We start from the raw sequence: 72089 nt of genomic DNA, 5'->3' as shown, positions 1-72089 counted from the left end.
ATATGTTGTGTTTGTCGGGATCCGATGGATACAGAATACCATGTTATGATAATTATCAAGTTATTACCTATGTGTTGTTTATGATCTTGCATGCTCTCCGTTATTAGTAGAGGCTTTGGCCAAGTTGATGCTAGTAACTCCAAGATGGAGTATTTATGCTCGATAGTGGGTTCATGTCTCTGTGAATCCGGGGAGTGACGAAACCCCTAAGGTTATGGATGTGCTGTTGCCACTAGGGATAAAACATTGATGCTATGTCCGAGGATGTAGTTATTGATTACATTACGCGCAATACTTAATGCAATTGTCTCGTTGTTAGCAACTTAATACTCGGAGGGGTTCGGATGATAACCTCGAAGGTGGAGTTTTTAGGCATAGATGCGGTTGGATGGCGGTCTATGTACTTTGTCGTAATGCCCAAGTAAATCTCACTGTACTTATCATGACATGTATGTGCATTGTTATGCCCTCTCTATTTGTCAATTGCCCGACTGTAATTTGTTCACCCAACATACTTTTATCTTATGGGAGAGACACCTCTAGTGAACTGTGGACCCCGGTCCATTCTCTTATACTGGAAATACAAATCTGCTGCAATACTTGTTCTTTACTCGTTTTGTTGCAAACAATCATCTTCCACACAATACGGTTAACCCTTTGTTACAAGCAAGCCGGTGAGATTGACAACCTCACTGTTTCGTTGGGGCAAAGTACTTTGGTTGTGTTGTGCAGGTTCCACGTTGGCGCCGGAATCTCCGGTGTTGCGCCGCACTACATCCCGCCGCCATCAACCTTCAACGTGCTTCTTGACTCCTACTCGGTTCGATTAAACCTTGGTTTCTAACCGAGGGAAACTTGCCGCTGTGCGCATCACACCTTCCTCTTGGGGTTCCCAACGGACGTGTCAATTACACGCATCAAGCAAATTTCCGGCGCCGTTGTCGGGGAGATCAAGACACGCCTGCAAGGGGAGTCTCCACTTCTCAATCTCTTTACTTTGTTTTTGTCTTGCTTTATTTTATTTACTACTTTGTTTGCTGCATTATATCAAAACACAAAAAAAATTAGTTGCTAGTTTTACTTTATTTACTATCTTGTTTGCTATATCAAAAACACAAAAAAATTAGTTACTTGCATTTACTTTATCTAGTTTGTTTTATTTACTACTGCTAAAATGAGTAATCCTGAAGTTGAAGTTCGTTCATTTAAGCAACAAGGGGAGAATGTTTAAAAGATGCTTGGTATAGAATTAGTGATGCCCATAATAGGTGCACTAAGAAACACTCCACCACTATCCTACTCGGGAATTTTTACGTTGGTATCTCTAGCCGGAATAGATATGTTCTTGATTGTCTCGCGGGAGGTAATTTCCTAGGCGCTCCCGCTTTAGAAGCTAGTTGCATTATTGAGAGTTTATTTGGAACACCACCTGTTAATGAAACTAAAATTGAAACCTCCCTTGAGGATGTTATGAAAAAATTGGAAACCATAGAGAAAAATTTTCCGAGTGTTGAAACTAAGTTGGAGATGTTACTTGATAAAACTGATGAACTTGATAAATCCTTAGGAGGAATTGATGAAAGAATTAGTGTCCTAGGAACTTGTGTTGACCATGATAATCAAATTAATAGGATTGGCAAACTTGAAAAAGCTATGGGAACCTTGGGTTCAACCTTTTCATCTTTACGAGTTTAGAGAGAAAGCTTATGTGGGAAAAGAGCAAAAGTTTATGTATGTCTCTAAAGTGCCTAAACCAAAGAAATATTATTATAGGCCTAAGATTGACAAAGCCCTTAGTACCACTACAGATGGGGGAGCTTATGATATCAATGCTTCATCTCTCGATAACACTTGAGTTACACTTTCTGCGCCTAGCTGAAAGGCGTTAAAGAAAAGCGCTTATGAGAGACAACCCATGTTTTTACTACAGTAATTTTGTTTTATATTTGAGTCTTGGAAGTTGTTTACTACTGTAGCAACCTCTCCTTATCTTAGTTTTATGTTTTGTTGTGCCAAGTAAAGTCTTTGATAGTAAAGTAAATACTAGATTTGGATTACTGCGCAGAAACAGATTTCTTTCTTGTCACGAATCTGGGTCTAATTCTCTGTAGGTAACTCAGAAAATTAAACCAATTTACGTGAGTGATCCTCAGATATGTACTCAACTTTCATTCAATTTGGGCATTTTCATTTGAGCAATTCTGGTGCCCTAATAAAATCCATCTTTACGGACTGTTCTGTTTTTGACAGATTCTGCCTTTTATTTCGCATTGCCTCTTTTGCTATGTTGGATGAATTTCTTTGATCCATTAATGTCCAGTAGCTTTATGCAATGTCCAGAAGTGTTAAGAATGATTATGTCACCTCTGAACATGTCAATTTTTATTGTGCACTAACCCTCTAATGAGTTGTTTCGAGTTTGGTGTGGAGGAAGTTTTCAAGGATCAAGAGAGGAGTATGATACAATATGATCAAGGAGAGTGAAAGCTCTAAGCTTGGGGATGCCCCGGTGGTTCACCCCTGCATATTCTAAGAAGACTCAAGCGTCTAAGCTTGGGGATGCCCAAGGCATCCCCTTCTTCATCGACAACATTATCGGGTTCCTCCCCTGAAACTATATTTTTATTCCGTCACATCTTATGCACTTTGCTTGGAGCGTCGGTTTGTTTTTGTTTTTTGTTTTGTTTGAATAAAATGGATCCTAGCATTCACTTTATGGGAGAGAGACACGCTCCTCTGTAGCATATGGACAAGTATGTCCTTAGACTCTACTCATAGTATTCATGGCGAAGTTTCTTCTTCGTTAAATTGTTATATGGTTGGAATTGGAAAATGCTACATGTAGTAACTCTAAAATGTCTTGGATAATTTGATACTTGGCAATTGTTGTGCTCATGTTTAAGCTCTTGCATCATATACTTTGCACCCATTAATGAAGAAATGCTTAGAGCTTGCTAATTTGGTTTGCATATTTGGTTTCTCTAGAGTCTAGATAATATCTAGTATTGAGTTTTGAACAACAAGGAAGACGGTGTAGAGTCTTATAATGTTTACAATATGTCTTTTATGTGAGTTTTTCTGCACCGTTCATCCTTGTGTTTGTTTCAAATAACCTTGCTAGCCTAAACCTTGTATCGAGAGGGAATACTTCTCATGCATCCAAAATCCTTGAGCCAACCACTATGCCATTTGTGTCCACCATACCTACCTACTACATGGTATTTATCCGCCATTCCAAAGTAAATTGCTTGAGTGCTACCTTTAAAATTCCATCATTCACCTTTGCAATATATAGCTCATGGGACAAATAGCTTTAAAACTATTGTGGTATTGAATATGTACTTATGCACTTTATCTCTTATTAAGTTGCTTGTTGTGCGATAACCATGCTTCGGGGACGCCATCAACTATTCTTTGTTGAATATCATGTGAGTTGCTATGCATGTCCGTCTTGTCTGAAGTAAGAGAGATCTACCACCTTAATGGTTGGAGCATGCATCTTGTTAGAGAAGAACATTGGGCCGCTAACTAAAGCCATGATTCATGGTGGAAGTTTAGTTTTGGACATATATCCTCAATCTCATATGAGAATAATAATTGTTGCCACATGCTTATGCATTAAAGAGGAGTCCATTATCTGTTGTCCATGTTGTCCCGGTATGGATGTCTAAGTTGAGAATAATCAAAAGCGAGAAATCCAAAATGCGAGCTTTCTCCTTAGACCTTTGTACAGAGCGGCATGGAGGTACCCCATTGTGACACTTGGTTAAAACATGTGTATTGCAATGATCCGGTAGTCCAAGCTAATTAGGACAAGGTGCGGGCACTATTAGTATACTATGCATGAGGCTTGCAACTTGTAAGATATAATTTACATAACTCATATGCTTTATTACTACCGTTTACAAAATTGTTTCATGTTTTCAAAATAAAAGCTCTAGCACAAATATAGCAATCGATGCTTTCCTCTTTGAAGGACCATTCTTTTTACTTTTATGTTGAGTCAGTTCACCTATCTCTCTCCATCTCAAGAAGCAAACACTTGTGTGAACTGTGCATTGATTCCTACATACTTGCATATTGCACTTGTTATATTACTCCATGTTGACAATTATCCATGAGATATACATGTTACAAGTTGAAAGCAACCGCTGAAACTTAATCTTCCTTTGTGTTGCTTCAATACCTTTACTTTGATTTATTGCTTTATGAGTTAACTCTTATGCAAGACTTATTGATGCTTGTCTTGAAGTACTATTCATGAGAAGTCTTTGCTTTATGATTCACTTGTTTACTCATGTCATTACCATTGTTTTGATCGCTGCATTCATTACATATGTTTACAAATAGTATGATCAAGGTTATGATGGCATGTCACTTCAGAAATTATCTTTGTTATCGTTTTACCTGCTCGGGACGAGCGGAACTAAGCTTGGGGATGCTGATACGTCTCCGACGTATCGATAATTTCTTATGTTCCATGCCACATTATTGATGATATCTACATGTTTTATGCACACTTTATGTCATATTCGTGCATTTTCCGGAACTAACCTATTAACAAGATGCCGAAGAGCCGATTCGTTGTTTTCTGCTGTTTTTGGTTTCAGAAATCCTAGTAACGAAATATTCTCGGAATTGGACGAAATCAACGCCCAGGGTCCTATTTTGCCACGAAGCTTCCGGAAGACCGAAGAGGAGTCGAAGTGGGGCCACGAGGCGCCGCCACCATAGGGCAGCGCGGCCCAGGCCCTGGCCGCGCCGACCTATGGTATGGGGCCCTCGTGTGGCCACCCACATTGCCCTTCCGCCTACTTAAAGCCTCCGTCGCGAAAACCCCAGTACGAAGAACCACGATACGGAAAACCTTCCAGAGACGCCGCCGCCGCCAATCCCATCTCGGGGATTACGGAGATCTCCTCCGGCACCCTGCCGGAGAGGGGATTCATCTCCCGGAGGACTCTTCACCGCCATGGTCGCCTCCGGAGTGATGAGTGAGTAGTTCACCCCTGGACTATGGGTCCATAGCAGTAGCTAGATGGTTGTCTTCTCCTCATTGTGCTTCATTGTTGGATCTTGTGAGCTGCCTAACATGATCAAGATCATCTATCTGTAATGCTATATGTTGTGTTTGTCGGGATCCGATGGATAGAGAATACCATGTTATGATAATTATCAAGTTATTACCTATGTGTTGTTTATGATCTTGCATGCTCTCCGTTATTAGTAGAGGCTTTGGCCAAGTTGATGCTAGTAACTCCAAGAGGGAGTATTTATGCTCGATAGTGGGTTCATGTCTCCGTGAATCTGGGGGAGTGACAGAAACCCCTAAGGTTATGGATGTGTTGTTGCCACTAGGGATAAAACATTGATGCTATGTCCGAGGATGTAGTTATTGATTACATTACGCGCAATACTTAATGCAATTGTCTGTTGTTAGCAACTTAATACTGGAGGGGGTTCGGATGATAACTCGAAGGTGGACTTTTAGGCATAGATGCAGTTGGATGGCGGTCTATGTACTTTGTCGTAATGCCCAATTAAATCTCACTCGTACTTATCATGACATGTATGTGCATTGTTATGCCCTCTCTATTTGTCAATTGCCCGACTGTAATTTGTTCACCCAACATGCTTTTATCTTATGGGAGAGACACCTCTAGTGAACTGTGGACCCCGGTCCATTCTCTTATACTTGAAATACAAATCTCGTTGCAATACTTGTTCTTTACTGTTTTCTTGCAAACAATCATCTTCCACACAATACGGTTAACCCTTTGTTACGAGCAAGCCGGTGAGATTGACAACCTCACCGTTTCGTTGGGGCAAAGTACTTTGGTTGTGTTGTGCAGGTTCCACGTTGGCGCCGGAATCTCCGGTGTTGCGCCGCACTACATCCCGCCGCCATCAACCTTCAACGTGCTTCTTGACTCCTACTGGTTCGATTAAACCTTGGTTTCTAACTGAGGGAAACTTGCCGCTGTGCGCATCACACCTTCCTCTTGGGGTTCCCAACGGACGTGTCAATTACACGCATCAGTTGTCAATCAATATGTAGAAAATTAATTGTTTGTTTAATCATTTCTTGATTATTGCAAATACAAGGGTTTTTGTTGTAATTGTTTCTAATTTTTGTAGAACTTACTGGAAATTTTTCTGACGAATCGACTTGAAGAATTTTTTTTGTTGTTAACCACTTATTGTTGTAGCATTACCTTTTTTTAAAATGTTGCTACGTTTTGTTGTACCAATATAAGTTTTCTGTATTCAGGTTGAAAAGTTTTGTTGCCATACTTCTTATCCTAGAGTAAATAACTAGGATGTAAATATCAAAATGGCGAGGGGTTTAAAATTTTTAACATTTTTGTAGAATTACTTTTTGAAAACATTTTTTGCCATGATGTTGTGTAATAGTACATTTTTTTGAACATATTTGTGAGATACTAGTACAGTAATATTTTTTTCTTTTTGAGCCATCAGTAGCCATGTGTGTAAGATATCGTGTGTAGTAGTGTGTAAGGGTAACAATAACGTTGAACAACAAGCACGCAAGGCTAGGTACTAGGCAGGAGCTAGCATCGATGCACCTTCAAGCGCATGCATGCAAAGGAGCAGCAGGAGGGCAGGCTCCACACATGCGACCGGCAAAAACTTGCGGAAAGACAGGTCGATGAAAGCGACGTCTGCTTGAGCGAGTTTTATACAGAGGGATGAGGCCAATCCAACGGCCCGCATACAACCGATTTTCTCTCTCCCATCAGTCGGCCGACGGCTAGCACTCGCCATGAGTTTTCGGAAGTTTTTTCGGGCTCAATCCACCCACGACCGGCTTGTCAAACAGCCTAGTCGTGTATTTCGGTGTATTTTCGTTGGGCAGGAAAAATACCCTGCAAAACAACCCAAAACACTACTACCGAACAAGCACTTTTGCTCCGGTGTCCCTCCTCCGTCCTAGCTCCACGGTTCTGAAAAGTTGAAGTTGGTGCAGCTTTTAGTACAAACACGTGGAGTTGATTTCGCGGAATAGAAAACGCGGAGCGGCTATAATTTACTTCCCCTACCATCGATAAGTGATCGGAACGTTACACACATCTTATCTCTCTCTCGTCCCTCCTCTCCCGAGCATGTTTTTCGGCACCCATACTCTTCCTTGATTTGACTTCACCGTAGCACGATTGACGTATGCAGCCACCGAATCGAGGTACCTTCCACGAGAGTTGAACTTGTTCAATTCGTTCTCACCGCCACGTAAATCGAGTTGTAGCTCGCTGTCGTCGCCTAAACTAGCTCTCGGACGAACAAATTGACCCCGCCTCTGCAGTCATAGCTTGCAGCTACGGGAATCGACCCTGGCGCCACCCCTGCTCGCATCTGAAGCCACGAGCTCGTCATGGCCGCTAGCAGCTTGACATCGTATCTAGGAGCCTCCCGCTGTCAGCCATGAGGTCACAGTTGCCACGTCCAACCTCCGTCCGCTTTGTCTGACAAAAAAAGTGGCAACCCAACCAAGCATTTTCAAAACTCACATATCTACTACACTCCATCAAGCCTAAATGGGCTTGCAGCCCACATTTGTACCGCACGGAGATGGTCGAACAAGTTCCGCGCCTCGCTTCGGTCGACATAAGCAGAGTTGTGTAAAATTAATGCAGCCAACTCCACATTTTTTTAAATTAAAAGTTGGAGCTGCTCCAACTTTTCAGAATCATGGAGCTGAGAGGGTACAACGAAGCAAACCTCCCAAACAAGGCCTCGGGAGCTTGGTGTGTGTTCAGTGGGTCTAGCGTTAGTTGTCGTCTCTTTACTAACGTTGATGGGAGGTTGCCTTGATTGCGTGTCCAACTAATTGGCACACTACAAGAAAAACCTTTCATATAGACACTTCCTACTTTGCCTCTTTAAAAATCACATTAAGACACTTTGCATGTTGTAGTGGCACTTTTTGAGACACTTTAGAAATAGTCTCATATGTAGAGACATTAGTTGAGACATTTCTGTTATGAGTTACAATTTTCATTCTATAGACAACTTATGAGACACTCCAAAGTATCACAGATAAGTTATCAAGAGAAAATCCCTGAGACACTTCGTTGTATGTCTTTAATTTTTATCTAGAGGCAATGTTTGAGGCATTTGGCTTGTTCTCTAGAGACATCTGTTCTATGTTTGGGTCATGGTGGGCAATACTAATTAGAAATTTGTTTCAAGTATCAACATATACTTGTGAAAGGTGAGATGGTTAATGGAATAAGTCTTAATTACTAAGGTCATGAGTTCGAGTAATGCTTTTCACATGGTTTCTTTACATTTATTTATTCCAGAGACACAATATAATGTCTCTTTTATGTCTTCTAAAATGTAAAGACATTATTACTATTGTCCTTACCACGTAGAGACACCACCCATAGTAACAGTTTTGAGACAATATGGAAAGTGCCTCTATAACTATGTAAAAGCAATTTAAGTGTAAAGACATTATTACTATGTCTTCTAAAATGTAAAGACATTATTACTATTGTCCTTACCACGTAGAGACACCGCCCGTAGTAACAGTTTTGAGACAATATGGAAAGTGCCTCTATAACTATGTAAAAGCAATTTAAGTGTCTCCATTGGACCAAAATAGTGTCTCTACATGCCAATTCTCTTGTAGTGGAAGCGGAGAGGCAAAGCTGGGGTGCGAGGTGAAAGCAAGGAGCGGAGAGTGCATGCAGTGGCAGAGAGAAGTTGGGTGGTTAGGAGGATGGTTGTATCTCCAGCCCACCAGAGTTCAAACCCCAAGTTTAACATCTTTGTGTCTTGTAAAGGCGGAATATTCATTCAGTGGGAGGCGACGTTCCCGTCGACAGCGAGGAGGCTGTGGTGACTTCGTCAATTTCAAAATCCAATCCGCCGGCTCAGTCTTCCGGAGGTGCTCATAGGGATATGGTGTATGTGTGTGTTCATAGAGATGAGTGTATGCGTGTGTATGTGAGCGTCTGCATTTTTACTGTGTTTCAAAAAAAAAAGATCGATCACATGAACTAATTGCTCCTCTGCACAAAAAAGAACAGACTACAAAGTCGCCCGCGCATGTCTTTGATAATCAAATAAGTCATTGTCAGGCCAGCTGATTGATCATCGTGGCACCGATCATTGTCCGAGAGATTATCGACCTGCTCCAACCGAGGCACCGATTGAGCTCGTCGTGGAACGTGACTGTGTTTCAGTGATTGTATATATTTGTATGATCGATGGCGGCTGAGATAGTGTATTTTTTTCCGGCCAGGGTCTGCTCCAGTCGTGGGCGGCTGACGTGGTGCAGGGAACTGTTGTTACCTTTTTCGCACATCTAAAGGTGTATATGATGCCCCTATAGGGGGTCTTACAACGCTTTGGATTTTCGGCCGTCAGATCGAGCTGACGTGACGCGATCTCCGCCGTCGATTTCGTCCAGGGCGCGAGGCCCTTCCGCGAACCCGTGTTTTATCCACGGGTCCTGTGAAGCCCGGCCGGCCCAGACTCAAACTAGATCGGGAAACTACTCCCCAATGTGTAGCCTCCGCTTCTCTCCAATCCTCCTCTTCTCTCCAATCATGGCCTCCTCTGCTCCTCCCCCAATCCGAGTGGATGCGCGTCCATTGGCTGGCGGATGTGCGGCGGTGTGGTTGACTCGCGATGCTGGTCCGGGCGGAAACGCGGTGGTGTGGTGGATGCGGTGCTAGCGCGGCGGTGGTTTGGCGGCGACGCGAAGAGGATCTTGCGCGGGGGAGACCAGAACCGGTGACGGCGGCTGCTGGACGCGGCAGCAGCGGTGGCACGCGATGCGCACCAAGCTGGCGGCGGCGACCTTCTGCGTGGCCACAGAGTGCGGGGTCGAGTTTGGGCGTGGAGAGGCTGTGGAGCTGGTGCGGGCCGTCGGGGGAGAGCGCGGGGAGGAGCAGAGGGAGCGGAGGACCACGCGGCGCGGCGCCGCTCCTTCTCTTGAGCAGGCCGGCCCTGGATGCGGTCAAGAAACCTGCAGCGTTGGCGCCCATCGACCATCAGCACAGGTACACATTCAAGCCAGATGCACTTCTCTTGTCGTTCAAGGGAGGCACCTTCTTTTGTTCAGAGCCTTCTTGTGCTGCTGCTGGTTTCCGTTTCTTGATTTTTACTTGTCAATTGTTTGGTGAATCTATTGAGATGATTTGGTCTTTTCCCTTTTTATATATGTGCAGCGGCAGGCTTTGAAGGATCTGCAATGAGCTCGAGTAGGGATTGTTCCTTTCATCTTTGGTGACTGTGCCTACCTGCAACATCCTCTGTATTTTTATCAATGGGTGATTTTCAGAATATAGGTTGGTTGCAGAATTGGCTTATTAATGTTTATAAATTAAAGTCCATGACTTCCTGATTACTGTAAGAATTAGATGTAGTTGGAATAACGGTATTGTGGCTCATTTAGAGATTTTGTTGCATCATCATTATTTTTATAATGTTATGTGGTGGATTCATCTATCGTGTTGCATAGTCAGGCCTAATATTGGATGAATTGGATGGCGCGATGTCGGGTGGGAGCAGGTCCTAGAGCGCATCCGCGAAATGGGCAACGGCGTGGAGGATGACTGAGGAGCGCGACGGAGGCGGACGAGACGATGGTGGTGGCGGGCGAGAGGAGGCGTCCTGCGGAGGGTGGCGACAGGCCAGTCTTTGCACAAGGTCAGAGAAGAGCATCCCATTTGACACAACTGAGCTCCTTCTCTCCCCCCGGGAGCATCATCTTCTCTTTATTTTTACTGACTCCTTTTGATTCCTTCCACCCTAATTTTATTTTATTTCGCAGCTAGAGTTTGGATGTCTAGGAGATTCACCGAGAGCGACAACAACCACCATTGACCTTCGTGGACTCCATTGCTGCCCCAGGTATGCTCATCCTCTTCTCTCTTTTCACTGTTTATTCTCATGTACTCTATCCAACTCCATATGCTACTTCTCAAATATTTGCGCCGTCTCGTCAAGTTGCTTGTTTTCTCTGAATGTTAATCTTAAAATTAAAAAGGCCGAACTGCCAAAAAGAGGCCAATGCTTGATTTTGCTCGATATTCAGATGCCTATGGTCTATAATTGTTGTGTTTTGATTGCAGTTTCGTTACCGGGTTTGCTTTGGCACATAGCGTACTTATAGATCAAGCCCTCTGCTTGGCTGCTCTGAGGTGAGCCCTTTCAGTCCGTCCGCTTTTTAAGCTGCTGAGTGAAACCAGGACCTTTCAATTAGGCCATGTGTGCTATGTTGGTAATATTTTTAGTAGTGCTTCTCGCATACTGGTTTTTACACTTCACTTTATGGTGTTGGAAATATAAATAGTGATCGTGAAGATATCAATAGCAGATGAATCAAGGAAACTTAGTTTGTATACTTTAGTTTATAGTATATTTTGGATCATTTGTGGGAGTGAGTAGTACCTGACTGCTATTGCTTGATTGTGCTTACTATGGAGATGCCTATGGTCTATGATACATTGTGTTTTTGGTTGCAGTTTCGTGCCGGGTTTGCTTTGGCACAAAGAGTTCTTTCAAATCGACTCCATCTAAGGTGAGCCCTTTCAATCATTCCATTGTTGAATCTATGCAGTCAAAACAAGACCTTTCATATGTTAGTTAATTCCTGCTTTACATTTTATATTTATATAGTTTGTAATTTCATCTATACAGGCAGAAAATTTCAGATGTGCAAGTGAAATTTTAGACGCTTTGTTCACCATTATCAGAGGTCATCATGTACTTTGAGGCACATAATATATGTTCCATGGCAGTTTCAAATGGAGTTTACATCAATTCTCTCGTTTCACAGGTCAGCAACAGGCATGGAGATCTGCACCATAGTGCAAGGGGAGAGGGGAATTTTCATTTTACTGTCAGTTATCTGAGGTATGTATACAACCATGGGATCGACAAAGTCTACTGCCAATAAAACTTCTGTGGTTGCTGGATCTGGCTATTTCAACTAAAATTCAGGTTTGGTGGCTGATATTGACATCAGGTCTGAGAAATACAGGTGGTTGGGGAGCACACACTTTGAATTTATATGTGTAATCTTATTTTCCTCGGCAACTTGAAATCTTTGAAAATTGATGCTGAATTGATACTTCAGTATGTGAAAGGTCTATCCTCAACAATCACTATAATCGAATGGTATTTTTGGAGTACCTGTGTATTAAACTGCAATTTGAAATAGAGTTCAAAAAGAAAGTCTTCACAGTTCGTTCCTTTTGCTATTGTGTTACTATACTGTTGGTGGCGCTGTATCTCTGAAGTATTGATATGTTTGGCTTCGTCACAACAGTGCTATATACACATATTATATCCTGTTTCAGATTTGGGTCCAAGATAGTATATCTACTGCATTTGTTCCGGGTACTTATTTGGTGCCAATTCTATCTTGCACTTTGTTTTACATTCTGGGTTTATGCTATGGAGCCACCAATACTTGGTATGTGCAATATCTTTCGCTTCTACTATAATCAGATTATATTGCAAAGAGTTTGCTAGAGGAAAGTATGAAACTATATGAACCTTGGTTTCATCGTTGCAATAATATATTCTGTTAGCCAATATGAACCTTGGTTTCATCGCTTTCTCTGCATGCTTTTTGAGAGGCATTTACGTAGCATGTATGCATTTACTTTGTTATTTTTAGCATGTATGCATTTACTTTGTTATTTTCAGCGCACATGTTCACGTGTTAGAACATGGGTAGGCACGGAACCATTGTTATCATCCATCTACATTTTGTAGCTTTTGTCGAATGATTTCCAGTTTTTTTTTCTATCTGGTCTTTTTAGTCAAATTCAAGGACCTTGGGCCAAGGTGTGCCATTTATTAAGCCTACATTATTGCCAATACACATTTTTTTTACTTCTACATATTCCACTAATGTTGTGCCACCTGGGAACGTTATACAACTCTATGATGAGTACTTATATCTCTAAGCTGGTTCAAGTATAGTCTGAAAACGAGACCATCTTTTTTTTTGTGTGTGTGTGTGTGTGGGGGGGGGGGGGCATCTTTTTTATGATGTCCTTATATATTCCCTTAATACTGTACCGATTCCCTTATTGTGAAAAGGAAGCTTCACATTCTTCATGTGGCGTGTTGTATATCGTTTTTGAAGTGCATTTTTGAAGAATAGTTTTTTTATAGCTTTGACAAGAGAACCGTGCTTTTGAGAAGTTCACTGTTTTTGATAAAAAAAAATTGTATCACCAACAGCCCCTAACATCGTATAAAAATAAGCTTGGTACGACAGCCATTTATCAGGTCATACAGAAGATTTTGCATGGACATCTCTGCATTTTTTAGAAACTTAATATGAAACAATTCTTTTTAGCGCTATGAGTATTTGAGGATGCCAAGGAAACATTCTTATTTTTTAAGGAGAGATCCTACCAGATTTTATATAATTAAATAGTGCACCTTCTTTATTAAATTTGAAGCATGGAAAGATAACTATGATGTAATCAGGTAGTAAAGAAACTAAAATCTGCTACCTGATGTTCTCCTTAGGTGTAGGATTCAATTTGCAACTGCAGAATTCCTACGATTCAAGCTTCTGAGGTATGGCATGCACATCTCCTATTATCGAAAAGGTAATCAGTTGATGGTCCTTCCATGGTTATGTCCAAGAGATAGTTACCATCTAAATTAGGCATCACATGATCTATCCTTACATGTGCAATCAAGTTTGTGTAGTCTTTTCCATGTGAGTAGTAGACTAAATTTATGTGCCACTGTGATCATGTGACATATTTCTTACTGAAGCTTCAAACAACCTTTCATTTTATTTTAAATTTGTAGTATAATATATACTTGAGAGGCTACTGTGGCTGAATTAATCCCCAATCGCAGGTCCAACCATGGAGCTATCAGTACATGTGATGCTTGCTCCCTTACAAATGAACAGGGGCTTCTACAAATTGGACTATGTAGTGGCTGAGTCAAATTGCTGCTGATGCCTGCAGGCTGAAGGTTGAGAGGAGCTGTCCCATCACCCGTATAATACCATTTGGCTGCCAGCTTTTGATACATAGCAGATTGCCAGATCAATTAACACCTAAGATACAATTCTTCCAGCCACAACTAATCAAGTATGATTATTTCACACAAATAAATTACACCAGAAACTATTATATCGAATCCTTAGAAAAATCAATGGCAAATTAGGATTACAGCTTCAGTCCATTTCAGAGGACCGTGTCCTCCTATCTATTTTTATATCTTTTTAATGGTTATCTCATATGTGTTTGCGTTGTTTGCTTTGTAGAGATCTCTACTCCTTTTGTTCCTGCTGAAAAGGCTACCGAATATCGTCAGACGCGGAAATTGATGGATCAGCACCTTGCTTCTGGTAAGTGAGGTATTACTTAGTTTTTTTTCTCTGTTTCCTTATATGTTTCATCCCCCTCCCCTTTTTGTTGTTCTAATCATTTTGGTTCTCTTTTTCAGGTCGGCGCTCAGCGGTGTGCTTCCATCGACCTATGATAAATTGAGTTGCCGTTGTCTGGGGATTTCGTTGTGACACTCAAGTGTCAGTTCGTTTCCTCTATCTTCTGTTGTGATTTTGTTCTGCTCTATCTATTTCTTACTTTCTATTTTATCTTCACGTTGTTAGCTAATTAGCCTGTATGCACACTATGGTGGTCCTCATCTGTACTTCGTTCTGGAACGCCATGCCTTATTCATGTGTCTGTTCTTTTGCACTCCACGTTTTCTTATATGTTTCACTTCACAAGATAATGACTTTCAACTGGTATCAAATTTACATATATTATCATTTTTCCACCTGATTTTTACTGTTGTTATACAAGATGTGAAATCCACGGGGTCGTGCGCCAAGGCGCACATCTAAATCTAGTGAAAGGTAACCCCGACAAATCGACCATCCTATCCGCCCCATATGTCAGGCACCCAGAGCCAATCGCAACGAGTGCACCTGAGAAGATCACACTATTGCTCTCACTGCTTCCACTGAACTTGTGTCTGACGCGAATCCAAGCAAAGCGATCGAGAGAGGCAAGTCCACCACCTAGTCCCATTAAACAAACCACAATCCACGCAAGCAGGCCAAGGCGCTCGAGCTACAAAGAGACGCGCGCCCGCGCGAGCAGACGGCCACAGTCCCCTCCCAACAGCGCGCGCGCGCCCGCGCTAGCTATAGCTTCCTCCTTGTCTACATTGCAGGCGCTCGCTCGCTAGCTCCGGCGCGGATCAATGGCGTCGGCGATGGTTTGGATGCCGATACTGGAGGACCGGGTTGTTCCGGTTCGACGCGTCAGAGGCGGCGCGCGCGGCGGCCGGGCCCAGCCTGTCGTTCGCCGAGCCGTGGCGGCGGGAGGTGGTGCTGCTGCGTGAGGCAGTGGACGGCGACGGCCCCGCGGTCGTGCCACAGTGCGAGGTGGTGGGCGACCGCGGCGTACACAAGGTTCTCATCAAGGTACGTACGGTACTTCACATTTGGCTTGCAGGTTCTCAACTTCTGGTCAGGGAAATGATCGACCGATGTTTATCTGTACGCCGGTATACACGGTGTTTGCTCTCACTGCTACCGCCGTTCTACCGTATAAATTTTCTGCAAAGTCAAACATCGTGAAGTTTGATAAAGTTTAAACAAAAAAATGTCAACCATTCAAATGACGTGTAGATAGTTTATAACGTACTCCCTCCGTTCATAATTACCCTGTGTTCTAGCTTTAATCAAAGTTAAATTTTACAAAGTTTGGCTACAAATATAGGAAAAAAATATTAATATCTAAAATATAAAATTAGTATCATATTATGTAAACTACTTTAATGGCTGTGGGTTGTTATGGCTAACAAACTTAGACCTCATACATTAATCAAATCATTTCTAATTATATTTTATGTATTTAGACCAATATCGTCTAGCATCTACTTGTTCTTGTTGATGCATCAGCTGAAATGTCACCAATTTACGTGACTTAATCATCAATGTTTCTAGATCATTTTCCTTCATGCCACCGAGATGGCCATGGAAACATTTCTTAACATGAATGCAATTTGGTTCTGGGCTAGCTAGATCAACTTCCATGATAAGATCCCCTTCGTTGTCACCATTTTTGTCATCTACATCAATAAAAAATTGGAGAAGAATCAATAGTTCACTTTGTAGTTAAAGTTAACCACGTTTGAAATACTGATGATGCATTCATTAATTGGAAGCCCTACTCTGAATTTTTGTTAAGCAAATAAACTTGTGTCATGGAAGTGTGCGAGATAACTTCATATCATTTTGAGTTACACAGATAATAAAGTTGCTCCCTAAACATGTGAAAGAAATGTTAGTCCTTTTTGATAATCTTAAAAACATCCAAAAATAATAATATTTCAAGCGAAATCTATAGTCAGCTTTACATGGAGAATTGCAATGGAGTTCCCAGGTGCCACCCTACCCCACGTCTGTGCTGAACACCTATCCCATGTAGACCCAAAAACGATGTATTCAAACGGTAGTGTTGAAACTTGAAATACAGTGATTGTGGTTGATTAGTGTGATTGTTGTAACTTTCAATTAGGAGGCAAAAGTGCAGAGTGTGAAGTGCAAAGTGGACGTACCATCTCCAACTTTAATATAATACTCCGCCCGTTCCTAGATAAAAGACATATAGTTTTTTGAGAAAAAAATCCAGAATATAAGGTGTATTGTGTTGCACCACTTGTTTCGATAATTTTTAAGAGATTAGTTTATCTTATCTTATGAAAATCCTCTATTTTCTCACGTCAATTGTTCAGTGATTATCTCGCCGAAAACTGGTGTAATTTTTTTGCAATGTGCCTTCTTTAATTTTCGTGCCAAAAACTATATGGATTATATTAAGAAATGGAGGGAGTAGTATAGAATGTTAGGAATGTGTTCTTCCGCTTCGTTTGCATTGTTAGGTTACCAAAAAGAAGTCTTCCTTTAAAAAAATCTTTCACGAGCAATTCCAAAAGATGTAAGAATGTGTAACATAGAATGTTCATTGTGAAAAATAATGATCAACCATTACCCTAATGGCTAGATGCAGTTTATAAGAATATAAAAACACAATGATCGATCAAGGTCTTTTTTCCCTATTCATGGATGGACGCTTCAATCCCAAAACTCTATCTTGTTAAACTCTCTCTTCCACCCTATCCACTCTATCTATGTTGTGCCTCCAGACAATGTTATAAGCTTCCCATATACCTCAAATTGCAAAACAAAATATGAGTCAAAGCATTTTATCTATAACCAGCATAATGCGTTGACAGAGTGGATAGGGTGGATAGGGTGTATGCATATTTCAAATCTCCAATTTTAACAGATTTTGTCTTTTTTTGTAGTCTACAATATAAAAGTTTTCACATTGAAATTTTATACGCTTATAGGTTACGTTATTTACTATGTCCAGATTTTTTTCAGATTTTTATTTATCCTATCTATAGGACATATTCATACTACACCCGAGTGCAGTTACGCCCACGCGTGTTTCTTATAGTCTATAGAGTATCTATCATACCGGAGAGTATGTACATGTAGTATGAAGTATATAAGACTATTTTGGTAGTATATATAATACTTTTTAGGCAGTATGTACATTTTTTTACGTAGACTTATTTTTTACGTATACATATGCATGTATTTTAGATATATAGTGCAAACTATATGCTCACTTGCATTTTTTTCACCAAATTTGGTTTAGAAATCTTAGATATAGTGTAAGAACATACTCAAACCGATAAAGTATCGTACATACTTATATATGGTAGTATATTAGATATGGGTGTAACTACACCCAGGGTAGGAAGTATATATATAGGACATATTCATACTATACCCGGGTGTAGTTACTCCCACGTGTGTTTCACACAATCTAGGTAGTATCTATCATACCGAAGATTATATACATGTAGTATGAAGTATATAAGAATATTTTGGTAGTATATATACTACTTTGTAGGTAGTATGTACACTTTTTTACGTACACTATTTTTTTTATGTATAAATATGCATGCATTTTGTATATATAGTGCAAACTATGGGTGTATTTTTTTTTCACCAAAGTTGGTATGGAGTATCTTAGATACAATATACGAACATACTCAAATCGATAAAGTATCATATATACTTTTGTATGATCTTATACAAGAGATGGGTGTAGTTACACCCAGGAGTAGAACATATATATGTATGATCTTATACATATATATATAATCCAGCTATTATACAACCGGTTGTAGAATAACTATTCTACAACTACTTCTAAAATTCCCAATACATAAAGGTGAACTTCTTGATATGTGGAAGTGAACTTCCGATCGCGATGTAGGTTTAGGTATTGAATTTAGATTTTTAACCAATTGTAAAATAACTATTTTCAACCACTTATGAACTTCCCAATAGATGCATTTGAACTTCCAGGTATGTGGTAGTGAACTTCCAATCGCGATGTAGTTTTGGGTATTGAGCTTTGGTTTAAATAACCATTTTTCAATCACTAGTGAACTTCCCCATACATGGATGTGAACTTCCAGGTATGTGCTACTGAACTTCTAATCGCGATGTAGTTTTGGGTATTGAACTTCCATTTTTAAGAAGTTGTAGAATAACTATTTTCATCCATTTCTGAACTTCCCCATACATGCATGTGAACGTCCAGGTATGTGCTCGTGAACTTCCTATCGCGATGTAGTTTTAGGTATTGAACTTTGATTTAAAATCGATTTGTAGAGTAACTAATTGTCAACATGTTGTGAACTTCCCCATATATGTATGTGAACTTCTCGATATGTGTTAGTGAACTTCCGATCGTGATGGAGTTTTGGGTGCTGAACTTCGCTTTTTAAGCAGTTGTAGAATAACTATTTCAACCATTGTGAACTTCCCCATACATGCATGTGAACTTCCCTATATGTGCTAGTGAACTTCCGATCATGATGTAGTTTTTGTGTTGAACTTTCATTTTAAAGCAATTGTAGAATAACTATTTTTCAACAACTTGTAAACTTCCCAATACACAAATGTGAACTTCCTGATATGTGGAAGTAAACTTCCGATCGCGCTATAGGTTTAGGTATTGAACTTTGATTTTTAACCAATTGTAAAATAACTATTTTCAACCACTTGTGAACTTCCCGATACACGCATTTGAACTTCCAGCTATGTGCTAGTGAACTTCCGGCCGCGATGAAGTTTTGGGTATTGAACTTTGGTTTTTAATCAGTTGCAGAACAACCATTTTTGAACACTTGTGAACTTCCACATACATGTGCGTGAACTTCCAGGTATGTGCTAGTGAACTTCTGGTCGCGATGTAGTTTTGGGTATTGACTTTGATTTTTAAGAAAATATAGAATAACTATTTTCAACCATTTCTGAACTTCGCAATACATGCATGTGAACTTCCGGGAATGTGCTAGTGAACTTCCGATCGCGATGTAGTTTTAGTTATTCAACTTTGATTTTAAATCACTTGTAGAATAACTATTTTTCAACCACTTGTGAACTTTCCTCATACATGTATGTGAACTTCTCGCTATGTGTTAGTGAACTTCCGATCGTGATGTAGTTTTGGGTATTGATCTTTGATTTTTTTAGCAGTTGTAGAATAACTATTCCAGCCATTGTGAACTTCCCCATACATGCATGTGAACTTCCTTTTTATGTGTTAGTGAACTTCCGATCGAGATGTCGTTTTGTATTGAACTTTCATTTTTAAGCGTAGATTAACTATTTTTTAACCACTTTTGAACTTCCCCATACACGCATGTGAACTACGAGGTATGTGTTAGTGAACTTCCTGTCACGATCTAGTTTTGGGAATTGAACTTTCATTTTAAGCAGTTAGAAAATAACTATTTTTCCACCACTTTTGAACTTCCTAATATACATGTGTGAACTGCCCTATATGTATGAGTGAACTTTCGGTTGTTATTTTGTTTTGTGTATTGAACTTTGACTCTTAAGCAGCTGTAGAATAAATATTTTGCAACCATTTCTGAACTTATGAATACACTCATGTGAACTCCATGGTATGCGTTAGTGAACTTCCTATCGCGATGTAGTTATGGGTATTGAATTTTGATTTTTGGGTTGTGAACTTCCTTAAAAACGAGATAAACTTCCAAAAAAGATGATGTGAATTCCAAAAAATGTGAACCTACAAAGAAATGAAGTGAACTTCCAAAAATTAAGCAAACTTGCAAAAAAAATTAAGTAAACTTCAAAAAATGAAGTGAACTTTCGGAAAAGGAAGCGAACTTCAAAAAAATAGCGAACTTCCAAAAAAAAATGAAGTGAACTTCCCAAACACTGAAGTGAACTTCCAAAAATATGAAGTGAACTTCCAAAACTATGAAGTGAAGTCCAAAAATGATGTGAACTTCCCAAAAATAATAATGAACTTCTAGAAAACAATAAGTGAACTTCCAAAAAGATGAAATGAACTTCCCAAAAAATGAAGTGAACTTCCAAAAATATGAAGTGAACTCCAAAAAAATTAAGTGAACTTCCAAAGTATATAGTGAACTTCAAAATAATGGTAAGACCTTTCATAAAAATTAAGTAAACTTTCAAAAAATGAAGTGAATTTCCAAAAACATGATCGAATGGGTCGACGGAAGGTGGGGTGAGATTGGAGAGAGTTGGGGTGGTGTGGGGTTTGTGGAAGGTGGTGTGGTGTGGGATTGGTGGGGTAACATTGGTGGGTGGTAGGGTGGTGTATGTGGGAGGTGGGATGGGGTATGGTGGGGTATGTGGGAGGAGGGCGGTGTTGGGGTGAGCGAGATGTGCGGTGGGGTCCGCACAAGGTCGGTTGGGTGTGGTCAGTGTGACATGGGATGGGGCGGTGGGTGGGAGGTAGGGTGGGCTAAGAGGATCATGGGAGGGGTGGGCTCGGAGGGGTGTGCTGGGGTCAACGTGAGGTGGGGTAGCGTGGGGTCGGTTGGAGGTGGGGTGGTGTCGACGGGAGGTGGGGTGGTGCCGACGGGAGATGGGTTTGGTGGGACGTGGGTGGGTGGATTCAACAGAATGTGGTGTGGAGTGCGATTAGTGGAAGGTGGGTTGGGATGGGGTTGGCGGGAGGTGGGGTAGGGTGGCGTCGGCTGGAGGTGGGTGGCGTGGTGCTGGTAGAAAGCGGTATGGGGTGGCGTCGGTGGGAGGCGTGGTGGGGTTGGCTGGGTGGGGTCGGTAGGATGATGGGTAGGGTAGTGTTGGTGGAGGTGGGTTTATCGGTTGGTGGGTGAGTCGGGTTTAGAAGGTCTTTAGGAGGGGGGGTTGTAGAATAACTATTCTACAACCTCTTAAGGGGGGTTGTAGAATAGTCCCACCCTATATATTAAACGGACCTATATGCCACTGTGCCGATTTAGCTTATTTTAACTTTTCTTTTTTGCATATTGAAATATCTTGTGTTATTTTTGTCTAATGTTTTTTATAGTTTACTAATATATTCTATATTAGAGGACCCAAGAAGTGCATGTATAAACAAATTATGTGCATGATGCCATTTCCTTTATCCTTAATTATTGAGTGTTAGTTTGTCCTCTGTAAATTTCAGATTATAGATACCAGAAACAAACTTATAATTCCCTTGCCTCCCCCTCAAGTCAAGGAGGAGTGGTGATGATGATTGCAAATTGCAGATTTTTTCCTTGAAAATATTGATCTCTCTTTGTTTTGTCCTAATCTTCGTAATTTATTAGAGTACTACAACTATAAGTATGGTGTATAGACTATATAATTAAAGTGGGGAAAAGAAGTCTGGCGTTTGGTCTAAGGTGTCTCACACTTGATTTATGTTGTTTATTCAATTAAATCTGAGGATATCCAGGAATCTTATAACATTGTTCGGAAAAACTAACTTGGAGGATATCCACGAAATGGCGACAGGTTCAACGTACATAATACTTTCCTTTTACCAACAAACCAAATGCGTTGATTTTCTAGTTGGTGGATCCTAGTGATTGATTAATTACCGTCTATTAAGTAATTACCATAATTTCTTTAGCTTTCAATTATAAAATCGAAAGTGCAAATTGCAACGTACCATCGCCAAATAGAATACATAGTATAGCTATGCAATTATAGAAGTTGATAGTTTTTGCTCTATCTTTGGTCAAACTTTAAAATCTTTGACTTTGACTAAAGCTAAAACCCAGGGTAAATAAAAATGGAGGGATTATCTAATAACATTTATTTGACATCGTAAGTGTTTTAATTTTTTATGAAATTTATTAAACTTGACATGGTTTTACTTCCAAAACAACTGTACACCTTCTATCATGCACATGTGAAGGGGTGGAGAACGACCAAGTTGATATTTACATTGACCGAAGTCACCGGAAGCTCCCCGCTATCGATGGAAATATTTCCACCTACCGAAACAAAATATCGCCTTTATGAGACACGAATCCTTCAAACTAACTGAGATTTTATTCATGATGGGCTCGGGGTACAGTGCCCTCCTAATTGTCTAACATTAGGTTGATTCTCATATTTTGGTTGATCTCACGTGCCTGGTAGACGATATTATTTTATAAGTTTTGATCAAACTTGAGATGGTTTCACTTAAAAAACATATACGCCTTCTTTTTTGCGAACTGGTGTGGTGGATGTGTGTGTGCATGTAGACGCGAAGGGCACCGAATCAAGTTATTTGTTTTTCTTGTGCTGACATATGTGTGCCTACCATGCATGTTCACCTTTCGACTCGCCATGATATTTTGGTTGATCTCAGCCGCCTCCCTGCAATGTAACAAAGTTTTCGTACATATATGTAACAAGTTTCATGGTCTAATAAACACAATAAAACACACACAAAAAGTACACAATATTATCCTATAGCATCAATGCAGCTCGTCCTTAAACATGTGTTATCAAAAATTGCACTTAAAACTATTTTTTCTGAAAACAAACCTTCATTCTTGGGAACAATTTTTTTATGTATACAACTATCTTCCTCCAATAAAACTACTTCTTGTTGTGGTGGTGGAGGCATCTCCACCCACAATGGATTAAATCCGGGAGCTCACATTTCACATGGTACCCTTAGTAGAAATTAAGCGAGATCAGTTCTAGCCTTAGGTTAACTGGCTCACTCATGTAGGTTTAGGTGTTGATAGTGTTCACATGCACACCATATTTGTACGTATTTACACATATAATGAACTTCATCAAGTTAAGGCAGCATGCATTACCGAACACACGCATATGATACATGGAACAACCATGCAACAAAAAAATAAAAATGAACACACTCGTGAACAATGGAAACATATGATACATCCATGTTCGTACTATTTCTACAAATCCCTAAATAAAGCAACACTCACGAGGGAAACATGCATGTTTCTTTGCTAAAACATGGGCATAACAGCGAAAGGTCGATGAGAGGAAAGGTGAAGAAGCTTCCACAAAGGGAGGGTGAGTTGTGATGCCTCGGGGCATAGCATGGCTCACTTTAGTATTTGTCTCTTTTCATCAAACTATGGACATGTCCATATTTATTCTTAGTTTCTGTACTTTTCTTGTCTACATGTAATACACACTACACGTTTAATTATGGGTCAACAAGAGTTGAGATATATTTGATTATTTGTGCCAAAGCAATACATAAAGTTATCTATCCCTATTGTTTTAGCATGCTCCAATCATGATATCAACATGAAAGTGTTATATGCAACATGTTACTGTTGGGCATCCGAATGATCTATCAAGAAGTAAATATTTGTGAGCAATGTTGCTTTAACCTCAATGAGTCGCTTGACTTGAACTTGTTATTTATGTTTCTAGTGGTTCCTTCTTTAAAAAATAATGTGACTGAAATAACGGAATGTACACATAGGCTTGTACTAATGCATATATTCAGAGCAGCTTCCTTCCGGGACGTCTTTTTATGGAACAGGAGAAGCAAGTGGCCCGCTTGAACAAACAGGAAAACGAGTAAGCATGACATATGTTTTATGTATTCTTATATTGCCACTTTATTATTAAAATATTTTGCCACCCTCGCATGGTATCTACTTTGGTATCCGTTAGGTTTTCACTTGGAATACAGATGCATGGGGATATGGGCCAGGAACTACTTCACTATATCAGTCACACCCTTGGGTGTTGTCAGTCCTCCCTGATGGAAAGGCTCTCGGTGTCTTAGCTGATACCACACAACGTTGCGAGGTACATAGTAATTCCAGTTAACATTAACTTTTGAAAACACATGCCTAAAAGATATAAATATAAATAATGCTTGATCTAACACATCATATTTTCTACCAATAGATGCATTTTATATTGAATGTTTCTTTTATTATGTTCTTGTAGTCATAGCTAGGTATACACACCTAACAGACATATGAGATGCATCTTTTTAATATATTTATATGTTAATTTTTCTCGACCTGATAAGTGTAGTTAACTCAATAACCATATTTTATGATAGATTGACCTGAGACAAGAATCCACTATAAGGTTTTCTGCCTCATCTGCTTACCTGTTATTACTTTTGGACCATTTGATATGCCAGCTCAAGTGATGACAACCTTGTCCTATGCAATTGGTAATTATTTTCTCATAACCAATCCCTTCTTGTACTTGCAATTTCCATTGTCAACACATTTCGAATGCTACAAGCAAACAAATATGTTTGTCAAAACTTTAATTTTGTACACATATATGTTTTGAATGATACATAATGTTGAATTCTATTATGATGAAGTTCTAAATCATTTAAATGTTATGATACATGGTGAGACAAATATTTACTTATCAAGTGATCTATGATTCGGCATTAAAGGTTTTCAAAAGATAGTTATTGTATATAGAGCAACGTTCTGTTGCACAATTTTAAGTTTGCAACGGGGCATGCGGGTATGTGTATATTTGCTACATTATCATGTCCAGAGTTTATTGTATTCTTTCAGAAGACATCATTTATATAAGAATAACGTTCTTCTTTTTTCGTAATGGAAAGAATATCTAAGTGGCCGTAACATAGCACAAAATTTCAGTTTAGAAGCGAATACATTTCCCTTGTTAATAATGTACACTTTAAAATCTACATTTTTTTCTATTGTAGGAACTGTTCCCATGCCTTCGAAATGGTCTCTTGGCTATCATCAATGTCGTTTTAGTTACATGTCTTCTGAGAGAGTCTTCGAGGTATCTTCTAATGGAAGTATAGGCGTCAGCCAAAAACCTTCTCTTTACTTATGATGAATGAAATATGTGATTAGTTTGTAGAACAATACTAGTATGATACATGTGTTACATGTATGTACTATAGATTGGAAAATAGTGTAAACACACTACAAATCGATTTTAATTGTTTCAAGGGTGGTATGCTCGAGTGAAGACTAACCTTTTGATCTTATATTAAGTGAAGATTAGTTAGCAAATAAGTAAATGAAAATGTAATGTGTAGTTCGGTTAATGCCATTATGGTCACACTTGAATTTCCTTGTTTACCCCTACCATCTTTTTTTGAAAGAAATACCTCTACCATCTTCAAACCAAGCTGAAGCGAGCTGACCCTGTCTGTCTTGCCACTGGCTTTGCCCTCGCGGCCTCGCCACCGACGCACTGCCAGTCGAGATCAAGACGAGATCCAAGCAAGGCTGCCCCACCTCTCCCATTCCCATCCCGACGATCTCTCCCCTCCATCACCCGCCATTCCTACACATGAGTCCCACAATCCATACGAAGAACAACCCCACGCAATCCAAGTGAAGATGTTTGATGGCGTGTACTCGTCGTATGCGAACACGATGTTGGGGAACCCCAAGAGGAAGGTGTGATAAGCACAACAACAAGTTTTTCCTCAGTACGAAACCAATGTTTAATCGACCAGTAGGAGAAAGGCATGACTTCTGAAGGTGTTGCTGGCTGACTAGTGGCAGAGCGCACTACCGGTGTCAGCAGCAACGTGGAACCTGCACACAACACAATCAAAATACTTTGCCCTACAGTGAGGTTGTCAATCTCACCGGTTTGCTGAACACAAAGGATTAAACGTATCGAATGGAAAGAGATGTTTGCAGAAAGTAAACAGAACATGATTGCAGTTGAATTTATCAGTAAAGGAAATAGGACCGGGGTCCACAGGTCACTAGAGGTGTCTCTCCATAAAGAAATAGCATGTTGGGTGAACAAATTACAGCTGGGCAATTGACAGAATATCGACCATACATGACAAGATGATTACTATGATATTTGGTATTGGGCATTACAACATAATACATAGACCGTAATCCAACTGCGTCTATAACTAATAATCCACTTTCAGGTTAGCGTCCGCATCCCTTCCAGTATAAAGTTGCAGACTATCGCATTAAGCAATGTGTGTAAAGTAAACAATAGAATTACCCTTGGATAAAATATTGTTATTTTGTCCCTAGTAACAACAGCACATCTACAACCTTAGAAGTTATAAAGTCACTCTCCCAGGAAATTAGAGGCATGAACCTACTATCCAGCATAAATACCCCCTCTTGGAGTCACAAGTGTCCACTTGACCATAGTTTCTACTAGCAACACAGAGCATGCAAGATCACAAATAACATATGACATGGATATATAATTAATCTCAACATAGTATTCAACGTTCATCGGATCCCAGCAAAAAAAACATAGAGGATTACATAAAGATGATCTTGATCATGTAGGGAAGCTCACAAGATCGATACATGAAGCACAAAGTGGTGAAGGCAACCATCTAGCTACTGCTATGGACTACTCACGCATCACTTCGGAGGCGGGCATGGCGATGTAGATGCCTCTGGCGTCCGGCAGGGTGCCGGGAAGAGCTTCAGAACCCCTGGAGATGGGTTCTACGATAGCGGCCGCGATATAACTTTTCGTGGATGGAGGCTCGGGTATCCAGGGTTTTCCCGAGAAGATGTATAAATAGGCGGAGGATTGAGGTCGGTTGGGCGCCTGGTGGCCCCACACCTACCCTAGGCGCGGGCCAAGCCCAGGCCGCGCCTAGGGGTGGTCTAGGCGCCCTGGTGCGCCTATTCGTCCCCCTCCGGACTTCGTCTTCATTTCGGTGAAATATTGACTTCGGCTTTTGTTTCGTCCAATTCCGAGAATATTTCCTGTACAACTTTTCTGAAATACAAAAACAACTGAAAACAGGGAACTGGCACTGTGGCATCTTGTTAATAGGTTAGTGCCGGAAATCATGTAAAAGTGCAACGAAGTGTGAGCAAAACACGTATGAATTGGTGTAAAACAAGCATGGAGCATCAAAAATTATAGATACGTTTAAGACGTATCAATGTTCTCAAGGTTCAGTTCCAAAGAGAGGAGATAACAGAATACTTCCATGGAGATTAAGCCAATGAAGAGGCTCACATGCTCAGAATATACTGGATGAAGCTACCAAACCCACGTCGTTGCCTAGATGTGACGCTCACTGGGACACGCGGTGGTCGGCTAGTGGGTGTCCACTCTACTCTAGCTTCCTTGTTTGGTCTTGTGTGGTTTTTTTTATTCTATTTTGATCGGCCCAAAGATTGGTGTGGTTTGATGCATCGATTATATCCAATTGGGGCAAAATGGGAAACTCGTTTGGCAAAAAGTGGGGAGAGATGATGAAAGAATCATAATTAGGGGAACAGGTATTTTTTTTGCGGCACACTAATTCCTAGTATTTCAAAAAAAAAACAAGCTGGAATTCCTCTGGTTGCTATCTTTTTAAGTGTTCTAGATGTATTGCCGAGTTGCTATCATAGCATGATACAGCTTTGAACATTCTGGTAAACTTCCTCCAGAAAATTCTATGTGATAAACTTCCTAAGCGAGATGAAATGGAAAGAAGGATTTTAACATGCGGATCTTTCCTGATTGTTGTACATACTATTGGAGTGTGCCATGAGTGAAGTTTGATATGAAACCGAAAGGGCCAATGCGTAGATCCTGAAGAGTAAACCAAGAAGATCGAACTCTTAGACTAAAGTAAATTACTAGTTATGCCCTTAACCGAGAGTAGATCATAATGTTAAAATGATGATCTTCATGGCTTAGCCCTGTTCATGTTATGTAACCCATATTTGTTTCAAGAGTTATATTTGTTGAGCACTGTGCTATGACAATTGATTTATTTATCATTTCAAAGAGTTACATTTTGTTGAGCAGTGTGCTATGATAATCGAGCGATTTACCAGTATGTCTCATGTTTTATCTTTGTTCTCTCTGAATGCACTTTGAGGCTTAAGAGTATGTGTAGTATTGATATTTTCATGTTGCTACTTATGTATTTTATTATCACCACAGGTTATTAATACATCTGAGACTTAAAAACTGGTGGTTTTGGCCCAAGGAGGAAGAAGACTCACACACGCACTGGATACAATGAACACACAGAGAACTTTTCTGCACACGCACTTGTGCTATTTTCTCTTGTCCTCATCAACAAAATACATACGGGCACATGGCTTTATATAGCCTCACACGCACACATGGTCAAGGCCACAACTCCTTTGATCCTATTTCTACTCCACTAGCTGATTGCACGCACGCACGCCTCGCACACGTTTAGCATTAGTACAACTAACTAGACCACTAACTCACATGCAACAGTGACGGGTCAGCTCAATCTCACGTATTTGCCTCAACTAACTCGGCTCATCTAGAGCTAGTCTTTAGGCCGCCAACGTGCAGACCTTCTCTTGCCATCAGCTGCATGTACCGATGAGTACAAATACATCTAAAACTTTAGAGACTACACGCATGTACTCCCTTGACAGTCGATCCGGCTCGCATCTTGCAAGTCGATCCATCCACTTTGCCATGACGATGCCATGCATCGACTCTACTAGTCTTAGACTGACCGAAAACAAACTCAATGAACTAGTACCTAACAAGATTTGTTCCAACAATCACCTCCCAAATCTTGTTGTTATTTATTTCTCCCTTGAAGCCCGTGGACGTCGATGTCGTCGGCGCAATGTGTAGATGGCCTCCATTGCCATCATGGCACGCCGATTGCCGCCGTCGCCGCTGGCCTCGACGAGAGACGCACCTCCTACACCTTCACCACGAGCGCGCTGCCGTGGCGCGCTCGTTGCCGCATGTTCGCCGCCGGTGCCGCACCTCACCGGTGGCTCGCCTCCATGTTCGCCACCGGTGACGCAGCTCGCCGGTGACTAGCCTTCATGTTATCGTTGATGCCGCACCTTGTCGACGACTCGGACATGAACGACGAACTCACCATGGCGATGGCCTCTGCGCCATGGCCATCAACTCCTTGCTGCCGGCGACGCGATTTACCGGGCAGCACACCTTGCTCCTTCGCTCGTGACGCAGCTTGACGGCGATGAAGACACGAACCTCGCAGCTGGCTCTGATACCAAGTGATGGTTTTGGCCCAAGGAGGAAGAAGACTCACACACGCACTGGATACAATGAACACACAGAGAACTTTTCTGCACACGCACTTGTGCTATTTTCTCTTGTTCTCCTCAACAAAATACATACGGGCACATGGCTTTATATAGCCTCACACGCACACATGGTCAAGGCCACAACTCCTTTGATCCTATTTCTACTCCACTAGCTGATTGCACGCACGCACGCCTCGCACACGTTTAGCATTAGTACAACTAACTAGACCACTAACTCACATGCACATGCAACAGTGACGGGTCAGCTCAATCTCACGTATTTGCCTCAACTAACTCGGCTCATCTAGAGCTAGTCTTTAGGCCGCCAACGTGCAGACCTTCTCTTGCCATCAGCTGCATGTACCGATGAGTACAAATACATCTAAGACTTTAGAGACTACACGCATGTACTCCCTTGACAGTCGATCCGGCTCGCATCTTGCTAGTCGATCCATCCACTTTGCCATGACGATGCCATGCATCGACTCTACTAGTCTTAGACTGACCGAAAACAAACTCAATGAACTAGTACCTAACAAGATTTGTTCCAACAAAAACATGTTAGAGATGGTATCTTTATGTTGATACTCATTTAGTGCTTCCACGGGTTATTAGAACATTTCGAGAGAAAGGCATTCCTTGCGATGTGGTTTGGATGGATATTGACTATATGGATGGTTTCAGATGCTTCACATTTGATAGTGTAAGTACCTTCTCACTACAAGTAGGAGTAGTATATTTGTACATCTGCATTATGTTCTTTGCATGGGTTTACATTGCTTTAAAATTGGATATTGAGCATGCATTTTTGTCTCACTGTCACTATTATTGTTTACCAAAATATCTACTTCACATGAATTCTTTAGCCTGTATTAGTGTGATTCTGAGTGCACTAGCTAGGATAAGTTCATTCCATGGCCAATGCTTATGTTTGAACTTGATATATTACAGAACCGTTTTCCTGATCCAAAATCTATGGTTGATGATCTACGTTCCATCGGTTGTAAATCAATCTGGATGCTTGATCCAGGAATCAAGAAAGAGAAGGGTTACTTTGTGTATGAAAGTGGTTCAAAAAATGATGTGTGGATTAAAAAGGCAGATGGTAGCCCATTCATTGGTATGTTTCACCGACTTAACTGGGCTTTTCCCTCCTCTAAATGATCATACCAGCCCGAGATGCATCTTGTTCTGTAATTTCAGGTGAGGTGTGGCCTGGCGACTGTGTTTTCCCTGATTTTACCTCTGAAAGAATCCGCACATGGTGGGCTAGATTAGTAAGGGATTTCATCTGCAACGGTGTTGATGGAATATGGAATGATATGAACGAGCCTGCTATGACAGTATTTGATCTTGTCCCAATTCACTTTTATGTCATCTGATTTTATTTGTGCAAATGAAGTGATGGTATCAACTTGCAGACTACTACCAAAACAATGCCTGAAAGCAATATACATAAAGGAGATGTTGATATTGGCGGTGTCCAGAATCATTCTTACTATCATAATGTAATGTCTCTATCGCTTTGGCAAGAAAAATGCTAGCAATGTAACGCAAACAGGTTTTGCTTGTTTTTGTACGTGATCATGCTTTAATGTTAATTTTTTCCAGGTTTATGGAATGCTAATGGCAAGATCTACTTATGAAGGAATGGTGATGTCTAGTACAACAAAACGACCATTCGTTCTTACACGAGCTGGTTTTATTGGAAGCCAGCGATATGCTGCAACATGGACTGGCGATAACCTATCGAATTGGGAGCATTTACACATGAGTATATCAATGGTTCTTCAGTTGGTAAGTAAAATATTTATTCAAGTCCAAGAGAGTTCCTCCCATAAATGTATGAACTATCAAGAGCATACTCCCTCTCTCACAGTTTATTAGGCGTGCGCGTACCCCTAGGTCACAAAATTGATCAAGTTAGCATTAGTTATATGTTATAAAAATTATATCATTAGAAAGTTTAGATGTTCTATTTTCTAAAGATATAATTTTTGCATTATATAATTTAAATTATATAGGTTAAATTGGTGATCTAGGGATACGGGGAAGACTAGTAAACTGAGACGGAGGTAGTAGTATATATATTTACTTAGAGTATCCACCCAAATACCCTCTAGTTATATATTTGTGATACTAATTACCCTATTGAGTGAAAATTCATCTAGATTACACATTCTAGAATATTTGGACCCTTGTTTTCCTTTGTGTATTTATTGGGCAAGCTGTGTGGTGATAACCGGCTTTCAGACATACCAGTACAGTGACGAGGAATGAAATAATTGGGTAAGATTAGTTTGGATATAATTAGTTGTCGATGAAGCCCTCCGATCTTTACACATTTTGTCGTGCCACATAGATGAAACATGCCGGTCATATCTAACAAAAATAAGCAAAATGCTAAGCATCGGTAAGATTGTCTTTCAAGTCTCCTAGATGTGCTATTTTAATATAAGTTCAATTAGATGGGGTAATATTGTGTACCGAATGCACAACTGTAGGGTAAAAACTGGAATTCACTCTAAAACAAAATGTATGCAGTTGTTTGAATGAACAAATGAACATGAGATCAGTCCTGCGGTTTAATTGTACTGTGAGTACGGTCTTGTGACCTTAGAGGTTAGAGTAACATATAATTTCTCAATTTTCTTGTTGTTGACCATTCCCACATGTATTAGTTGCAATTTTTGGTTGCTCTTTAGTTTACTTTTGTTGCCACTCTGCAAGCATGTTCTTGTTTTAGTGTTACTTTGTACTAAGTCATCCTCTGTATGTTGACATAAACAAGACATCACTATGGGAAAATTATTATTATTATTGGTATGATAAGCATATATTTCTAGAAATATAACGGTGTGGTTACATATGAACAGGGTCTCAGTGGCCAGCCACTGTCGGGTCCAGATATTGGTGGATTTGCTGGAAATGCTACACCAAAACTTTTTGCAAGATGGATGGGTTTCGGTGCATTGTTTCCATTCTCCCGTGGTCATTCTGAAGCTGGAACTATTGATCATGAGCCACGGTCCTTTGGTGAAGAGGTACTCTTTCATGCCCCTCATCTCACACTTGTGTGCATGCATGCAAATAAAATCTTGTTGCTCTCCTAGAAGCTTCAATTATGTTTGATTTTTTTACGCTATATTATGTACTAGAATTATTGTATGCTATATTGTTATACACAAGTTGATAGTATCTCCATCAACATATTTTTGGTCGGTATACATGTCAAATTTTCAGGTCAGCGTCCTTGTTCATGAGATTAGCATATATTTTGTACATCATTTCTTCCACTTTATTATGCCAGTCCTTCAGCCAGACATCATAATCCATGGTTTATGCACTTTGAGTACAACCCCCCCCCCCCCCCCCCTTAAAATTTGTTTTTGTTGTGCATATAGTATAGACTAAGCTTTTTCATTAAGTAATATTGTGTTGATGTTTTACCTATTCTACTTTATTCATAAATCAAGTCCCCCAAATGCATTTTTGGTGCTTGTTAATTTGTAAATGAAGATACCGCCGGCTATTTCTAAGAGTGAATGCATATTTCAGTGCGAAGAAGTTTGTCGTCTTGCACTACTAAGACGGTATCGGCTACTGCCACACATCTACACGCTTTCTTATGTTTCACATAAGAAGGGTACTCCAGTTGCTACTCCACTTTTCTTTGCTGGTAATAATGGCCGTCTTACTATTGTTTATTACTCATATATAACCACAGCATTAGAAGTGGACCCATAGTCTAAGTTGGCATTTATAATATTCAGAAATCCAAGGAATGGTGAATTATGGATGCCTTTTTTTTGTGTTTTCTTGGTACACATGTAAAAACGATAAAGATTATTTTATTCACTACCATGACAAGGGCATATTTGGAACACAATAATTTCATATAAAATTTGAAGGAACTAGGGTCTATGAAACATGTGAAATTCCCACCTAAATAGGGTCTATGAAAATAGAACTCGATTGAATTTGATGATTCAAAACTAGACAATGAAGAAGTATTTTGTTTTTTTGTTTGCTGCCCCTATGTCGTTGGTGACCCTTATTTGGAGAATTTATGTTATTTATTACTACATCTTATTTATTGCTTTGTAGATCCGCAAGACTTGGAATTGAGAAAAGTTGAGACTTCCTTTCTCCTGGGGCCACTTTTAGTATGTGCAAGGTAATGGTTTCACATCAATTGGCTCACTGCATACCTCTTTGCGTCATTCTCTTGGAAACCAAGATTTGCTTGCATTGCGTGCCTAGCTTGCAATCTGGTCTTCATCATTGGCTGAAAAATGCTTTTATCCTTTTAAACATAGAAATCAATAGCCAAATAATAACGCACCATCTGTATCTAATATTTCTATGCTTTTGTATGACGTAAAACATTCCGGTCTTTTGGCAGCACTTTACCTGATAAAGGAGCTCATGAATGTGCACATAAATTACCAAAGGGCATTTGGTTACCTTTTGATTTTGAAGATTCACACCCTGTAAGTTGGTTGGTAAACTTTTATTGAGCTGCTTTGAAAGCTATTCTAGAACTAATTCATTTATTCACAACTAATGATATAGGATCTGCCGGTGCTATATCTAAGAGGAGGATCAATACTTCCTGTAGGTCTTCCAATTAAGCATGTTGGTGAAGCAAGTTTAGAGGACAATTTGTCGCTACTTGTTGCACTGGATGAAAATGGTATGTTTCTTTAAATTTTGCCTGGAATAACTTGGATTCATGATCCGTGGTCTATCGAGGGTTTGGTTATGTTTAATGTGATCCACAGTTATGCCTCTCTTATCCCCCTTATGAAAATTTGATCAAGGTACCATTAGTAAACTTTAACATAGAAAGAATTCACACATATGCTTCGGAACAAGTAGAATAACATCCACAATGTGTTAGTTAGCCAGTTTTCATTAAAACATTGCGATATGGTGTGCATATCTTCTGTTCTGCGCCATGACTGAATTTTTTTTCACAGGTAAAGCTGAAGGTGTCTTGTTTGAAGATGCCGGGGATGGATACGGATTCACACAGGGGGACTATCTACTGACATATTATGTCGCCGAAGTCCACTCATCAGTGGTTTCCTTGAAAATTTTGAAAACTGAAGGATCCTGGAATAGACCAAAACGTAACTTAAACATAAGTATTCTGCTTGGTGGAGGTGCTATGGTAATGTATATTGTTTCCTATTTTTTATCACATTATGCAATATAAACATAAACCTTTTTTAAGATTTTAATAATTATTTTGGTGAACACAGATAAGTTCTCATGGTGTCGATGGCGAAGAGGTACATTTTGTGATGCCTTCTGAGCTTGAACATTCCACCTTGGTTGCAACAAGTGAAATTGATCTCAAGAAACGTTTAGGTATCCTACCTCTTATCTATGGTTCTAATATTCTAGATCTTGAAGTTTCTACTATAACCGCAGTTCTAATTGGCTAAATGTGTCTTGTGTTGGTATCGTGTGATGGTTGTACAGAGATGATTCGTCCTATACCTGATATAGATGAGCCATCAAGACTGGAAGGTGCTGAGGTCTCTAGAAAACTTGTTGAGTTGAAGAGTGGGGACTGGTTTCTTAAGGTTGTACCATGGATTGGCGGTCGTATTATTTCAATGACACATCTTCCATCTGGTATGCTTCTTTCGTTCTGTATGATGCATGACCTTATATTAGTCTTGTGATGTTTGTGTACTACTAGTAGTTTTCACACGTTTTTTAAACTGTAACTACGGCGTGCGTTAGCCAGCCTGAACATGTATTAAGTCAAGTTGTCTATGAGACTTTTTAGAACAAAATGGGTTCAAATGAACCAGAGTACACGGGGGTTATAAGAGAGTAGAAAAAAAAAGAAGAACACCGGAACAGACCGAGAAAAGCACGAAGGAGTGGAGTTGGATCAGTCGAAAGGATCTCGAAATCGAGAGGACGCGGAGAAACGAAACCCGCTTGCCGAGCGATCACTCTACACATTGCATAGCTAGGAGAGTCGCAGCCACCGTCGAAGGGTATCCCACTGCCGAGGTCATGTTGCGACGTCAAGAACCGCTGAGGGAACAGAAGGGCAGAGTTCCACCTAGAAGACCGCTGCAGCTCCTCTTGGCCTCGAACATGAGAACCATCACCAAAAGAGCGATCCTCAACACTATGCGAAGCAACGAGAACCTCCTGCACCATCGAAGGATGATCACCGAGAACTCACCACTGCCACGAACATCCCTAGAAGAGAGGTCAACCATTGTTGCAGAAAAACACAAGGATTTAGCCTGGCCCCGAGACGCAAAGCACAGGGGATAGAACTTGCCAAGCTCGCCCAAGCAAGAGCACCACAACCAGAATAGGGGGCACGGAACCAGACAACGCTTCCAACAAACACAACGACGCCCGAGGATATCGCCGTTGTCAGCACTGACCAAGATTAGAGCAAAGTTTCGCCCAAGATCAGAGGTGGCTAATTGGGTTTTTGTGGGGGCAGAAAAATTGGGTCACCTTATACACGAGAGTAGGCATTAATGTTTGTACCTGAATTCTTCCAGGCGGACGCGTGCCAAACCGAAGTCCCGGACGGACGCACTATACGATAGCTGTTAAACCATGCGTCCTCACGAAATTGTAGGCTAGCTGATAACACGTGTTGTTTTTGAAAAAAAAAACTGTAACTTTAAACCGTGCGGCGAAATTACAATCTGTTTTCACTTTTAGAATCCCCACGACGAGAGCTTTGAAAGACCACATTTTCATATGTTTCGATGGACTTTTTTACCAAGCAACTTTGATGTGCGACGGAGCAACTTTGTTGTGCAACAAAACAACTTTGGCGTGCGGCAAAGCAAACTTGGTGTGCAACGAAAACACTTGATTCACAACGATGGTAGGCTTCACAACAGCTGCAGCAACAAGTCCTAATGCACCAGAAAAAATGATACGAGCAACTCTAGGTCGTTGGCCGCACCCATGATACGAGCGGGTGAGAGGCGGCGACCATGAAGGCCTTCACGACGTTGATCCCGCTGCCGCGGTCCTTCAGGCCAGATTGATTCAGAGCTGGGGCTGCCTCGGACATGGGTAACACTGCAGTAGACGGTAGTCGTAGTCCTCCCTCCGCCCATGTCGACCATCGCCAGTCTTCCTCCATGAGCTTCGTCTGCGGCCGCCAGGTATGTGCCTCCAAAAGCATAGGCAACATGTGCGATCAGTTCAAGGCGCAGCGGGTGCAACCGGAGGCCATCCAATTTGGCCACATCTCCCACATCAGGGGCGACCTTGCCGTTCAGACCATCGCGCCATGCCACGCCGTGACGTTCATTTCAGGTCAGCAGCTTCGGGGGAGGTAATCTCAAGCTTGCTTTGCAACTTTGCTGCCCAGCAGAGCAACTTCAGAACCCAACAGAGCAACTTTGGAACCCGATGGAGCAACTTTGCTGCCCAACAGAGCAACTTTGGGACCCGACGAAGCAACTTTGGAACCCGACAGGGCAACTTTGCTGCCCACCAGATCAACTTCGGAACCCGATGGAGAAACTTTGCATCCCAGCAGAGCAACTTCGGAACCCGACGGAGCAACTTTGCTGCCGAACAAAGCAACTTTGCTGCCGAACAGAGCAACTTCGGAACCCGACGGAACAACTTTGCTACCCAGCAGAGCAACTTCGGAACCCGACAGAGCAACTTTTCTGCCGGACAGAGCAACTTTGGTGCTTGCGGCACATTCTTGGTGTCCGACAGAGTAACTTTGGTGCCTTAGTGTGCAACTCTAGTGTTGATAATGCCCAACTGGCAACTTTGATGTCCGACTACACTACTTTGGCGCACCGAAGTTGGCTACCTTTTTATTTGTCAAGTTGCCTACCACTGCAGTGAAGGTACCTAAAACTGCACTAAAGTTTCTTACTATTATCGTTAACTTGCTCGTTGCTTTTGTGGTTGTTTTCTAAGTTGTGTATCATTTTTGTATAGTTGCATGCAACTGCAATCTATCATTATTTGTGAACATGCGAAGTTGCATTTAGTTGTTGTAATGATGTCAACTGTTGTTACGAAGTTGTCTACCATTGTTTTAAATCTTTTTTCGTCACGTACCAAAATTGCTTAGTCGCTCACCTATTGAAGCGCACCAAAGTTGCTTCTTAATTTTTGTCGAAATATATGCAAGCGAGATCTAGTTTTGAAGATCTTGCCATGAGGATTCCAAATGTGAAAACGAATCATAATTTTGATACACGGTTTAAAAGTTATAGCTTTTTGAAATAGATCTACAATATCTAGCTGGCCTACGCGTTGCATGCACGTTTATGAAAGAAAAAACATACGTGCAAAGCAGCGAATTAACCATGGAATCTTTCCGTTTTTATCAATGGGAACAAAAACTTTCCTAATATAGAGGGTATGTTAGGCACTCCAAACGAGCACACGGCCACCCGCTAGACGCGTCCACGTTTGTAAGGGCACGTACAATGAGGTGATGTCACATTTCCCTTAGAGATGCTACGTCAGATTTTTGCTTAGTTGGAGGAGAGAGAATGAAGAGAGAAGGTTGTCTTCCCTTAACTAAGGGATCATCTCTTAGAAAATAAGGGATGACTATTTTCTCCATTGTATCACATATGTCTTCCCTTAGCAACAAATTTCCTACCAAAATTTAATTATTCATATTAATTGCTAGAGATGGCTTAAGAGATAGTACATTGTATAACTTATATCTAATGCCTTCTCTAGCTGATGTGGCGAGGTAAGGGAAGGCATGTCTTCTCTACCATTGTACATGCCCTAAGCCCCTGAGTTGTTGTTCTTATGTAAAACTCCATTAATTAACCAACGTAAACCTTTTACCTTTTCTTCAGAAAAAGTTCTTGAACTATTGTTGGTATGTCAGTATGTCTAGTGCAAAAGGGTTTTTGAAGTTGTTCTTAGCTGCTTTAAAACATGAGTTATATGCTTATAATTCGTGCATTAATTCACAAATGACAGTCAATGAATTTTAAATATATCCGAAAATTACCTTATTAACTTAAGCACCGTGTGTACTTGGTCTCTCGATATCTTCGTATTCCTAGGCTCGCACAAGAGAATTGAAATCCATGGTTATGAAGAGTACAGTGGCACCGAATATAGGTCTCGCTGGCTGCACGGAAGAATACAAGATCTTAAGGTAACATGAGTCATCATTGCATACCGGGCAAATTTTTGTTTTTCTTGTGATACTCTTTAGCCTCGTCGCTGAATAGTTTGTGGGTTCTAGGCCTCTCGGAGCAATTAGGCGAGGAGGAATCTGCTTTTCCGGAAGGAGACATTGGGGGTGGACTGGTTATTCAGCGTCGGATATCAATTCCGAAAGGCAATCCCAAAATTTTGCAGATTGACTCTAGCATCCAAGCAAGAAGTGTTGGGCCTGGCTCTGGTGGATTTTCAAGGCGAGTGGTTGAGTGCTTGTTTTATCAGAAGATAACCTCAGATAACCATAACTTATTTCATATTGAACACAACATTTACACCGGGGAAGTGATCTTTTAAAGGGTCATTTTATATATTATCTGAAAAGAGGAAAAAGGTTTGTAATTGTATAGTAAAATTGATGCATCTTTATTTTGACCAAAATGTGTGCATAATTTGATCCATCTTGAATAGAGCTCACTGAACTGCTTAATGGAGCTCTTTTGCTAGCCTTAATCTTATCTCGTCAATATTTGGTTTTTCTCCTCTGAAGGTTGGTCTGTTTGCGAGTTCATCCTACTTTTACGCTTCGACACCCAACTGAGGTGGTTGTTGCTTTCACGGCCATCAATGGTTCAGAGCAAGAGATCTCTTTGGAGTTCGAAGAAGTGACATTAGAGGGAGACCTGCGACCTAACGGTAAATTTCTGTCACTCTCCACAATGTTTCTAAATTATTGTTGCCTTACCAGCATATTTGGCTTGCCACCCAGTACATTTGTAACATTTATGATGGTTCTTTAATTTGTTCTCCCATCTTCTGGTAAACTTAATGACCAGGGGAGTGGAAGCTGGTAGACAAGTGTTCAGGGCTGAGCATGATAAACCGCTTCGATCAAAGTCAGGTTAACAAATGTTTGCTGCATTGGGGAACCGGGGATCTGAAGATGGAACTATGGTCCGAGGAGAGGCCTGTTTCGAAAGACACGCCCTTGAGGATCTGCCACCAGTATGAGGTGACCGAAACATGCCAAATCAAAACTCATTCCTAGGTACATTATATCAATAATGCATTAGAAACTTGTGTACGTTCTTCTTAAGCTCCTCCTGTAAATTGTAAGTAAATAATGTCATGCCTGCTACTGGACATGACTGGGATTGTTCGCCTGATTGATAAGGCATGTTTGAGAATGCATATAGGTGAATCAGTATCAAATTTTCCCCTGGACTATATTTCAATCAAAATATCAGTATATGTAAATTTTGTAAATCCTATAGAAAATTATTATTCACAAGTAGAGGTTGACACTAGTGCAGTGAAGGTGATCCAATGATCTCTCCTACCTGATTTTGCCCCCTACTCATGCAACATTTCAGTTTCTTTAGCTTCTGCCCTTTCAGAATTGATTAAATTTTAACTAAATTACTACAATTTGTAGTAGATCTATCTGGTGCAACCTGAACTTCAAATTAATCTTCAAATAGTTTCCATGTAATGTTGTTGGATCAAAGTACCGTAATGTTTGTGGCCAACTGTTTTCGAGTAAATACATAGTACTTCGTTTTCGAGAAATTGGAAGGAGCAGTGCCTTTCATTAGAAGAAATAGACATTATCTGCAACAATTCACATAGGAAGACGTTGTCGAGGCCGATGAGGACGAGGCGCCGATCCGAGCTTGCCAGGTCTGGGGATGCTTCGGGGACGAAGGCACGTACCGGTGTTGCCAATACGGGCCATCATGGACCGTGCGCCACTGTCAGGGGGACCAACGGAGGAGGCCTCCAGAATGGTGGCAAGTTGCAGAGCGGCGAAGAGGGAGAGGTGCCGATGCAGTCCACGGTTGTCGAAGTAGACGAAGTAGTCGGGGACGAGAAGATGACGCTGGTGACGAGGTCGTGGTGGACGGAGACGTAGAAGGCGGCAAAAAACCAACGGCAGCCTGGAGTGGCCATGCTGGATGCCTAGACTGTCGTAGAGCTAGTCGGCGAGGCCTGCGGCGACCGGGATTGGTTGTGCAGGTTACATGTGGTGTTGCGGCGGCGGTACTCGAAGTAGGCGAGGAAGATCCTGACAACGTGAAGAAGATTATGCACGGACGGTGGCGACCTACGCCAAGGGAGGCGACGCAAGGATGGCATGGGAAGTCGGTGTGCGGGGACGGTGAAGTAGATTGCATGCGGTAACGTCACGACCCGAGGTGCCAGCGTAGCTGCAGGGCGCGAGTCACTGCAGCGGTGGGAGGCCACCAGCAACATACACGCCTCAGAAGGCATGTCGAATGCCGGTAGCATGGACCAAAGGCGGCGGCACTGCAGCCCGAAGGGGCGACGCAGCGGCAGCCCGATACTCGATCGGTGGTAGGCGTGTGCTCTAGGGAAACTTTCCAAGTGTTGATTACTCCTTGTAGTTGATGCTATTGAGTGAAACCATTGAATTAAGGTTTATGTCCAGATTTTTATTCACCATTATATCACCTCTGATTATGATCCATATGATGTCCCGTGAGTAGTTCGTTTAGTTCTTGAGGACGTGGGAGAAGTCATGTTGTTAGTAGTGGAACTATGTCGATTAATATTTAATGGTTTGATATTTAAGTTGTGGTGCTATTCTTCTAGTGGTGTCATGTGAACATTGACTACATGATACTTCACCTTTTATGGGCCTAGGGGAATGCATCGTGTATTTGGCTACTAATTGTGGGGTTGCGGGAGCGATAGAAGCCCAAACCCCCGTTAGGAAACCGGTGCATGAGGGAGTGTAGGATCTCAAAGTTTAAGGTTGTGGTTAAATTTATCTTAATTACTTTCTTGTAGTTGCGGATGCTTGAAGGGGTATAATCACAAGTATGCATTAGTCCAAGTTGGGGTAGTGCATTAGCATAGGTTCACCCACACAACACTTACCAAACCAATGAAGATTATTTAGCTATGTGAAGCGAAAGCACTTCACGAAATTCCCGTGTGTCCTCACTCCTCAGGAACGTTTGGTCATCAGAAATAAAACAACCGGTTTGTCCTTTGCTCTAAAAAGGATTGGGGAACTCGCTGAAATTATTATTATTGTCTTTATTTACTCGTACTTTATTTATTTGCAATACCAAATACCCTAGAAAACCTGTTTGCTAGTGTTTATAGTGAATCCTTGATCGAAACTGCTCAACACCTTATGCTCCTCGTTGGGTTCGACACTCTTATTTATCGAAATTACTACGATACACCCCCTATACTTATGGGTCATCACACGCCTCCCCTCCCGCGCCTCCCACCCTTCCGTCGCCACTTGATTTGTCTACCGTCTTAACGGCAAATCTCTTCTGAGTCAGGCACCGTCGTGGCGGCTGGCTCCCTCGCGAGCTTTTTCGCCGCCGCCGCTTCACCATTGCGTCCCAGAATGCACTGGCGAATCCGCCCACCTCCACGGATAGAAGTTGTTTGACGCCTTGTTAGGTAGGTACGATAGATTGTTGTTCGTTGCCTCCTCTGCCGCGACCGAATTTTAACAATTTATTTTTCTTCAGACATGGATAGCGACGACGAGATGATTGTCCGACTGTTAGAGGAAGAGCAAGCCTTCGACGGCGATGTTCGAGAGCATTTGTCGATCATCCCGTCCCTCCAGAACATGCTTGACGCCGAGGCGGAGAAGCGTAAGAGGTTGTGTCATGGAGGTTCAAAGGCGGGAAGAAAGAAGTCAAAGCCCCGACAGAGGATGGAGGGGCATACCATGCTGCACAACAACTACTTCGTAGATGATGCAACACATGCCAACAATTTTCGGTGCCAGTATAGGATTAGCAAGGGTTTGTTCATGAATATCCTTCATGGCGTTCGAGAGTTTGACCCCTGCTTCAAGCTGAAGCACGACGCTGTAGGCATTGCCGATTTCTCGTTGATTCAGAAGTGCACTGCCGCCATGAGGATGCTTGCATACGTAGCACCTGTCGATACACAGGACAACTACCTTCGCAAGAGTGAGTATACTGCCATTAGTGCATGTACAAGTTTTGTCGAGCTGTGGTCGGAAAGTTTGGCAAATACTACTTGAGAGGTCCAACTGAAGAAGAGAAGGATGATGGCACAAAATGTCGTGAGAGTATTCCCTAGGATGCTTGGAAGCATCGATTGCATGCACTGGTCATGGAAGAACTGGCCGTTTGCTTGACAATGTATATACAAAGAGCGTCATGGATATTGCAGTGTGGCGCTTGAAGCTGTGGCAGATTATGACCTATGAATTTGGCATTTTTTCTTTGGCATGGCGGGATCACACGATGACATCAACATGTTGCAGCGGTCTCTGGTGTTCAGCAAACTAGTGGAAGGTCATGCTCCACCATGCAACTATAAGATCAATGGCCACCAATATACCAAAGGATATTATCTAGCCGATGGTATATATCCAAAATGGGTGACTTTTGTCAAAACAATCCCGGCTCCATCAGGTCAGAAGAATTGCCACTTTGCTTCGCGACAGGAGCCTTACAGGAAGGATGTCGAGCGGACATTTGGTGTGCTTCAAGCTCAATTTTCTATTGTCCGGTACCCTGCTCTAAGCTGGTCTCACGACTAAATGTGGGAGGTGATGCAGGCTTGTGTGATCATGCATAACATGATCATCGAGGATGACCGTAAGAATCAGATCAGGAGACATGTTGGTCCCTATGAGTGTCAGGACCCTCTTGCAGAGGTTGATCATGAGGTGCCTGCAGATCTTGATGATTTCTTCGCCATGCACGCAAAGATTCGTGCGAGTAATGTTCACGAGCAACTTTAAAATGATCTCGTTGAGCATATGTGGAGGATCAAATGCATGCAGAGATCCGTGGCATCAATGTTGCAACTTCAAAATAATCTCGTTCAACATATGTGGAGGATCAAAGGATTATCAGCAAATATCGCGGCGCCTTGATCTAGCCCCACTTATTATATTTGTTTAGTTGTTTTGTTATTTGTTGTATTTTAATTTAAAAACAATTTTAGCGAACATATTTATTTATATGCTATGTTTAATAAAATAGTTGTGTCTTCAAATATTGTATAAAAAAAAATTTAGGGCGGCGTTTGGGGGGCACGGCTGGGACCGACGTCCTCCAAACGTGGCACGAAAAAAACGCGTCCCCCAAATCTGGCGTTGTTTGGGGGACGCGGCTGGAGATGCTCTAAGTACGCTGAGACGTTGGGCCGTCGCCGTGTTGTTATTTTGGCTAAAGATGAAGGGTTTGATTGAGCTATTTTTTCCTTGGGACTGCTTATCGTTGGTGCAATTTCTATCCTCCTCGATAAAAGACAAATCCAATGTTGGTATTTTGGTGGCTGATATCAATGTTTTTGTGTAACACTTCTCGTCGGCATCATTCTGCCACGTGAAGCGAAATCTGAATGAGGCGACGTATATCTTTCCTCAGTCAAGTTTGTTAGCTAATTTTAATTGTATTTTCCGTTCATAGTATCAGGCCAACTTGTTGTACTTTTGTGAGTTAATCAGTAAAGCGCATATTCTCTGAGAAAAAAAAAACATAACCAGTTGAAATGGAGTCACGCGCAGCAAGAATGGCACATCAGATTCACTGCAGGCAAAAAAATTTGGTATACAGTCATCAGGTTAGTACATCAGGTGTCTTCCCCCCCCCCCCCAGTAAGGAGAATTAAATAAATGAGTAACATCTTTGATGCTGGCTATAAAAGCAGCAGAAGTCTGCTTCGTCGATCGATCAGTAAAAAAAATGAGTTCTGTTTTCTACGGGGAGAGATGTGATCAGTTGTGGCTAGGGATATGGCCCCTCGGCCCGTAGTAATCCACATGGATATCGTTTTCAGGCCGCCTGTGTCCTGCTCTATCTTCCTCTTCAGAAATGCTCTCCTCCGCTTCAGCTGATGAAGCCACTGATGCCCCTTCCTCCCCAGATTTCTGTAACCGCAAAACGCAAGGAAATTTGATTGAACAATCAATAATTCAGGACAGCTGACTAATCGTTGCTGTATGTGCACATAAAAACAGCCAAATGCTAGCCAGTCACTTACATTGAACAACACATGGTTGGTCAGTGCCGCATGAGTCTCCCCATCCAGCCTGATGCCCTGGACCGTTGCCACCGTCAGGAGCAAAACCAGGGCAGCTGTGACCAGTGGCGAGGAGGTCTTCATCTGAGTGAGATCTTGGAGAGTCCAGAGATAAGAGGATAAGAGTGCTTCAGGTCAACCCAGATGGGACGTAACAGCGAGGAAGGTTCGGATTTTGTAGCTTGAAGAAGCATTTGGTTCTGAGATCATGTAGATATATAAACATCTTGGCTTAAGGAGACCATCCTCGACCCATAATTGGTGTACTCATGTCTGCAATGAAGTGGATATCTAAAGTACCAATACACGATTGACCATAGTTTATGATATATTTGCCATGCTTTGGACAGGTATGTCTGCCCAGAGTATGGATCATGTTTATTTAATTAGGCCATTGGTCCCTGGATTGGGTGCCAGTGTCATGCTTGAAAGTACCACATGGGATTAAGAATCTGGTCAATGCTCTACTTGGTCGCAAGTGTAACGCACATCTGCTCCTGGAAGGTTGCAGGCATGTCTCTCAAGAAATGTACACGAGTGCGGATATTTGCTCGCGCGCTCGTCCACACGAGCTAGTTAGTTTACTGCACGAATGCAAAAGGTAGTACGGCAACTGAGGAACGGCGGTGGTGGCTTAAGGAGGCGCCATCTTGCTTGCCTCGGCACTACGCTCGGCGAGTTAGGGATGCGCGGCTGCCGGTGAAAAACCGTGCTACGACTCCGGTCTTGGCGGGCGATGGCGGTGTCACTCGTCGTAACCTTTTTGAAGGCGACACATCTACACACTCGTGCTGCTCCAGGGAAAACTCTAGATTTGGGTCTCCCGGATCGAATGATGGCGGCGCGCCCTGCGTCATTCTACCTCTTGGGGTGTTGTGCAGTGGCGGAGCTTGAAAAGAAATCATGGGCGGGCCAAGCTAAAATAAGCACAAATTTTTTGTTGCGAAACACAACTCTTCACTAGTTATTGATCAAATTTCTTTGTTCCCATTGGTTACATAAAATCAGAAGGTTTACCAAAAGAAGCTAGATATTATATGGGTTTAAGTATGGAGATACATACTACAGGTTAGCTGCACAATCCTTGATGCTTTTGAAATCTGAAATGGCATCATCATAGTTGATTCCTCCAAAATATCACACTCTATGTGAACTAACAGGTTATTAGCATGATTGACATCTTCCATCTTGTTGTGCAGGCTTGTTTTAATAATCTTCATAGTAGGAAATACATGTTCAGCTTGTAGAAACTGGGAGAGTAACGAGCAAATGTAGTGCTGAAGTATCGTCTTCTTCTCTTTTTCTTTAACTTCACTGATTTCATTTCTTTTATTTCCAAGACAAAATCAATTCTTCTCTAAGTGGTTTTTTTCATGGCTGATGCAATTTGAAGAAAACCAGTAAACATTCCGCCATCCCATGCTATGAAATTGCTACTCCTTACCCAAAAAAAATTAGGGAAAGAAAGAAGGAATGTATCTGGAAAGAAAATTGGAAAGGAGTAGGGCTCGATTTGGTCGCTTGCCGGCTGCTGAACCTCCGGCCGGTGCTGGTGCATCGGACCCTTGCGATGCGGCCGCACCTGCAGGTTGCAGCAGTGGTGCCCTGGACACGCTAGATGCGCGCGGCGCTGCTGTCTCCTCTGCCCTCCTCCGATTACCCCCAAATCCCTCTTATTTCCTTGTCTAAACACCTAGACCTAGCTCGGTACCCCATCCCCATGGCCGCTGCCTGTGTCGAGTTCTTTCGAGAGGAGAATGCAGACAGAGACAGTCGACCGCACGAACATCCCTGTGGACCGTGGCTGGGCGGCAGGGCAGGTTGTTGTGTGCTCACGGGCTAGGATGGGCCTTAGATGTATAGGAATTGATTTTTTTGCAAAAAAGCTGGGCGGGCCACGGCCCGGTTTGGCCCCAACAAAGCTCCGCCAGTGGTGTTGTGGGTATACTTCATGGGTGTACCATTGACAGTGCCTAGATCCGACAAGTCTGGGTGGCCCATAGATGGTGATGATGCCATGAGGCCCATCGGGCGGCCCAGTTGCTGTAGATCAAGATGGATGAAGTCCAGCCCAGGAACAAGGAGCCGGATCCACCAAACCGACGTTGGGAGTCGGATCCGGTCTGGCCCATTAGGGATAGCCGGATCCGGTACGATATGTAAGGGAAGGCGGATCCTTGACGTACACGGCAAGATAATGTACTGTAGTTAGGCAATTTGTATTCCGGTTAGGACTCTCCGTGTAAACCCTAGATCTGTGCGTCTTTATAAGACGGATCCCGGGAGCCCTAGAGGCACCACCACAACTCATTGCAACAACGCAAAAGCGCCCAGATAATATCAGGCAATCAGCAGTAGGCCCTGTCATCGTGCAGGTGTTCCGAAGCTGGGTAATTCGCGTTCCACCGTCCCGAGGATACTCCGCCCAATGGCCCCTACTTCTTCTCCCCCTCGTGAGGATCCCTCCTCTGAGGCACCGTCGAATAGGCAACGACAGTTGGCGCCCACCGTGGGGCCAGCGGCATCTGGAGGCCGGAACCGGGAGGGTTCCGCCATGAGAAGCTATGACGAATCCATCGCTGTGGGGCGTGTTCTTTACGCCGGGAACTTTCCGATCGTCCCTCAGGACGAGTGTTGGATTCCGGCTAAGACCGACCCCATCAAACTCTCCATCATCCCAATCGGCGGCATCCACATCTTCATCGGCGAGACCGTCGACTCCGACGGGAACGCACTGGTAAGTCACGCTGACGCGACCGCCGCTGAGCATGACGCAGTCGCGAAGATCCGATCTGAGACGCAGGAACTTCCAGCGGAAGATTCCGCCTTAGATCTGGAAAATTCAAAGCCCACCCAATCCGCCCTGAGCAGGAAATTACGGTGGAAGACCAATGCAGATCCGCCTGGGTCTCCCAGGTGTTAGAGAAAAACAAAGGTGTCACTTCGTGCACTTCCTCGCCCATACCGCAGGAACCGCCCCTCCTCAGGACGGAGCTGGTCCCATGCAGGCTAAGGCACCTAGAGACAACAACGCTCCGGACCAGCAGGAGGCTGTCGGAGACAGCGACGCTCCGGGACAGCAAGAGGATGCCGGATATAAAGAAGAATCAATCTTGGGCAACCTGAGCCCAACATCTGACGACGCTTCCTCCATGGACATGGAAGAGTACAATCGTGCGCTGAAGGAACTCTGAGGTGATGGACAATCCGAAGCGGAATCCGCCCAGCCCAAGGAGGTCCTCGCGACCATAGTTGGACTGGAGCAAGAAGCGGAAGATGAAACCAACCCCTCCGACCCAGGACCGTCCAACTCAGGGACTCCACCTTCGCGGATACGGCATCGCGCGTTGCCGGATCTTGCAGGAGCGCGTACTTCGAAGCACGAAGAATACTTGACCCCGGAAGAGCTCGTGGAGCAAGCAGGTATAGGCGCTATAACGCACACAGAAGTCCTCAACAAGCCTATAACTCCCGACGAAGCCGCATATCCGGACGCTCTTGAAGCAACAAGGAAGGAGATGCTGGCTACCGCCAGGAAAGTTTCCAACACCGCAATGGCGATGCTGGAAGAAAGGAAAGAGGCCGAAGAAGTTATGGAAGGTTTCCTTAAAAGAGAGCGAGAAGCAGTGGACTCCTTGCAGTAGGCCAAAAAACTCCGAGAACATTGGGAATCCATGATGAAAGATGCTCACAAGGATGCAGACAAGATCCGACGGGATGCCATTGGCCCCCGCAAGATCACCTTTGCAACTCCCACTGATCAGCAGCCGCTCACAACTCCAAAGGAAAACATGAAGAAGGCCGCGGAGCTTTTGACCAAGAAAGATGAGAAAATCGACATCAACCACATCCGTACGCTCGTCGCTTCAGCTGTAAAGCAACAGAGCAAGGGAGACACTTCGCGCAGGTTGGAATCCAACCCGGAACACTGTGTGTCCACCGCGCAGAAGGACGCCCCCGGAAGAGAACATCGTGATGATGAGTCGCGCACCGGATCTACGGAGCGCAGAAGAAGGACCATAGAGCATCCAAACCCGATCCCGGTGCCCTCAGAAACACCTCCGGCGGACCCAAAGAAGGAAAAGGGCCCGATGTATACTGGCAGGGAGAAGTACCGGAACCCTTCACCTCCGCCCTGGATCCCGCGCCCTCCGTCGTCTCGCCGCCGTAGTCCAGCCGGAAACACCAGACCCCATGGGCCCGGTGGAATCAATAGATATGGTGACTTATTGTGCATGATGAGGCGCTGTTGATACATATATGTTGATGTTAAGTTCATTCTCACCCTGAGCCCCTTTTTTGTTGTTGTTTATGCGTTGTTTGTTGTTGATCTGTCCTTAGCCTCCACTTGCTTGTGTTCTTGTTAGAGTTGTTGGTTCATTCTGGCCCTGATCCCCTTTTGCAGCTGTCTTTGTTTGTCAAGAATCGTGATCCAAAACGTGTGTTCCATATTAAATGTTGAAAACACCAAAAATATGCCTAAATAGTTGATAACCCTTGGTTTGAAGATTCAGAAACCCTAAATATCATTTGATCAAGCTGTTTGAAATTGTAAGCTCGAAATTGTAAGCTTCGGCAGTCTCTGTGGAGAAACGATATACCTCACATTATATTTGCAATAGATCACGGCGGATCGACTTACCGCAACACTAACAAGCGGGCATATAGCTATGCGCCAGCGCCGTGACAGAGTCCATGCCGGCGCATAATGGCGTTGTGGGAGGTGTTAGAAAATTGAAGACATGTTATCTGAAAAATCCAAAAATACAAACATATTTTTTAAGAATATTTTCAGGTAAACTATGTGAAACTATTGTTAAGTTTTAACTGCAATTGTTTTTACAACTCTTCCTTCATTTTATAATAGAACTATTGTTCCTCAATCAGATTACTGTAAAAAAAATGATGCAAATATAAGATGTAATCAGTATGCCTGCTTTCATCATTCGCCTTTTTGGGTAGGTTAAGACCCTGCTTCACCTAAGTTGTTATTAGACCACAATAAACTTTAATTTGGTAGTATAATTTTTTCCTACAAACTAAATTTAACAAACAGTTTAGAAGCAAGAATAGACTTTTCATGAAACAAAAATGTGAGTGAAGATGAGATTTCTCTACTGTATGATGGATGCATGTGTGATCACCATTTGTAGCCAGCTGCGTCCTTCGTAATCAGGTACTCTTAACGTGTGAGTCACCACAGACAATGAGACAATAGATGTGATGAGACGACTGACGGCCTCCACGCAGTGGGCATCTCTCTCGATTCTCGAACGACGACTCCACCCTCGGAACAGTCGCTCACGCTGCCCGCAAGATAAAGAAAGAACCGCGCGCCCGTTCGGAACACAGACAGACACTGAATCCTGTAGCTACAGCGCTGCACGTCCACTATGCATCGCTCAATCGCCAGGCTCGTCTTGCTCCTTGCCATTGCCGCCGTGTCCTGCGGCTTCTTCGTCGATGCCCATGCGAGCTGCTGGCCGCACGAGAGGGACGCGTTGCTGGCCTTCAAGCAAGGCACCATCAACGACACCAAAGGCGTCCTCGCCTCGTGGAAAAAACGGCGCCATGACTGCTGCCGCTGGACAGGCGTCACCTGCAGCAACGAAACCGGCCACCACGAAACCTGGAGCATAATGATATGGAGCTCTTCTATGCCTCCACCACTATCTCCATTGGTAATATGAAAGGTTTTTCTGATGAGTGGCGTGCTTTAATTCATAATTTCATTTTCGGTGGAAGTGTTGCCATTAAAGTCAATGATGATGTGGGCAATTACTTTCAGACGAAAAAGGGATTACGACAAGGTGATCCATTATCTCCTATGTTATTCAACATAGTAGCGGATATGCTTGCTATTATTATTGAGCGTGCAAAAGTGGATGGTCATATTGAGGGGGTAGTACCACATCTTGTTGATGGTGGACTTTCTATCCTTCAATACGCTGATGACACAATTCTATTCATGGAACATGATCTTGAAAAGGCAAAAAATCTTAAGCTGATCCTATCAGCCTTTGAGAAGCTTTCAGGTCTTAAAATTAACTTCCATAAAAGTGAATTGTTTTGTTTCGGCGAAGCCCACGATGAGGCCTCCTTGTATGTTGAACTTTTTGGCTGCGGGATTGGTCAGTTTCCTATCAGTTACTTGGGTATCCCGATTCATTATCGGCGACTCACTTTAGCTGAATGGAAACATGTCGAGGAAAGACTTCAGAAGCGTTTATCGAGTTGGAAAGGAAAGTTACTATCTCTAGGTGGTCGTTTGGTTCTCATTAACTCGAGTACTAAGTAATATGGTACTGTATATGATTTCCTTCTTCCAGTTGCCTAAAGGAGTCTTGCGTCGATTGGATTACTTTCGATCTAGATTCTTTTGGCAACGAGATAGTGAGAAAAAGAAATATCGACTGGCTAAATGGAACGTAGTTTGCCGTCCAAAAGACCAGGGAGGACTTGGGATTCATGATCTTGAGGTTAAGAATCGAGCCCTTCTTGGAAAATGGTTATTTAAGCTTCTTTCAGAAGAAGGTATATGGCAAACAATTCTCAAAAGAAAGTATGTAGGCTCGAAGGCTTTTTCCCAGGTCATCTGGAAACACGGAGACTCACATTTTTGGGCTGGTCTTATGGCAACGAAGAAATTCTTCTTTCCATATACATCTTTCTCTATCAAGGATGGATCTCGGATACGTTTACGGGAAGATAAGTGGTTAGGCAATACCACTCTTCGGGAACAGTATCCAGCTTTATATAGTATTGTACGCCACAAATCTGATACCATTGCAACGGTGATGCAAAATTCACCATTGGAGATGTCATTCAGACGTGACCTTATAGGGCCCAGGCTTGCATCCTGGAATACGTTGCTTCAACGACTCGAGAGGGTCCAGTTGACGCATGGGTCTGATGTGGTTCGCTGGAATCTAAAAGAGAGTGGTAAATTCTCTGTTGATTCTATGTATAAAGCGTTGATTCAATCCGATACGCCAGTTGTAAATAATAATAAAATCTGGTCCATGAAGATTCTATTAAAGACGAAGGTCTTTACCTGGTATCTTCGTAGAGGGGTTATCCTTACTAAGGACAATCTTGTGAAACGTAGTTGGCAAGGTAGTAAAAGGTGTGTTTTTTTTCTTCACGATGAGACTATCAATCACCATTTTTCCAATGTCAATTTGCGAGATCTATATGGTCAATAACCCAAATAGGTTCTACCTTGTACCCACCTCGGAGCGTTGCGCATCTTTTTGGCAGCTGGCTCAATGGGGTGGAGAATAGGTTCAAAACTTTTATTCGGGTGGGGGCGATTGCCATTATTTGGTCGCTATGGCTATGTAGAAATGACAAGATTTTCCATGATATTAACTCATCTTGTTTGCAGGTTATATACCGGTCCACCGCTTTGCTCCGTTCGTGGTCTTTGCTACAACGAGTAGAGAGTCGCGACCTCTTTATGGAGGTATTTACACGATTGGAGGATGTGGCGAAGGATATTTTTTCCCAACATGGTTGGTGGCGTAATCTACGGATAGAGCCTCCCGCGCCATAGGAGGGTGTTCTTTTTTTCTTGTTTTATTCAGTTCTTGTAACAGAGTGGTACTTGTGTGTGTGCGGCTGTGTGCATCGTGTTATGCAGAGGCCGGGTGTAATGCTTTTCTAAAGTAATGAAAGCGCCCTTTATCGGAAAAAAAAATCTTCATTGGTAATGGGGAGATTGCTCCTTTTTAGGATTCCCCGTGGCTCAACGGAAAAAAGCCTAAAGATATTGCCCCGCTCATATACGAGGCCTCCACGAGGAAGAAATGGAAAGTCAAGCATGCACTCACCAATGGTGCTTGGATTGCCAAAATAAAAATGGACACCGACTTGAACGTCCATCACATTCATGAGTACATCCGGCTTTGGGTGCAATTAAATAACTTTCAACTTATTGAGGGCGTACAAGACTCCATCACTTGGAACCTCACTTCGAATGGGGAGTACACGACGACCTCCGCTTACAAGGCGCAATTCTTTGGAGCCACATTAACAAATATGAACAAGATGGTGTGGAAGGTTTGGGCCCCTCCAAAGGTCAAGTTCTTCGCTTGGTTGGCCATCCGCAATAGAATTTGGACGGCGGATCGTCTTGAGAGAAGGGGTTGGGACAATTGTGGGATTTGCCCGCTTTGCATGCAAACTCAAGAGACGGCGGCACATCTCTTCTCTCAATGCCGCTATACCAAGAGGCTTTGGGATATGGTTAAGAGTTGGCTTGGAATCCCCTCCGTCCGCACTCATGAATGTGGGGGGGGGGGGGGGGAGATGCGTCCCTTCGAGAGTGGTGGAACTGTGGAAGATGATGTTGTGCAATGCAACGGAGAACCAGAAGGCCATATCTTCCATAACCATGCTTGTCACTTGGACAGTATGGAAGGAGCGTAATGCAAGAGTATTCAACAATAAATCCGCGCCTCCAACCACCTTACTTCAAAACATTAAGGATGAGGCTAAACTTTGGAGCGTCGCGGGTGCGAAGCATTTGAGTTTTGTAATGTCGGAAGAGCAATCTCTTAGGAACTTATGCTTTTCTTTTTTTGTCTTGTCAAGACTCTCCTTCTTATTTAATGAATGGAGACAAACCTTTTGCCCCCCCCCCCCCCCCCCCCTTCAAAAAAAAAAAAACCCGGCCATGTGAGTATGTGACCGAGCTCGACCTTGGTGAAACGGGTTTGGTCGGCCAGATAACTCCTTCCTTGCTTTCTCTCCAGCATCTCGAGTACCTCAATCTCAGTTGGACATCCCTGATGCATGGACCTAATGGTCCTATTTTCCCTGAATTCTTGTGTTCTTTACACAACCTGAGACATCTCGATATCTCGTACACACACTTTTCTGGTAGAGTGCCTGCTCAGCTTGCCAACCTTTCAAAGTTGGACTACCTCGACCTCTCCAGCACGCTCTTGTCCGGTATACTCCCGCCTCAGCTCGGAAACCTTTCAAATTTGCGACACCTTGGCCTCAGTTTCATGGAAAATATACACACAGCGGATATCTCATGGTTAACTCATCTGCATCTCCTGGAATATGTTGATTTGAGTGACATAAATCTCAGCACCGTTGATGTGTTCCTTGTGGCAAACACAATTCCAACTCTAAAGGCCCTTATTCTTATCAAGTGCTCACTTCCAAATGCAAACCAGACGCTCACACACCTAAACCTCACAAAACTTGAGCAGCTTGATCTCTCCAGAAACTATTTGGGCCATTTCTGCAGCTTAACCATAACATGTTTATGGGGGATATACCAGTCAACATCACAAAACTTGTACTACTTCAACACTTCAGTTTAGCGAGCAACAATATATCAGGATCAATTCCGTCATCCTTGTCAAAACTAACAGCAATGACCATAGAACATCCACCGAGACTGGATCCTCAGTGGTACTATTTTGATGGGGATACGAACACGGAAATTTTGTCTGTGGTGATGAAGCAGCAAGAGCTTAAGTATGGCACATTTGCAGCTAATGAGATGGTCGGTGTTGACTCGTCTCTCAACCACTTAACAGGTGGAATTCCAGATGATATATTTATCATGGAATCACCTGACCGGAAAAATTCCAGTGAAGATTGGGGATATGAAATCACTGGAATCGGTCGACCTCTCAAGGAACAACCTTTCCGGTGAAATCCCAACGACCTTGTCAGATTTGACGTATCTAAGCTCCTTTGACTTGTCATACAACAATCTTGAAGGAACAATTCCGACAGGACGTCAACTTGACACCATCTACAACGAGAACCCGTCCGTGTACAGCGGCAATATCGGTCTTTGCGGGCCTCCTCTTGAAAAGAGTTGCCCAGGCAACGATGCGCCAGAGCATCCTAATCAGCAGCAGGGAAGTGAAAATGGTTATAATACAGTCTTGTTCTTCTACTTTGGGCTAACGGCTGGCTTCGTTGCCGGACTCTGGGTTGTTTTTTGTGCTCTACTGTTCCATAGAGCGTGGAGGAATGCTTATTTCCCACTCTTCGACAAGCTATATGACAATGTGTACGTGTTTGCTGTTGTTACTTGGGAAGGGATAACGAGTAATACAGCTGCAAGTTAACTGGTGTGCTAAATCAAATAAGTCCCATCAAATAAGGCCGACCTGATGCTGGTGGCATTCTGCTATTGAAGTACATGAATGGATAAAGGTGAAGTATTTAGTAGCTTGTACAAGCACGAGTTTACTTGGGGTTTAACCTTGTAATATGAACATTTTTATGCATGCGACTGTTCTTGGTTTGAACTCGTGGGTCATGATGAACCCGTTGATTTTGGTTTTCAGCTCTGTGTTCTTTCATGTTGATGTTTTGTAATCGGGTACAGCTAAAAAAAAAACACCCTTTAAGAAGGTTCGGTTCCGCGCTTCAGCGTACGTACGTACGACGCGTGGCACTGTCCCGCGCGTGTACGGCGCCTCCTCCCACGCATGAACCAGATACCGCTCGGTGCGTACTCCGGTGCTGGCGCTGGCGCTGGCTTCTCCCGCACACGCACTTTGCCACCGTACGGCCGCGTACTCGCACCATGTCCTGCCTCGCGCGCGCATGTATTTATCTGGGCGTACCTACGAGTACTTCCTGCCCTGCACAAAGCTAGCACATGCGATTAGGTAGCTGCATCTAGCTTAGTTTTGACACGCGAAGTTATATACAAGTACACTTACGTATAACACACAATTACACAATTATATACAATACACGAGTACAGTTGTCTACAACACACGAGTACATTTGAATACACAGCCGAGTATAAGTACAGTCGCGAACACGAGCAGGTACAGTCGTGCACACGAGCAGGTACATTCACGCACAACACACGAGTACAGTTAAACACACAGGCGAGTACAAGTACAGTCACGCACACGAGCAGGTACAGTCGTGCACACGAGCAGGTACAGTCACGCACAACACACGAGTACAGTTGAACACACGAGCGAGTACAAGTACAGTCACGCACACGAGCAGGTACAAACGCGCATACGAGCAGGTACAGTCGTGAACACGAGCAAGTACATGTACAGAAGTACAGTGGCGCACACGAGCAGGTACAGTCGCGCGTAAGTACAGGTACAGTCCCGCACACGCGCGAGTACAGTATGCGAGTAAAGGGGAAAATTGCACCAAATACACTAAAAACAAAAGTATTTATTATCAGCGTAGACAAGTGTTGATGTTTATGACCCAGCGGTGTTCTTCTACTTTGGGCTCACGTCAGGGTTTATGGCTGGACTATGGGCTGTCTTCTGTGCTCTGTTGTTCAAGAGAGAGTGGAGGAATGCTTATTTCTGCGTTGTGGACAAGCTATATGGCGAAGGTTAGGTGTTTCTAGTTGTTACTTGTGGCAGGATAAGCAGGAAGGAAACTGCAAGTTAAGTGTTGCGTTAAGTTAACAATGTCAGTCTGACACTGGAATCAATCTACTCATGCATTATGAAAAAAATAAAGATGAAACATCTAGCAGCTTGTACTACTATGTGCATTTTGGGACTAAACTTGCAAATGAACTTTGCCTGAGGTATGTAACCATTATTTGTTTGTACTTGTGGACCGTGATTAACCCCGACAATTCTGATTTCCTAGCACCGGTTAATTTTGTGTTGATGATTTGAGATTCCATGAACTGAATATTCATGCGTGAACCAAAAAGGTGGTCAAGTTGTGGATGAGAGCAGAGAGAAGAGGAAAAGATCCAACAAATACAAGGAAATGAGCTAAAAACCGACTCACCAGGATGGAGCGTCCAGTATAGATACCACAATTTTCTTGAAGCAAAAGGAAACCAGTTTCTTGCGGTTCAGAAGTTTCTTGTGAACAGGAATGATCTTAGTCAGTTGAGTGGATATGAGTGAAACAAACGGCCGATTGGAATTGGACAGGCATTTCACAAGAAACATGTAAACTCTATCGCAGAACAAGAGAAGTCCCATGTTCAAAAGAGGACCCTGGTATATACTGATTAAACCATGACAGGTACTTTCTATTAAGCTCATACAGCCCGACATGGATATAGATAATTGGTGTCCCATGGGTTAGGCAAACAGGTTGTCAAACACGTCTGCATAGTAAAAATGGAATGTAGCATTCTTACGCAGTGACATGAAGTCCAGTATCGTTCACTCTGCTTTCTTATGAGTTGGTACCCGTTTGCTGTGACCGCAGCACTCCATCAATATACAAAGCCTGAAAAAACAGAGCTGAAAAAAGGTTATTGGTGTGAAGTGTCTGCATCCTTCTTCTGCCACTGTTCCCTAGCAGGTTGACCTCTCTGCCTCTGTTCCCTAGCAGGTTGACCTCTCTGCCACTGTTGCCCAGCAGCTTGATCTCTCTGCCCCTGTTGCCCAGCAGCTTGACTTCTTTGCCACTGTTGCCCAGCAGCTTGATCTCTCTGACCCTGTTGCCCAGCAACTTGACCTCTCTGCCACTGTTGCCCACCAGCTTGACCCTGGGGTTGTCTTCTGGGAGCGGAAGCTCGGTTTCTCCTTCGAGGGCCTGAACTGTTTTGCTTCTTGCTGCCATCGGCGTTGTTTGCCATGCTGCGTAAATCTGTTTCTGAAGTTGAAGTTGCCGTTGCTTCACAAGAATTGGCGCCGTCTCCTGCACTTGTGGTTGGCTCATTAGGTGGAAGAGAAACATACATTCCAGGCTGTATGGCAAGGTCTTTCTTCGGTTCAATTAAACCATTCCGTTCTTGTTGCAGATTAAACAATGACCCGAATTTTTCTCTCCTCTTCTTCTCTGCCTCGGAATGGAGCAATTCTTTATCATCTTCTCCCAGGTCAACTGTTAAAGACGCCTACAGGTGAATGGATGGAAAGAAACAATTTTAATGGATTCCATTGGGAGTAGCATATCTCTAGAGGGTCAAATATTTGAAATACATGAATGGATTGACAATCATACAAGGGTAACTGTAAGAAGTTTCGCAACTAATTAGCTATGAGTACATATGATTAGTTTATAAACTGTAAGATAATTCCATGCAAGGATGCAAATATGATTGGATGTCAAGGGATTTTGATCTCTGATGAATAACTGATGATGCATGGAAATGTTAAGATGTTTCACTTGTACTTGAATCACATCCAATACATACCATTTGTTGAGTAGTGCTTGCATTCAATAGATCACGAACATGCTCGATATCCTTCTCATCAAACACTTTACGGCAAACTGGGCAAAATCCTTTGTGATGATTTAGCTTGTCTGAGCTGGACAAATCTAATCCTTCAGAAGAATCAATAACATGTAGCAACAGAGAAGATAGCCCATGAGTGACATATATAGCCAATGCATAAAATTTTAACATGGCTGTACAAAATTACATTGTCAATAATTGGTGCCTTGAAGTGATGCCATTTAACATCTTCATCAATAAATAAGGATCAGGAATGTAAGACAACTGTTGGAAATGCAGACTGCAATTGTGACTTTAAAATAATAATGTCACCGACTTGATTGCAACAGCATCAATTCGAACATAAAGTATACATATTTTCCAGACACAAATCAGCCAGCGTTCAAGTTCACCTCCCTTTGTAGGGAGAAGGTTGACAATGACTTCTGAAACAGTTTCAACTTGTTTAAATAATAGTAAATGAAATCTAGAGATGCTAAAAATGATAGCATTACTGGAAACAGCTACATATATGTCAAGCATTCCCTGCTAATCCGTGTACCAACAGCCTATTATATGCACAAGTAAGATAGTTTAACTGCCTAGTGAGCAGCTTAAGAACTTCCATCACTGCTGATCGATATGTTCATTTATAATTTTAATGTGCTGCAATACATTAGTAAGTTTCTTTTGAGTCCTAAAGGAACACTAATATGCTCATCACTGAAGAAGGTTAAGAAGGTGGCTTCGTTGTCCATACATTTGGTCAGAGGACTGATCTAGCTTGCCAGGAGCGTAGTAACATAATAATACCAGAGTGTAAGTACCCATATTTCTAACCACAAATCAGAACCTTAATGGAACTCATAAGACACTGCACACAATTGACCTTCTATAAGAAACAACTGAATGAACAACTCAATACTCATGTGCAATCAAATATTAGTCACCAATCTAACTGATATTTTAGGACTTCTAATTTAAACTGCATGATACTTGTTCCAGGGAATATGTACAACAAAAGAACGAGCTTTTCAAAAGAAAGAAAATGCCAAATTTTCTTGCACCTCCAGTTACTACCGTACCATTCTTCTTAGAATCAGCATTGTCATCGTCATTTTGAAGCCATCCCCACCATCTCATAATGCAGTCACTGCAGTGGCAAAATACTAAGCAACCACTAGACAGAACAAGATATGCACGTGTGTAGGTAGAGAAGGAAATGAAATCAACCTGTGGAAGCAGTGGTAGCATGACATCAACTTCATGAATGACAAAGCAGAACTATCATTATACTCTGGGACTAAAGGATATAGACACAGTGGACAATCGCCAGCTGGGTGGTTCATATTCGAGAGGATCTCTCCAGCTTCCTGCACGTGAAGTTACTTAGATCATGTTAAAAACAGAAACATTATCAGACTCACTGGTTTCATTTTTGCTCCATCTGTCACTTAAATCTAGAGTAGTAAAATCTGCAAGTTTTGCTATCCTCGAACTGCAAATTCATCTGCCACTTCCTAAAGACAGCACACTTCATAGTTCGCAAAGTAGCAATTATTATTTTGACAGCCTTCATGTTACTCAAGTGACAACGTATAATACTATGATTAATAGCACATTGGATACCAAAAACACATGCAACTATTGAATGTTTCAACTCTTCAACTAACGTGCAAGTATGCAAAATCATCTTGAACACTATGGCATGAACAACTGTGGTTCTCTACTGTGCATAAGCCAAAAGACAAGGAATACCTCACATAGAGTCACAAGCATTGGGTAGTCGGAAAGCTCTTTTGCCTTGTTCTGGATGCTGCTAATAAGATTTGCCTGTCTATTCTCATCAAGGCCCTTACTTTCGACAGCACAAACATGAGGTGGTTCTTTTGGATACTGCAAGTAAAATGCCATAAAAATGTAATGCATAAGCACTGAGGCAATACATAACCAGATATGAACCATACTGGATAAGATAGATTTGCTAGGGACTTCATTTCTAGGAGAAGAGTAGCAGCATAAACATGGTACCCATGATGTAAAATTTCAAGCATGCTAGATATCAACATCTAGGTGTTCAGCCCTATTGTGAAACTTTGCAATTTCAAAGATTCAGTCAGTTAGTATGTAAAATTAAGCCAGAAAACAAGTAACAGAAATGAAAATTTTGTTTGCACTAAGAAGTGCTGATCCTTCACACTGCATCCACCTTCTGAACTTAGATAGCACAAGCTCATTGCTTCAATGTGATGCAATGGAACTATTACTGGCTTTACTGCTTCCAACACACTCATTAGTGAGCCATTTCAGTAAAGAGATGGCATTATTTGCAAGAAGAACAGTTCGAAAACAGCAAAGATATATATATGTCATGAAGAACTCTAGTAACATAAATGAATAAAATATGTGCGTTCAGTGTACAAAAGCAGTAAGCACAGACATGGCATAATTTCAAAAGTGACTAACCAACTTAACTTCAAGTAGCCGATCAACAAAAATGTAATAGTCAATCAGTTTCTAAAAGACATTATGAAATAAATATAAATTACGCAGATTTGAAGTTGATATGTTTCCAAGTCCACCGATTGAATTGAACATATGTTCCCCAACAACAAGAGTTCTCTATGAAATAGAGGTAAATAGAAATTGAATGGAGATAGATCAGAATCGAAAGGTGGTAAGCTATACAGGTCCATACCTCGGAAGATGCTTTCATTCCAAGAAAGAGTTCTACAAACTGAAAACAAGAAAGCGGCTATTAGCATACTAATAAATATGCATAACTCCTAGAAGCAAAAGAGAAAATTAGGGTAATATTGGGCAAATAAGATAATTGCACTGGATGCCACGGATAAATAATTAATGAACTTTACAAACATTTAAAAAACAAGAAAAGAAAATTACATTCTCCATCCCTTCAGACGCAAAAATATAATGCAACCAAGTAATGCTAAATGTACAATAACAACACTTCAAAGCTTATGGGAAACGCAAACTCAACAGCATTTATCTAATGTGTTTAATCATGTTCATGGATATGGTGACAATTACTGGCTATCATTTCAAAGAAGTTTAATCCAAAAAATTCTACATATGAGGACAGATGTAGACTTTTTGTGACTTGAGTGTTGCTCCCAAAGATAAAAATATATTCCACAACTTTCTGTGCCCCTTCCTTTTGCCTTCACCACCCACCCCCTTCCGTCTTTATTTCCCCTACTTACACTCCTCCCATAGGCCTTGAGCTGTACAGAACAGCAAAAGTTCTACTCCACAGTGATACAACTACATAGAGAAAGTTAAAAAAAAAAGTTCCATCTATAACTAGAACCATGATGATAATTGGCACTTAGGGAAACAAGGTCCAAAGTACAAAGCACATCTAACTGACCACAGTGGCTCTTAATATTTATATCAGCCCTCTGGATTCAGTTTTCTACATAAAAACATGGGCCTTTGGATCATGACACACAACATAATTCTTGATATTTGCACACAAATAAAACAAGCAACTCAGAAATTAAGCATACCTATTAATACATACGCATTAGAAGGGTTCTGGCATAGATGCGAACAATTGATGAGAGGCATCCTGACTCGGTAAGTAGCATCATAGAAATTGATCCGTAATAATGCAACAAGCACTAACTAGCCATAGAGAACTACCTTAACTAATAGGGAAAAGGCCCAAGCTACTAAATGCTAGGGTTCGGAAGCAGCAATACCACCACCACTGACCACAGCTGACTAGTTCTACGCTCGCTCACTCAGCGGCCTGTCAATCGATCAACCTCCCAAGCCCTCTCATTAATCGCAAAACAGAACGGACCAATCGTGAGGACCGGATGCCATGAAGCCGATTTAGGTGTGGAGGGGGTGGGGAGAAAGCGAACCTGCTGCGAGGAGTCGTCGGCGGTATTGGGGCGGACGTGGACGACGAGGTGGGGAGGGAAGTCGCAGACCACGCGGCAGTCTTCTCCGTACATCGCCGCCACCGCCTCCACCTCCAGCCGGACCTCCTCCTCCGCTTCCGCCGCCATTGCCTTCAGCGCTGGCCGAGGAACCTTCTTCTCCTCCCCTTCTTTTTACCAAGAGAGCATTCAAGAAAAGGATATTCTAGACGAATCGTCGGAATTGGGGGTGGCCGCGAAAGAGGTTGGGCTTTTGCTGCCTCAGCCCAATAGTATTATTGTGCATTGGAGCTAGTTGAATGCCCGTGCTTACCACGGTTCTTCAAAAATATACCAATTTAAAAATTTAAAATTCCAAAAACATTAATATTACATAGAAAATATGGCTACCTCCTTCTGCAATTATGGTAAAGATTTGCCAAGCATCAACTTCATTGGGATCCATTTTATGATGATGTGTCCTCTTAACCTCACTTGTCTTTCACCTTCAGTAGTCTCCCTTCACTCTTGGGGAGTGGTTCTTGTGTCACTTCTAACTTCTATATGTACCTAAAACATATATCTCATACACATTTTAACTATGCCCGACAACCATCGCTCAAGACTTGGTTGTACAGTTACCGCCATTTTCTCAAACAAAAGCAAATTCCGCACACCTTACTATTATACATGAAACAATTATTGTAGTTTTGACATGAGTGTGAGAGTTTTTTGAAACACGATACATTCACTAACGGTGCCAACATAACTTAAGTGATATAATGTTTCATGTCTGAACATGCCATTATATGTTGCTCGCCATTACTAATTAGACCTTTGGACACAATACAAATTTCACCACTTCCGACAAATACAAATTTGAGCAAATTAACCAGACTTGCTAGAAATTGCTACAAACATAAAAGAGTGCCAAAACAAACTATTAACACAAAATGCCAGTCCTCATCACATGCATTTTTCCTTCTTAGCTATAAGTGAACAAGTTCGGAGGAGAAAAGTTGAAGCAACCTTAATAATCCATAGAGAAAAAAGAATAACATTTTGGAAGAAAAACATGAGCGTGATTTAAATTCTGCCCAAACATTGATGGACCTATGTAATCATATCGGTTGCTCGCCTTTTCTTTGTGATCTTAAATTTTTATTATAATTTTATTTGATGTACTCATTTATACTTCACGTCATTTTATACCTCTTGGTTTTCTTTGTATCAGGTTTGCGGACTATCTTCACAGTTGTGACCTAGTCAGGATAGATGGCATCAGTAAGATAGTATGACTAGTCGTATGCATTGGCATTGATCTCATAGTTCACCACAGGAGTAGTGCATTTTAGAAGCCGGTCGAATACCAGAGAGCGGTGGAGCATATTAATGTCATTGTGCGAACCGGCCATGCTGATGAGGGCTAAGCCTCAATTGGGTGGCTCGATCTCACGAATTGACCAAGAACAAGAGGGGAGAGGGGTGAACACGAAGAACACGGCGAAAAAACACAATGAACGCACGCAACACAACCCGATACAATTCGGTTTACTCCCGATAGCCCGAACCACTATCCCGATAGAATCTCTAGATGGAAAGACACGAGGTTGAATCCCCGAGAGAAAGATCGGTATAAGATCTGTGGAGTCATATGTGTGAGAGACCGCGGTAGAATCACAAGTGCGAAAGACAATCATATAAGGAGTGACTTGATACAACTCTAGATTGATGTCTAAGAGAGGAGGGGGTTTCTCTAATCCACTAGGGTGGTGGAGGCATAAGCCTAAGTTGGTTCATCCTAGTCTTTCTAATGAAGGGAGGTGGGAGCCTATATATAGGGAGCCACTAAGCAGGGACAGTTTAGGCATACAAGGGGGTGCATGGGCCTTGTCCCTAATTGACTTGTGACTAACGCTTCACTTAGTCCGGGGACTCTCGTGTATGTTGGCTGGAGACTCCGGTCTTGATCTTCATGGGCCGGAGACACCGGTGTGAGTCGGCGAGGCCGGAGACCCTGGTGTAGCAGCGCCTAGAGCTTCTTCCATGCTTCCACGACCTCAGCCTTGAGTCCTCAAGCATCCATGGCGTCCTCCACTTCCTCCGTACTCGGTGATGTATTCCTATTATGGTCATATGAAGGAGGATGAAGTAGCATATTGAAAGAACATCTCTCGGATTATGTTTTGAATGTTTGATGTCAATATATGTGATACTCTAATGTTTGATGAGATGGTGCAGATAACTTATATGTAAGTATATGCGGTTGTTTTGCGTGGAAAAACAAGTCAAAAGGAAGCAGGAAAATATTCACCAGGCCGGATTTTCCAGGCCGGATATTTGCAAAATATTCGGGCCCTGAAATTTGGCTAAGGACTTTCGACGATGTCGCGTAGTAATACCCTGGACAGGGGGCCGGATTTTTGCCCGGAATTTCCCAGAGGCTGGATTTTCGGGGGGGGGGGGGATTATCCGACCCTCACTTACACCGGATAATCCGGCCCTCGAAATGCCCCAACGGCTGGATTTTGGAAGGGGGTATTTATACCCCCCTTCCTCCTCCTCCCCAAGCTGCTCAAACCATTGCAAAGTTCATCACCACTAGAGCCACCTCAAGAAACACAAGAATCACAAGATCTCCTCCTCCACCCAACCAAAGCTCATGATCTTTGGATATTCGAAGGAGAAGACCCCGATCTACAACTTCACCGAAGAGATTTGCATTTCCCCCTCATATGCTTGAGGGCCCCTTTGCTAGTGTTCCTCTTTTGAGAAACCCTAGTTGTTTGTAGTTGATATTGTTCTTGTTGTTGTTGTTACAGATTTGGGAGCCTCCAATTTGGTTGTGGATGTGTGCCCCAAGAACCTTGGTAAGGTCCGGTTTCCGCCTCACGGAAATCCCTTAGTGGAAGTGGGCTAGGCCTTCGTGGCGGTGCTCACAGGAGACCTGAGTGAAACCTTCGTGGCGTTGGTCTGGCTTTCGTAGCGACCGCACTCCTCCGAACGTAGACGTACCTTCTTGCAAAGGAAGGGAACTACAGGAATCAACTCCGTGTCTCCGCGTGATCCACTCTCGGTTACCTCCATCCTATTATCTCCCCTATATATTGCGTAGCTATATCTTGCTTAGTTGTTGGCCTTGTCATATAGGTAAATTCACATAGTTGCATATCTAGAGAATTTACCTTTGTGCCAAGCCTAAATTGAAAAAGAAATAAAATTTTGTTAGCACCTATTCACCCCCCCTCTAGGTGCGGCATACGATCCTTTCACATATCATTGCACATAGGCAATTGTAGGCATGCATAAAGGAGAAGATTCACCTTTCTGTGACGTGTCGGCATTGACGCACATGATGTGGCGAAGACCGAAGGTCGGGCTGCATCATCCCGCACTTGAAAAGGAGCCGTCCTCGACGAAAACTCATCATGAACGTGTAAAGGAGGTAGATGACACCAACACTTGAATGTCCATTGATAAGGGGTGGCCCGATCTTCTCAGTAAGCAACGGTGGTGATGATGATCACGAGATGAACACATAGTGGATGATAACTTGTATGACGCAACGAGATCTCTCGATTGGTCCCTGTCGCCAATGCAACAGCTCTCAACCCTGCAAGATATTCGCAACTCCACACACTTGCGCACGTAGCCGCCGATCACGAAGTGGTCAGTTGCAACCTTCTAATTCCCAATAGAACAGCAGATCACACAAGACTTTCAGAGGTTCCACACCAAATCAATGCAATCAGGTGTAGAGATTCAATAGAGTTGCAAAGCAATCAACTATGAACTAGGGTTTATCTTAAACGTGGTCTAAAGCTACTTTGGGGGCGTCCTGGGCACTTATATAGGGGTTCAGGACGACCTCAGGTCGAAAAAGTACGAAAATAACCGACCCAGAATAGATCTGGTCGATACAGACTCGGACTCGGCCGGCCTGGGGGCCGGTCGACCGAGCCTGGGACCGGTCGGTCCGGTCTGGACCGGGCCAGAGACTGGATGGCGACCGGGCGGGCATCCAGGCTTACTGGAATCGCCCCGGCTGGCACAGGCGTGGAGCCCGGTTTGGACCGGGCTGGTCCGGCGTGGGAGCCGGTCGGATCGGGCCTGAGACCGGGTGGCCCGGCGTCACGGCCGGTTGACCGGGCTGGGCGCCGGCTTGAACATCTCCTCCTCTCGCGCATGCCTCCCGCTCCTCCCTCGCGCGTCCATGGGATGTCTTCATGTCCAGCTCCATGTCCAGCTGCTCCTCTCCTCCTCGTGCGATGCTTGCTCCTTCTTCATACCTGATCATACATAAGTAATAGGACTTAGGCAGTATAAAGTTCTCATCGATCAAAGTACCACTTAGGAACAAGTTCACCTGTTGTTTAAGTAGCTTCGCACGAGGTTGTGTCATTGGTCCAATCCTAACTTCATTGGACTTGAGCTTCACAGCAGGATCATCTTCAACTTGTAATGACGGAGGTGGTAGTGAGGTAGGGATGTCCTTATCATCTCCCCCCTTCAAAAGGCGTCGACCTCGACGCTCCAAGGTCTTCTCCGTCATACGGTGTCAAATCAGCAACATTGAAAGAATTACACCAAACTCATCAACTGAAAGATCTATCGAGTATGCAGTATCATTGATCTTGGCAAGCACTTTGTAAGGACCAGCACCACGAGGAAGTAACTTGGACTTCCGCATCTTCGGGAACCTATCCTTGCGAAAATGTACCCAGACCATATCACCAGGCTTGAACAATATCTCCTTGCGCTTCTTATTCATCCTTGCAACATTGCTCTTACCTTTCTTCTCTATCAACTCTTTAGTCTTCACATGAATCTTTCTCACAAAATCTGCCCTCTTGGATGCCTCCATATTGACTCTCTCATGTATGGGTAGAGGCAACAAATCAAGCGGAGTAATGGGTTTGAAACCATACACCACCTCAAAAGGACACAGCTCTGTGGTAGAATAAGGCCTGTAAGTTGGCGCGGGCAGCCCACGGCCTCCCGATACCCACCGCGCTTAATTTGCTAATTGGACACCCAGGCGTACTAACGAAATCTTAACGGGTAATCACGGCATGTCCGCTACCGCCGCCGCATCAATACCTGCCTCCATGGCCCTTGGGTGGACGGCGGCTCGCACCGGGATCTCGCGGTGGGGAGGCGGCCGCGTAGTTGGCTGGCCGGCGGCTCGCGCCGGGATCTCGCGGTGGGGAGGCGGCCGCGCTGGGAGCTGGAGATGTTACCGGCGACTGGCGGCGCCTGCGAGACTACCAGCAGCAGTGGGGGCTGACAGAGCGGGGGAAAAAGAGATCTGGGAATCCGAGAGGGGCCAGCATGGCCAGAGTGGCGACCGGTGGCAGGTTCTGGACGCCGGCGACGAAGGGACTACCGGCGTGGGAGGCGATGAGTAGCCCACGCGTTCACGCGCTCATCGTACGGAGGATTGAGAGGTTCGGGATTTCCTGTCTTTTCGATTTGTGTGATCGCTAGCTGCAGGCTGCTCTTTCCTGCGTTAGCGGGCTATAGACAGACGCCGCTGAACATTTGTAAATTAAAAAAGATGGTAGCGAGAGCCCTATTGGTTTGTACGGGCATGGTGGATCAATTGGTGGGTAACCGTGGACATGTCCACTTACAGCCTGAGGTAGAATGTACCGCCCTGTTGTAAGCAAACTCCACATGCGGCAAACAATCTTCCCACTCCTTCAGGTTCTTCTTGATCATGGATCTCAACAGTTGTGACAATGTTCTATTCACCACTTCAGTTTGACCATCAGTTTGGGGAAGACAAGTAGTGTTGAAAAGCAGCTTCATCCCCATCTTTCTCCACAACGTCTTCCAGAAGTAGCTCATAAACTTGACGTCACGATCACAAACAATAGTCTTCGGGACTCCATGTAGACGTACAATCTCCCTGAAAAACAGGTTAGCAATATGCGATGCATCGTTGCTCTTGTGGCAGGCAATAAAGTGTGACATCTTAGAAAATCTATCCACTACCACAAATATAGAATCATGGCCTCTTTTAGTACGCGGCAAACCCAACACAAAATCCATACTAATATCCTCCCAAGGTGTAGTAGGTGTCGGTAAAGGAGTATACAAACCGTGAGGCTTCAGCTTGGACTTGGACTTGTTGCAAGTAATGCATCTCTTCACATACCTGTCCACATCCCGCCTCATCTTTGGCCAATAAAAGTGGTCAGCTAGCATGAGTAGCGTCTTCTCACGCCCAAAGTGACCCATCAAACCTCCAAGCATGTGATTCCTGCAATAAGAGCAAACGCACGTACGATTCTGGAACACATAGTTTGTTAGCCCTAAACAAGAACCCATCATGTATGTGATATTTTTCCCATGCTTTACCAATAACACACAAGCGATATGGTTCAGCAAAATCATGATCAGTAGCATATAAATCACATAGTATCTCTAAATCCAGGAATTTTAACATCAAGTTGAGTTAATAGCATATTCTTCCTAGATAAAGCATCAGCAACAATATTATCTTTTCCCTTCTTATGCTTAATAATGTATGGAAAAGACTCAATGAACTCAACCCACTTAGCAAGACGCTTATGCAAAGTAGATTGGGCTTTCAGATATTTCAAAGCTTCATGATCAGAATGTATGATAAATTCTTTTGGCCACAAGTAACGTTGCCAAACCTCAAGAACCCTAATTAAAGCATACAATTCTTTATCATATATAGGATAGTTCAACTTAGCACCGTGAAAGTTTCTCGTAAAAATATGCAATTGGGCGACCCTCTTGCATCAACACACCACCAATTCCAATACCACTAACATCACATTCAATCTCAAATTGCTTATTGAAATCAGGAAGTGCAATCAATGGTGCAGAAGTTAACAATCGTTTCAGTTCATCAAAAGCATGATCTTGGGTTGCGACCCACTCAAAGACAACACCCTTTTTAGTTAAATCATTCAAAGGTGCAGCAATAGTACTAAAGTTGGGCACAAATCTTCTATAAAACCCAGCTAGACCATGAAAACTTCTTACTTGACTCACATTCATGGGAGTAGGCCAATGTTGAATAGCTTCAATTTTAGACACATCTACTTCTACTCCATGCTTAGAGACAACATAACCCAGAAATATGACCTTATCTTTGCAAAATGTGCACTTCTCAAGATTACCATAGAGTTTATTATCACGCAACACTTGCAAAACATGTCTAATATGTATAGTATGATCAGATTCATTGCGGCTGTAGATTAATATGTCATAAAAATACACAACCATAAACTTGCCAATAAAATCACGCAAAACATGGTTCATCAGTCTCATGAAGGTACTTGGTGCATTAGTTAAACCAAAAGGCATTACTAACCACTCACATAAACCAAATTTTGTTTTAAAGGCTGTTTTCCATTCATCCCCTTCTTTCATCCTAATTTGATGATAACCACTACACAAATCAATTTTAGAGAAAACAGCAGCACCACTCAATTCATCTAACATATCCTCTAAACGGGGAATAGGATGACGATATCTAATAGTAATGTTGTTTATCGCTCTATAATCTACGCACATACGCCATGTACCATCTTTCTTAGGAACTAAAATAACAGGAACAGCACAAGGACTAAGGCTTATGCGGATATAACCTTTGTCGATTAGCGCGTGTACTTGCTTATGTCTCTCCTTCGTCTCTTCGGGGTTTGTTCTATATGGCGCCCTATTGGGCAGCGAGGCAACGGGAATCAAGTCAATTTGATGCTCAATACCACGCAATGGTGGTAATCCTGCGGGTACCTCCTCCGGAAACACGTCACCAAATTCCTGCAAAACATTATAAACACCAAGAGGAAGAGGGGTCATGTCATTAGAAACCAAAACCGTACCCCTGTACATGAGCACAAGAGGCATGGATGTAGGATCCTCACTAAATTCTCTCAGGTCTTCTTTGGTGGCTAAAAGCACTAAGGAATTCACTCTCTCACTTTTCGTTATATCACTCACGACATTACAATCCTCTCGCCTATCTAAAGGTGCATCCTCCAAGTTTACTTCAACTTTCCGACGAGATTCATTGACAGTCTGTTGTGGTGACATAGGCTGTAATTTGATTTTCTTGCCCTTGAACTCCAAGTGATATGTATTGGCACTGCCATTGTGTTGCACAGAACGGTCATAGAGCCAAGGCCGACCCAATAGTAGGTGACACACCGTCATAGGAACCACATCAAAATCAATGGAATCCTTATACGGTCCAATCTCAAACTCAACACGCACCATGTGGTTTACCTTCATCTCACCATTGTCACTCAACCACACTGAATATAGTATGGATGCGGGTGCGGTAGATACTTCAACTTCAGCTTGGTACACAACTACTTGCTTGCTAAATTGCGGCAACTCCCGCCATCAATAATAACCTTGCAAGCCTTGTCAGGACCAACTAAAGCCTTTGTTTGGAACAAATTGCAGCGCTGAGTAGATGCACTTGGCAACACATTAAGAGCACGCCGAGACACAACAACAGTGCGAGCATCAGACGGATATGCATCTACACCATCAGTGTCATAGTCTTCATCTTCTGGAGCATATGGATCAACATCATCTCCAGTCTCATACTCATTGTCCTCATCGATAATCATAACTTTTCCGTTAGGACAATCCCTCTTGAAGTGACCCTTGCCACCACATGTATGGCAATTCATATCGCGGTTGCGCGCTGTAGACATGCTAGAACCACTCGTACTTGCAGCAGATTCGGACTTCTTGGTGTTAGACACATTGGAAACCGGCTTGCTAGACGGAGTAGAGTAAGGGCGGAGCGCGTCGATGGCGCCGACGCCGTAGGTGGGGGCGCCCGAGGCGTGAAGCGTCCAGCTCCCGTAGCACGACCTTTAACCTTTGCTTCCTCAGCCAATTGTGATTCAGCTTCTCTTGCATGATGTAGCAATTGATTCATATTGGTGTAACTGTAATGACGAACAATGCCTTTGATATCATACTTCAATCCATTGAGAAAACATTGCATTGTCATCTCTAGAGACTCAAGGACACGGCCACGCTGCATAAGCATCTCCATCTCCATGTAATATTCATCAACAGTTTTCACACCTTGTCTCAATAGGGTCAACTTATCATATATTGTACGCAAATAATTAGTGGGCACGAAAAAAGAATTCATCGCCTCCTTCATAGCACGCCATGTGATAATAGGTGGCTCACCATCCTCTTGTCGATTATGAACAAGTGCATCCCACCAACGCAATGCATAACCATCAAATTCGGAAGAAGCAAGCTTGATCTTCCTATCTTCAGTGTAATTATGTAAGCGCCATAACTTCTCAATCTTCAGCTCCCAAGCGAGGTATTCTTCAACATCAGTTCCTCCTTCAAACTTGGGTATGGAGAACTTGGGCTTACCCAATCCATCTTCTTCCTCAAATCCGCGACCATGGCGTCCAAGTTCAGCAAAACCACGCCCACGGTAACCACGTCCAGCACCACGACCAACACCAGGTGCTTCATCCTGAAGATCAGGGTCGTCGTCCTCTTGTTGTTGTTGGTTTGTAAGATTCTCAACAGACATTTGCAAAGCTTGAAGAGTGCGCTGGATATCCGTCATTTGATCTTTCATTGTAGTGACGGTCTCATTAGTAGCATCCAGCTTCTGGGAGATCTCTTGGACCGTTCCCCTAAGCTCATCATCCTGAGTGCGGAATTCACGTCGCATCTCATTACGAAGAGCCTCATACTCCCTCCATGTGATGATATCTGCGGAATTCTTGTTTTCCTGGTTAACAAGTTTAGCATCACTAGCAGACATGATTAGTAGGTTAGTGCACTAAATCAAAAATATATGGTGGTACTCTCACAACTCACTCAAAAACTGATAAGAAAAGGAGATATTACCGTTCCAAAGTAAATTAGTGTTGCTTACCACTTGTAGTAACAACTAGTGCACAGATGTAGCGAAGCAAATATCAAGGGTATAAGAACAATCACACGACAAAGCAGGATATATGTGGGGCTGTAGGTAGGCTACCTATTGATGCGTGCAATTAACACATGTCCGTTGGGAACCCCAAGAGGAAGGTGTGATGCAGACAGTAGCAAGTTTTCCCTCAGAAAGAAACCAAGGTTTATCGAACCAGGAGGAGCCAAGAAGCACGTTGAAGGTTGATGGCGGCGAAGTGTAGTGCGGCGCAACACCAGGGATTCCGACGCCAACGTGGAACCTGCACAACACAACCAAAGTACTTTGCCCCAAGTAACAGTGAGGTTGTCAATCTCACCGGCTTGCTGTGAACAAAGGATTAACCGTATTGTGTGGAAGATGATGATTGTTTGCGAAGAACAGTAAAGAACAATTGCAGTAGATTGTATTTGAGATGTAAAGAATAGGACCGGGGTCCACAGTTCACTAGTGGTGTCTCTCCCATAAGATAAATATCATGTTGGGTGAACAAATT

General features: G+C 42.8%; 1 protein-coding gene, 1 long non-coding RNA gene and 2 pseudogenes across 6 annotated transcripts; 3 read left to right on the top strand and 1 right to left on the bottom strand.

Annotated features, from left to right (window-relative positions):
- The first annotated feature begins 13463 nt into the window (after positions 1 to 13463).
- Positions 13464 to 14373, top strand: LOC124700221. Of its 2 annotated transcripts, none has more exons than XR_007001678.1 (3): positions 13464 to 13607; positions 13867 to 13986; positions 14282 to 14373. It is a non-coding gene; the product is annotated as an uncharacterized LOC124700221 (long non-coding RNA). The 2 variants fall into 2 exon arrangements; XR_007001679.1 differs by having other exon boundaries at positions 13867 to 14105; positions 14282 to 14365.
- A 278-nt stretch (positions 14374 to 14651) lies between these two features.
- Positions 14652 to 39589, top strand: LOC124695952 (annotated as a pseudogene).
- Positions 39590 to 49991: 10402 nt separating this feature from the next.
- Positions 49992 to 54698, top strand: LOC124702436 (annotated as a pseudogene).
- A 2141-nt stretch (positions 54699 to 56839) lies between these two features.
- On the bottom strand, positions 56840 to 61826 carry LOC124702870 (E3 ubiquitin-protein ligase RNF25-like). 4 transcript variants are annotated; one of them, XM_047235042.1, is made up of 7 exons: positions 61645 to 61826; positions 60450 to 60488; positions 59510 to 59647; positions 58985 to 59124; positions 58819 to 58904; positions 57731 to 57861; positions 56840 to 57430 (listed from the first exon to the last, which is right to left on the bottom strand). In XM_047235042.1, exons 1-7 carry the CDS (start codon positions 61789 to 61791, stop codon positions 56843 to 56845), a joined length of 1269 nt encoding a protein of 422 aa, XP_047090998.1. In that variant the 5' UTR covers positions 61792 to 61826; the 3' UTR covers positions 56840 to 56842. The 4 variants fall into 4 exon arrangements, with proteins under 4 accessions (XP_047090998.1, XP_047090999.1, XP_047091000.1 ...); XM_047235043.1 differs by having other exon boundaries at positions 57731 to 57855; XM_047235044.1 differs by having other exon boundaries at positions 58837 to 58904.
- Between the last annotated feature and the right edge of the window lie 10263 nt (positions 61827 to 72089).

This window comes from Lolium rigidum, chromosome 3 (assembly GCF_022539505.1).
Source record: "Lolium rigidum isolate FL_2022 chromosome 3, APGP_CSIRO_Lrig_0.1, whole genome shotgun sequence".
NCBI classification, from domain to species: domain Eukaryota; kingdom Viridiplantae; phylum Streptophyta; class Magnoliopsida; order Poales; family Poaceae; genus Lolium; species Lolium rigidum.
The sequence above is the reverse complement of the archived record's forward strand: the minus strand, read 5'-3'. Positions and strand labels throughout refer to the sequence as shown.

Bases quoted from the DNA above. Each gene is read 5' to 3' on its own strand.
- LOC124702870 (XM_047235042.1), bottom strand. From the start codon at position 61,791: ATGGCGGCGGAAGCGGAGGAGGAGGTCCGGCTGGAGGTGGAGGCGGTG. The intron at 60,489-61,644 runs GTTCGCTTTCTC...TCTTGTTTTCAG, and splicing joins CCGACGACTCCTCGCAGCAG to TTTGTAGAACTCTTTCTTGG. The intron at 59,648-60,449 runs GTATGGACCTGT...TTTTACTTGCAG, and splicing joins GAATGAAAGCATCTTCCGAG to TATCCAAAAGAACCACCTCA.